Raw genomic sequence first — 63,146 nt, forward strand, 5'->3', positions numbered from 1 at the left:
AATGCTGAATACAGGAAGAATAATTTTATCCGTTTCCAATGAGAAAGTTGAATGTTATTATTTATGTAGCCTAAAGGACACAACCTACACTCAATAGGGACTTCTCAGCTGTCTAAGAAAAAATCCTACCATTAGTAAAAGTATGGATAGTCTCAGGGGAGGGGGTCTGGGCAGAAGTAGGTGTAACAGTCCAGCAAGCATGTACAGTGGTAACAGATTGCAGACTGAACATCAGAATGGGGAGAAATGGAAAAAAGGGAAAGAGCAAGGATCAGATGGGCAGCTGCAATTCAGGGATTTAAACCAATATTTGCTGTACTTCATCCCTTCTGCTGCTGCCATCCCCTTCTAGTATTTCATGTCTTTTCAGATTATAACTATGAGGGCAATGTACAAGTCAGTGTGGGAGCTTTTTTGGTGGAAGGACAGGTTGTAAGTTCTATAAATTTAAAATACATAGGTACGTACAGCCAGAGTGATGTAGTGGTTTGAACATTGGACTACGACTCTGGAAACCAGGGTTTGATTCCCTTTTAAGCTATGGAAACCCACTGGATGACCTTGGGTGAGTCACACATCCCCAGTCTCAGAAAAACTCATAAGTTTGCCTTAGGGTCGCCATAAATTGGAAGCAACTTGAAGGCATACAATAACATACATACATGCATACATACATACATACAGTTTAGGCATGCAAAGAAAAGGGGCAGCAAAGTTATCAAAGAAATGTAAATGCAACAAATAAGAACAATAATGTCCAAAATCTTCAAAACAGTGATACTTTTATTAAGACAACCAAAAATGCACAAAATAAATGTTGCAAGCTTTCAAAGCTTGACTGACTTCTCCATCAAGCAAAAGTGTTTTTTAAAAATCATAAGAAGCCAGTGGAACTTCAAAAGCTTGAAACATGCATTTTGTGCATTTTGGTCAGCTAATAAAGGTATCGTTGTTTTGTGGATTTTGGATGTTATGGTACTTTGTTGTATAGGCAACACAGCTACCACCTGGATATGATTTCTACTAAAGGATAATTTCATTTGCTGGCACAGAATTCTTATTTGGCAGCAACAGCTTCATTTTGCTCCCCTTGTAGGTACACACCCTGGGCTGAAGTAAGAGTTAAGTGGCAAGCCACTCAGTTCCTGTATGAAGAACACTGTGAGTATGTGTTGATCTTGCTTTTTGCCCCTGCAGCAAAAATCCAGTCCTGTTGTAATCCTGAACAACGGCCATTTACACTGCAGTATTTTATTGCAAGTCTGATGTCTTCTCTGTCTAACATTGCACCATATAAGTGGTTAGTCCCCAAATGCACACAATATGACTCCTTAATAGAGAAAATTGGTATTTTTATGGTAAAGTATGAGTACTTTAAATAAAATAAATTTTGTGCACCAACAGTGACTCCATGTTACATATACATGGAAACCAGTAATAGACATGCAGTGATAGCCATGACATCTTGATGGCATTATATCTGTCACACCCACACACAAAACACACAAGCACATTGCCAGGAGAAACCCTGCAGCATTTTCTCTCTTCCTTGAGATAACTTTTTCTCCCATAGCTTACTAGATCGGAGAGGAGCAACTAATGCCTGCAGCAACAAGCTCCCACAGTCCTCTTGGGGTCTGAATCGAAAGGCATATTATGCTGGAGAACTGTCAGATAGGGAAAAGAGGGTTGCAGTATTAGTTACACTAGCCATCCAGTTTTATAGCCTAGTAAATAGAAGATGGATAGAAGCTAAGGGCCAGAGATGGAGAAATTGTGGCCCTTTAGGTGCTCTTGCACTGCAGCTATCAACATGCCTAACCATGGTCTTAGAGCTCATGGGAGTTATAGTCCAACAGCAGTTGTTGCAGTTGTAGTCTAACAAGTCTGGAGGGCTTTAACTTACACATCTCCAGTGAAGACCCTCCAGGAAGCAGAGAAATATGAAAATGTCAGGGATTAAAATATGGAGCCATGTCCATGCAAGCATATTGTCTGCTGATGAGCTTTATTTCCTTCCACTTAGTTTCCATTTCTATTTATTGCTGTGGAAACTGGGCAGTGAAGAAAGCTGACAGGAAATTCAAATAAACTTCATTTCAATTGTGGTACTGAAGGAAAGTTCTACAGGTATCACGAACTGCAAAGAAAGACAAATACATGAATCCAAGAGCAAATCAAACCTGAACTCTCCCAAAAAGCCAAAATGACTAAACTGAAGTTATCGTACTCTGGATGTATCATGAGATGGCATGAATCATTAGGAAAGATAATAATTCTTGGTAATGTGGAAGATAATCCGAAGAAGGAAAGAACACATTACAGATGCATAGATTCAATCAAGGAAGCCACAGTCCAGGGTTTGCAAGACCTTAGTGAGGCTGGTAGTTATAGAATATCTTGGAGGTTTTCTCAATCACAGGATTGTCATAAGTCAAAGCTAGCATGATGACAAATAACAACAAAACCCTCATCCCACTATATCTGAAACTCAATCCAGTTTCTGTTTTTGTCACTATATATGCCTGCCTACTAGGTAGCTGGACACAGCTGGGAACAGAGTCATACTTTTTGTATCTTTTTTATAAAATCTTGAGCCTAGGCTGGCAAGATGATGCTACAAAATCTATGAGTGGGAATCAGACTATGCAGACTATCCAAAATAGAGAACAACACACACACATGTACACACAACTCCATGAAGTTTTGGAAGCTGGAAAGCATTAACTTTTAAAAATTACTTGAGAGCAACCCAGTCAATACGAAGTGAACACTGTCCATCAGCTGCCAAAACTTCCTCTAAAGGAATCTACCAAAGAAGCATTCTACACAAATTTCCATGCTGACTGAGTGCCTGTCTGTTAATATTGTCCTCACTAGTGGCAAAACAAGTAAAAAGATATCAAGCAATTCTAAAGTTGCCCATGTCCATTATTTCTTTTAAGTTCCTGAATTGGTGTGTGGGATTTTCAGATAAAGGCAAATTCCAGATTCCCCTATTTGTGGTTGTTATTATTTGCCATCAAGTCAACTTTGTCTTATGACAACCCTATGAAGGAGAGCCCTTCAACAGCCCTGATCCTCAGCTGCCATTCTCAGGTCTTGTAGGTTGAGGGCATTGGTTTCCTTGATTTATTCAATCCAGCTATAGTGTGGTCTCCCTCTTTTCTTACTGCTTTGTACTTTACCAAGCATTTTCATCTTTTTCAATTGCAGATTCTCCTATAATAATACTCTAAACTATATATACCAAATGTTTTCAAAATCCTGATTGATTAGTGTGTTAATTATACTGAGTGTATTTAATTTGGTAATGAACTATGGAAACATCTAAGAAAAATATGCAAATTTGCACTTCATTAACATTAAATGAGATTGCCAAAATTAAAAGGGGTAAAAACAGATATTTTAATGATATTTATTTGTCTTAGTAAATGCAGTCAAAACATAGAGAAAATGTAAGTTACCATAAACATTAAACTTACATTTTAATCCAGTAGATTCTCAGTAATTTCATTTACCCAGTAAATAATTATAAAGCCTTTTTAAAAAAGAAAAAAAACTTTTAATGAATTGTAGTGCAAAAAGGAGCTCACCTAACATATTTCTGCAAGCCACACATTGCCAAAGAGCAGCATGTGGCTCGCAAGCCATGGTTTGGCCATCCCTGGTATATGATATCCTTTTTAAAAAATTCTATACCTTCAGCCAAAACACATGAACTATCAGCCATCCCCACCACCAATGTAAACATCTATGTTGATACATCCCCTCCAGCTTACTTTAGGATAATCTCTAGTGACAAGAGCTAATCAAGTTGGAGTGAGATACTATCTATAAATCAATACTCCTTCATATCAGAAAGAAGGAGGAAAGGTAATGCTTGGATTATCTTCCATGGTACAAACTGATCAATGGATTGATTAACTCTTGACAGAAATCTCAATAAGAAATGTAAACAAAAACATAGCTTGCTGTTTCAGTTTTTTCTGAACCACAATAATGTAGTCTATTGGAATGAGGCATCCCCCTACACACATATCTTCCATTCAAGAAAGCTGAAGGTGTCCCATTGTGAAATACAAGAGGGAACACCCTCCTATGCTTTCAAATACTTTATTTCTGAAAGTATTTGCCTCAAGAATGAACATTAACATCACAAATTTCTTGAAGATTGTTTCCAATCATTCTGGGAATTAGAATTATGCCTTCCACTATAGTAGTTATTAAAAGACAACGGCCAGAAACCTACCAGCATAATGACTATTAAAGACACTGCAGAAGGACTATACTCCTCCTCTATGTGCAACACCTTTGCTCTTGGAAGCCATTGGAAGCAATTCTGCCTCCCATTCCAGCCACTGACTGGCTGTAACACGCTACTGAGAGCTGGGTTGCCAGATCAGGACTGTTCTGACCCCTGAGACTCAAAACCTGAGACATAAGGATGATCTGTTGTGATGTTGCCGGAGTGGATCCTGGTGACATTACAAGGATGACGTTACAAGGATGCAGCCCCTGATACCTTAAGCATCCTTCATAGTTGCACAGAGTATTCCATTCAAATCAAAGTCAAAGAGAGGCCAGGCCCTAAAATTCAAGTCCAGAACCCTACCTAGGAGCCAGCTCAGCTACCCTTGTACATCCAGGGATGATGAAGCAGTTTCTATCCTTGTCTGAGAAGAAGCAATGGCTCCCAGATACACTTTTAAAAATTACTTGAGAGTAATCCAATCAATACAAAGTAAACTTCGTCCATCAGCTGCCCAGACCTGCCTGTATAGCTGTAGTGATGGAGATTTACATTCCGCCAATAGCCATATTGGACTATGGATAGTACTCATTTTTAAATTTGACTCATGTGAAATAAGCACACGAGCCTGTGAAGATGGCATTGAAGTGGGATTACAATGACTCATTCTGCCCCACCCTGCACATCAGTGTTGATCTATTGTTATCCCATCACTGTCATGTTCTTATAGCGCTACATTGCATTCATGAGAAAGACCTGTGAATGACCGCTGATCTGGTTCCAGTTGCAGAAGCACACATGTGCAGATCCTTGTAGTGATGCTGCATTAATAATGTGTTCTTATGTGAAGTGTAATCAGGCATGTCTTATCCCAATCTCCCCTGCAATATAACATCATGACACTTCCAGTCTTTGTTGTCAGCATTTTTAAAATTATGCACGCACATTGCATGGGAACAAAGGGGGAATTCGTAACCTTTATGGATAACCAATGAGCAACATTTTTATTCAAAACCAAAGACAATCCCAGATTTACAGGGTAATATGAAAAAAGTTGTTTCAATGAGATTGTTGCAATCACAAGATTGGAGTTGCATGAATGTAACACGAAAGCACACCAGTACAGTAATGTCCATAGTTGTTTCTGCTGTATTTCTGTGGCTGACTAGGTTGTCTTCTGAACGCAAAGAAATTATCTGATCCAGTTCTGTACATACCCTTACTTTGTTCATCTGGGTGAAGAGAAGACTGAAGGGTGACATCACTGAATTCTTTAAATATGTCAAGAGAGGAAGGGACAGGCTTGTTCCCTACTACCCTAGAGGGTAGAACCAAATCTAATGGTCTGAAGTTACAGGAGGGAAGATTTTAACTGAACATTAGAAGGAACTTCTTGACAGTAAGAGTAGTTTGGCAGTATTTAAATATGAACAATATTTCACCTGTTCTACTGCAAATGGTTTAACAAAGACAGAAGTATGGAGTTCAATTTTGTATAACTTGAATTCATTTCCTACCATCTTCTAACTCAAGAGTACTCTTTAGAGGACCAATGAGGCAGTCAGGTAATTTTAGACTGATAGGACTTACAGGGGGCCTCACTCTTTCAATCAGGATGGCAAAGTATGGTTCATAGGCCTCAGGTGGCCTTTCACAGCCTTTTCCGAGGGCTATAGCCCCTCAGAACTGATGTAGGCACACTTGCCTACTTTCAGTCCAGAGTATTTCAGGAGTTGGAAAGGAAGCAAGGAAGGCTTGGAGAATATCACTGAAGTTATTACAGTGGTTATTGGGCTGCAAGAACTCATTGGAAGGGGAAAAGAACAGAAGGGAAATAGTGAGATGGATGAATTTCAATAATCAATAAGTAGCTTAGAAATCTATAGTGAAACTCTTGGGATATAGCAACTTCGCATGCTGGTATTTTATTGCCTACTAACAACCCCTACTCATTGCCCCTCCTCATTTCCTGTTTACCCATGAGGACACCTAACCTTTTGTTCCCAAGAAGAAGAAAGCAAGGATGAGTCGCCATTACTACTACCTACTTACCTACTAATCTGCTTGCCTGTGTCCGGAGCAGATGAAAGGATGCTGGGGCAGCATCCTTTCCTGAGATGCATGTAGACTACATTTCTACCTCATTTTTCTTGCAACATGAAGCTAGACCTGTGTATCTCTTCATACACATGATTTTGTAAGTAAACTTGTTTCTTTTTCACTTTTAACCAAGTGACTGTGTTTTTATTGGGGACACGTGGCTGGGAGAGAAAAGTGGAGCTAGTTGAGTTTTTCCTGCTTGCCTCATATTCCACTGTGTGAACTCTGCTAGTACAATTAAACAATCTTGCTTACTTTCCTGAGTTTCTAACGATCCTCAAGAAAGAACTACATTTCCCAACAGAAACATAGAAAGCAAAACCATTTTAGAAGCTACTAACAAAAAGCATTTGCTCTGTCTACATACAGGAAAAGGAATTTAGATTAGGGCCCCATCAAGGATGTAGGGATGCAGGAATGTTTACAGAACTAAATGACCCTGTGCTCTACCAAGGCTTCATTTGGTGCCTGGTTTCTCTAATGAGCCATAGTAAATCAGAGATAAGAGAGCAACATCCCTGGCAGGGGAAGGGGGGCAAATTAACACATAGGTGATAAGAGAAAAGAATGTAACAAAATGTGCTTTAATGTATTCATGTATCTCTGCTCTGATTGTAAGAAAGTTCTGTATGTTTAAAAATTTGAAACAACCAATAGAATGTATGGAAGAAGTTTCTTTGTTTGAACCCCTATAAAACCTGCTATTTTACTCAAAGGAGGGTCCCAAAATCTTTGGAAACTATTTCCTTTTGGGATTTGCCGGCAATAAACTGTGTTTTTCATCTGACTTCGGTCCCCTCTCATTCTTCTGCTCTGCCGAGCCAAAGGGTTGCTGTGGGCTTTAGTGAGAGAGGCTCACAGATGGCTGTTTTTCCACAACAATAGAAACACACTAGATGTTAGCAAGGCCAGCTCTACCATTAGACAGTGTGAGGCAGCTGCTCCAGATAGCTGCAGATGGCAGATTTTGGATGCCACAGAAAGGCAGCAAATTGTTCACTATTTATTGTTATTTAATTTTTTTACAGTTGAAGATGGAGAGTTGAGTGCTTTTCTGTCTGGGATCGCCTTAGTTCAAATGTGTCAGTTACCTTAAAAGTTACCATTTTAAAAGAGTGGGATGTGCCATTTGAAACTCCAACTCAGATGGCAAAATCATACCCACCAACATTTCATAGGCACATGTGACCAGGCAACATCATTATTAATAAGGAAGATCACACAAGTTAGGATCATCTGCAGCAGCTGGCTTTTGTCTGAGCCTACCCCCTTTTTCCTCTCTCACCTGCTGAGTTGAGTGAAAACTACTTTTTGCATTTTGAAATCAGTTTGCGGCAACTGAAGCAGATAGGAGACAAAGAGAGAGGGACATTTTAAAGGTAACAGTAAAAAGTGAAATGAGAGAGGATTAATTGGGAGTGTCTCTGCCAAACTGGGACAATTGGAAGCTAATCAGATGTCTCAAGTTGCCCCTTCACCACTGTTATACTTTCAAAAGCAATGTTTAAGCATTTCCTTCTTAACTTTTAACTAGCAAACATGCACTTTAGTAGCAACACAGAGAATTCAAGCTAATTAAGTGAGGCAAGTGCCAGGTGTTGAAAAGTTATATAGACATATAATGGCAAAGGTGCAGACAGCCAATGCAAATTAAAAACCCCAACAAGCTACTCTGTGAGATTAATCTCCTGCTCCCTAAGAGAATTTTAACCTTTTTCAAAGGGATCAAGGTAAAAATGGCAGGGTAACAGCAAATTACAGTGATGCCAACTGCCTCACAGACCATTGATCTTTGATAGGTGAGATCATTATTCTTTGCCAGTTTCTGATACTGAAACAGGGGGAAAGTTTCAGAAGGAATCTTAAATAATGAAATGCACCCACCCAAAAGAATAGAAAAACTCAAAAAGTAGTGTAATCCAAGTCTTTTAAAAGAAGATGGGAAGACAGAAGGGGAAATCCTGAAATGGAACAGATTGGCAGCCATGTGCCTTAGATCTCCCAGAAAAAACTGAGTGAAGAAATGTGTCCTAGTGGGAGCCAACGGGCAATGCAGAAACAACCTCTCCTAATGCATGAATATTCTTAGGACGTGTCTCCCCTCGCTTGTCAAGTGACTGTTATTATCATAGTAAATGAAGACATCAAGCTTTAAAGCAGAAATACATGATTTTATCTCATCCTCAGAAAGACCACATTTCAGCACAAGCAGTCCAATGCTGACATCCTGTGGGGAATGGAGTTTTTACAGTCTTGTAGTTATTTTGGTGCTACCTTTGGAATCTTGGTTTGTAGTACCCTCTTGTGGCAATATAGGATCATTGTACATCAGCTAACAAATATTTGCAAGTGAAGTGAAGCTGCTATGCATTGTTACCATACCAACCCTTAAGAAAGGCCATTAACTGGTAAGAAACAAAAAAAAAAAATAGATTATAGAAGACTGAACATGCATGCGTGTTTCGAAGGAAAACTTACAGATTTAGTACTAATTACTAAATCCTCTTAGTTTTACAAAGAAAAGAAAAAAGAGCCATGCAGGCCCCCATGAAAAATAAATTCATCCATGGGGAGGAAACAATATTCAAAATGGAATACTTTTCTGTATTTTGGCTATTCCTCATAACAATATAGTCCAACCAAGTGTGTGAATTAAAGGCAAACTGTACACCTTTAAAAAATAAGTTGAGATGCATCTGGACATAATCACATATAAATAAGAAAACTATAACCATCAAAAACCCAGAACTCCTCTGTTTTGGTACCATGGAGTGTAATATGTGTGTAAATCACCTCCTTAATATAACACTTTCTCTTTATTCCTGTTTTTTGCTTTTTACATATGCTTTAACTTCCCTCACATTTACACAGGAACTAAAGAACTGTTTTGTTTCTCTTAGTTTTGTAGCATGCAGCCTAGAAGTGCATAACAAAGTCAATGCCATTCTAGGCTGTATCAATAGGAGTATCGTATCTAAACTGAGGGAAGTAATAGTATCACTCTATAATGCTTTGATCAGACTCACTTGAAATACTGTATCCAATCCTGGGCACAACTTCAAAAACAATGTTGAGAAGCTGAAAGGTGTCCAGAGGAGGCAACCAAAATGTTGAAGGATCTGGAAATCATGCCCTATGAGAGTAACTTAGGGAGCTGGGCATATTTAGCCTGGAGAAGAAGGGGTGTCATGTTGAGAATGAAGCAAGCTTGTTTTCTGCTGCTGCAGAAAATAGAACCAATGGCTTAAAACTACAGGAACATAGATTCCACCTCAACATTAGGAATACAGTCCTGGTGGTAAATGCTGTTTGACAGTGGAACATACTCCCTCAGAGTATGGCCTCCTTCTTTGGAGACTTTTAAAAGAGGTTGGATGACCATTTGTCAAAGGTGCTTTGTTTGTGGCTTCCTGCGTGGCAGGGGGTTGGACTGGATGGTCCTTGGGAGATGGTTTCTTCCAGTTCTAGGATTCTATTGATTCTATTGTTCTGTTTGGACTTATAAATTTATATAAATTGTGCATAAACTTTGAAACTTGTGATGATACCTGCTCCCGTCCCTGCTGAGTCTGTTTTGCAATTTCAGCTTAGTTTTGTAGCATCAAGATAAAGGTGTACAGTGTCATCACTAGGGGGTGCAGGTTGCAGAAGATGGATGACACCCAGTTGGGCCCTCCTACTGCTGCAAGGTGAGGAGGGGCAAGTGCACATAGTTCCACTGCAACAGCAGCAGCCTCCTCTGCACTTTTCCCGCTTTACCCCTGATGCCAAATCCCTATGCTAAATGGATAGACTCACTCAGGGAAACCATGGGCCTGAGCCTGCAGGACCTAAGCAGGGAGGTAGAGGATAGGGGGGCTTGGAGATGTCTCATCCACAGGGTTGCCATGAGTTGAGATCGACTTCAAAGCAGTTAACAACAGCACACTCACTCACTCACTCACTCTCATCCACTTGCCATTTGTTGGAGGCCTAAACCATTAATTGGAATTGCAAAGCCTTCCTGAAGTTGATGAATGGCAATTTTCAGTTCCTCACTATTGGCTATGCTGGTTGGAGCTGCTGGGAGTTGCAGTTCAACAAAATTTGGAAAAGCACACAATCACCTCCTCTGGACTTTAACCTATTGTTAGTCTCAACTGGAGTTGCTCCATTGACTCAACAGGAACTTAGTAAATCACCATTTATCAAAGTTCCATTGACTCAATCGGACTGCTCTAGTTGAGACCAACAATTGGATTTAGGCCTACATTGGTGGCATAATAAATGTTATATGCTTATGCTGCCCTCTCTACATCTTATCAAGAAAGTGTGGGTTCGAAGTCAGGCCTGGAAATTCGGTTTTAGAACAGTTTTCGCAGATTAGGTTATGATCATTAGCTGCTGATCAGTCAGTAACTACTCACACATTTGGAGAAACAGCTATGAAGTCTGGGCTTATTCTAGTAACTGCAGTGCCAATGTACGGTATACGCTTGCGTTTATTAATTTACTATCCAACATTGTTCAAGAGAACCATTAACTACTGTTAGATTTTTCAGTTTCATTAGATATGACGGATGAGTACTGTGTTCAAATGTTTCTCATACTGCACATCCGCCTCAGTTGCCCTTGAAAGAGATGCCTTTCCTGATCAGCTTCCAGACTAGGTTGTATGAATGAAAAAAACATATTGGGTGCCACCAGGTTCCTTCCCCCCCCCCCCAAAAAAAAAAAGCTGGTATGTTTAGTTAGATTGTCCCAAACATTGCCTCCAAGTGTGCTGAAAACCCGACCAGCTGTTTTGTGCAATGCAGAAACAGAAAATGTTATTTATATTGGTTAACCTATTAAATGTTTGCTCCGCTACTGCAGGTTTTGGATATTTTTTTAATGGCAAAATATGGTTAACCATTTACTTTCTGGATGGACAGGCTGAGATCTCTTAGCCCTTGTTGGGCAAAGAAACATGCCTTGCTACACAATGCCCTTCCCAAAGCAGTAAAAAGTGTCCTAGGTCATGAGTATATTTTTTGAATCAATCAATCATTGCAGACTTGTTCTTTTAAAAAATTGTTAATTTACAAATTCATAAATAGAGCATTAGTGGATAGAGCAGTAAAAGCAGAAAGTCTACACATGTGAGTTCCTCAGAGAGAAACATGTGCACTTCATGGTGCTTTCCAAGACGATTTGCTTTGTCTTGGAATGCCTCCTATTTCCCTCATACTACCACCACCCCAATTCCTATATGTCCAAGATGACCAGGCATTCTCCTTTTCCAGGATATGTCCTACATTTCAACCTTCTGACCAGGAGGAATTTCAAACTTTCTTCCATTTTGAGCATGACTAAGAAGCTTGAATTTAGTGTTATTAGCTTTTATTTTGTAATGTCCTACATTTTGCAGTGTCTTGTCCTCCTTTGCAGTTATTTATTTATTTTTATCCTGCCTTTCTCCCAAAAAGAGACCCTAGGTGGCTCACACTATAAAAACATATGATGACAACATTTTTAAAAACAATTAAAATAGCCTAATTAAAACAGTAACAAGTTTTTTAAAAAATTAAACATACAAAATTTAAAACATACAAAGGTTAAAAAATAATCTAAACCAACATCTGGTCACATTTTATATGACCCACCTCAGCAGTGGGGGGGGGGGGAGGTTTTACACCACTGCCTTGGGATCTCTGACTTCCAAATGGTCTGAGTTAACCAAAAAGTATGCCACAGTCAATTGAAAGGGACTGGATACTAGTCCAAAATATGTAGAGTGCCAAAGGTTTCCTAATAATGTATTATTATTATTATTAACCTTTATTTTTAAAGAGCTGTAAATTTACACAGCGCTGTACATACAATCTTTTTAATTAGACGGTTCCCTGCCCTCAGGCTTACAATCTAAAAAGACACGACACAAAAGGAGAAGGGAGTGGTGGTGGGGAAGGGGATGAGGTCCAGCAGTTCTTCTCTACCTCTGAGGCCTGGACCAAGGGAGATGGACTGGAGGGAGGGCTTGGCTTCTTGGAGCTAGCTTGCCTCTCTCTCCCTCCCTCATGTAGTACACATTTCCTATCCTCTGATCATGTATTTCAAAAACTAACATTGCAACAGCATCCATGGCTAACAAAAGCACACCTTTTCAATTCTCTAGCAAAAATGAGAATGTGTGAGATGCAATATTTAAACAGAACAAGCTTTGGAAGCCAAAATATTATTACACACACATTTTATGGCAATTGCTCAAAGTTGGATTTGGGTTTGGGGTTTTTTTTTTCAGTACTCAATTATAGCACTCTGACACCAGCTTAATTGCTACAGCTCCATCATATATATTATTGCCCTCAAGCTGAAAACAAAAGTAACTCATATTCCAGGATTCTCCAATATGCAGCCATTGCAATTAAAGTGGAATCAAAGTGCTAGAATTTTGTAGTGTGATGAAGATCCAACATTTGTCCAATTACACCCAAAGAGTGTGAGCACATAATAGGAGGCTCATTGTAGTCCGAAAGACACTGCAGAAATAATCCAGTATGAGATTACTTTAACTGCCCTGACTCAGTGTTAGAGAATCCTGGGAAATGTAATGTATTGCAGCACCAGAGCTCTCTGACAGAGAAGGCTAAATGCCACACAAAACTAGTTCCCGGAATTCCCTAGCATTGAGCCAGTGCACTTAAAGCAGTCTCAAATGGGAACATTTCTGCAGTGTGTTTTGGATCCATGTTGTTACATAATGTTGTTACTCATAGTGTTACTGGAGTAGTGAATCTGCTCCTTTTCATCCGAATTTTAAATGAGCTATTTGTGCCAGACCTGTTTAGGTTGATGGGGTTGAGGTCCCTGTAAAGCTCTTTTAGAGGTCAAGCTGAAACCAAATGGGGAGTCAACTGGCATCCAAGCCACCCACCTGTACTTCCGTGACCCAAAGGTTTCATGATAGCTTTACAAAACTGAAACATGCAAATTGTAATTAACCTTCTCCCAAGTTCCTTGAGGCTCCTTAAGTCGTGTGCGTCTTCAAGAAAAAAATAAAAACTCCCATGCTTCCACCTCTAGATGAGACTTTTAATTGGATCCGAGGACCTTGTTTTTCTTATACTGCTTCTGTATTCAAATTGTGAAGTGGTTTGTGTACCTTGACAGAACTGTGGCATAGAAATGCAGTTAAATAACATTGTCACAGCATTTACTTCCAGTCTAAGAAATGAAAGGTGGAATAAGAGGTCCTTGTAAGAGAGGCAAACTAGCATCCATATCCGTGAAGTCAGATTTTAAATGTGTTTTGGTCTGTTTGTTTTTTCCATTTGGGATCATCTGAGAAGGTGCTCCTTGTGGCACCACTTATTCCTGAGCTTTGCTCCACAGTTATTAACAGCACAACATTTAGCATGGTAGCAGCCATTATGGGGAGATATTAGTTCTGATATCAGGTATATTCCAAAAACTTTGATAATGCTGCAGATTTACTTATTTTTAAAAACTTTCCTAGAATAGTTAATCATGATTATTTATTTTGCATTCCTGTACAGCATTTAAAATTTTTCAGATATAAGCAGTTTACTAATTTTCATAAATACATGGAATTGTCGTGGAGCTGACCACTTGTAGAAACAGAAGAAACATGCAGGATGCCTTTACCAAGAAATTTAACTAAATCCACTCATGGGGCTGGCCAAGTTCAGAAAGAGTATTTAGCTGCCATCTTTGAGAAGCCCAACAGTCACACAAGATGTATTTAACATTTTATTTTGCAATATTAACAGGTGTGTGTAGGGGTGGCTCTAGCTTCAGTAAATTTAAAAGTCAAAATAACTTCATTATGGCTGGCTGCCTGCCTGAAATGAGTCCTGCAGTGGCTCTGTAAGGATGGCAATATACTACTTTTAGGATCAGATAAGTTGCCACAGGACACAAGATCGTGGTGGTAGTTGTATTTATATCATGCCAGCAGGCTCCCTGTAAGTGACCAGAGTGAACAGACTGCTGAGCTAAACCGGCCTTTGCCCTGCCCCAACGTGGATCTTCTTATTACTTTTTGTAATTGTTTTTCACAACTCTATTATAATATCAATTAAAAAGACAAGGTATGCACATTAGAAGGTCTATACTCTATATGGCTAAAGGTGTAAGAGCCAGTAGCCTAGCAACCTGAATTGGTTTATGTTCCTTTTTCCTCCTATCTAAATATCCAGCTGAGAACAGTTTGTTGTTGTGTGCCTTCAAGTTGTTTCCAACTTATGACAACCCTAAGGTGAACCTATCATGGAGTTTTCTTGGCAAGATTTGTTCAGAGGAGGTTTGTCATTGCCTTCCCCTGAGGCTGAGAACATGCAACTTGTCCAAGGTCATCCAGTGGGTTTCATGGTCGAGACGGGAATCAAACCTTGATCTCCAGAGTCCATTACTCAAACCACTATGTCATGATCCTGTTAATAAGTCAGGAAGACTATGTGTCACATCAGCACAAAAATCTTATCACTAATTCCAGCATGGAGGATCATTACTTTTAAATTCCACTGATTACATGATATACTTTGTAATCTAATCTCTAGACATACTCATATGGTGAATATAAGTGAGACCTGCAACAAATCATTGGTAGCGTGTGTTATGGGTTGCAACATACAACGCTCGACTGAATCCATAGACATTAATTCTGTTTCTTCTTCTGTTCCTCCCTCTCCCCACAGAAAGTCACTTCCAGTCAGACATTGTTTTTAATTAACGTTTGTCATTCAGAATAGGATGTGTGGTGATGATTAAATGGCAAACACAGAAGAAATTATTCTTCCTGAATCAGACCTGTTGAAACAACTGTGATGCCCTTTTACTTCAGCATCTCTTGCTAGGGCTTGCCCTGATTCCAAGTTCACCCAAGTATGTCTGAAGCCTGACAGGAAAGACCAGAAGCCATGGGATTCATTGCTTTAACCAAAAGGGCCAACTGTATCATGTTTAAGTCAAATGAACATCTTTTGTGCATAAAAGAAAAAAATGAAAGTATACAAGGACACCATACATTTTTGAAATCAAGCTTTTATTTCCATTTTAAGATGCTCTCGACCTTATACTGGGGTGAAAACCTACATTTCCATACAGCTCTAACATGACCTTGTGAAGTATGAAGTCAGAAGCCTGCATTATATTTCTTTCGTCAAGGCTAAGTCATGAATTGTTCCAGTGCAATTAATAATCATACTTTTTGTATTTCAATAGTCTTCAGTGATGTGTTCATTTGCATTAATTTTCCCCTTTCAGAATAGATGGCAATTCACCATTTTCATTTAATTCCTGGAAAAAGATGAAACAGAGGAGTCAGAAAGCAATGTCACAATAACAACTCTATTTAGCCAGTAATTCAACAGTTTGGCTGGACAAAAGCAGGCCCTGAAGACTGCACTGTTGTTTTGTATTTAGGTATTTTATTTCATATCTACCAGAATGAGAAAAAACTAAATTAAAAATTATATTCATAATTAGTGTGTCATCCACAGACTTGTCAAACAACCAGAAGCCTTCTTAGTTGAAGAATGAGGGGGGAAAGGGGAAACCACTGAGTCTACAGAGCCTACAGCTCAGAGGGAATCCACCTTGCACACATAATCATTTGTATTACACTATTCATAGAATTGTAGAGTTGGAAGAGACCAAGTATCCCAATCATAGCCCCAGTGGGCAACATTGTCACACAAAAGCAAAACTGATCTGCCATCACTTCCAGTGTTCATCTTGACTGGTCTGGGGTCCTTTTCAAAGGGTAAGGAGAGCAAAATATTGTTTTGAATGGGTCTGAACCATATTTGTAGCAAGATAACTAAATAAAATCACCCATTCAATCTATTCTACACTTTGCTAACTGTTTTAAAGCAAAAAGAGGGTTGATGGCATAATGGGTCAACTGTTTCATTCATCATTTGGCTCTGTACATGATTTTGAACCATTCATAAGTAAAATGTTATTAAGATCAACACAGCAAGAGACTGGAAAGGGTAAAGATAGAAAAATGACATTTAACTGGACAAGTCTATATTTATAAGCAACCTCTCATTAAGAGTAATAAAAAACAGATGCTACCTGGCACAAAAAAATAGTAACTAAAATGTGAACTTTTAACGTTATTTGATCAATTTCACCTTACTCAGAGTTCTCTAAAATGCATAGCCTTACACACCAAACATAAATTTAACAAGAAAAAGATTAATGTACACACACAAAAAATTGCTAATTTGCCCACTCTTTAAAACTATACAGGTCATAAAAATAACCCCAGAGTACAGTACTCCACTAGAGACATTTTTTTTAAAAAAATGGTTACGTGAGCTAAGTAACATCAACTTATTTTTAAAACCTAATGAGATTTATTGATTCTGTCTTCCCGGGAGTTACAATGCCTATGGTATTGGCTATAAAACATTCAAGAATGGGCTCTGGAGTATTTGGAATTAGATGCCTGGGCTTGTACTTTTGCACAAACACACAAAAAAATATCAAAAGATGCAGGAACAAATGCAGATCTGTTTTCGTTGCTTTGGGGGCCTTTAAAAAAAGGGAAGGGGAAGCATACAATAAAATATGTTTGCACTGACCCATATCTTTCTTCAGGAATGAAAGAGTTTGTAGGCAAAATGTCATTGCCTTATTTGAGGGGAAACAATGTCAAAAAGCAGGAGCTAAGAAACAAATGGAAGCTGTAAATGGACCCATGGGGGTGAGGAGGTGGTTCTTACAGGACTACTGTCAAGAAAACATATTTCAGTGCTACATTAGCAGACACTGTAGTTGAACACCAATGATGTATGATTGCGTCCACCAATATATTAAGCTAATAATTGAATCACAGAAGAAAAAGTCTGGCCAAGTCATTCAGTTTTATTTTTTATTTTTTTAAAAAAAAAAGGGGGGGGGGGGGGGGAAAAAAAATGCGTGTTTAATATATATATATATATATATATATATATATATATATATATATATATATCAAGGATAAGCTAGCCTTCATCACAGTGGTGGAATGCAAGACAAAGAGAAATAAGGAGAAATCCATGTGATACAGTAGATGACAAGAGGAGAATTAGAGAAGGAAGATACAGAAGGATTTGTTTAGAAAACTAACTTATGGCCTTTCCAATATATATGCAAAGCTAAATTTCTATGCTTTGATTTTAGCATTGAAATACAGAAGGCTCTTGATATCCACTAAAGTTTGGTTCCAGGATATCAAAATCCATGGATGCTGAAATCTCGTTATATACAATGGAGTCCCTTATATAAAATGCTAAAATCAAGATTTGCTTTTTGGATTTATATATATATACACACACACACACACACACACACACACACACACACACACACACATAAAAATATATATATTTATGTATGCTTGAATCTGTGCATAAAAAATCTGTATATAAGAAGGGCTGACTGTACTTGTTTGCGTGAAAGGAGACAATTTCTCAGATACATTAGACCAATGGTTCCCAACCTGTGGGCCTTCATTTGTTTTGGGCTTCAATTCCCAGAAGACTCAGCCAACTTGACCAATAGACAGGAATTATGGGAGGTGAGGTTCAAAACAAATGGAGGACCACAGGTTGGGAACCACTGCTTAGACCAAAGATATTCAGACCTTTGAAAGGTAATCACCAACATTTTAAAGAACAGACAACAAGACAACCAGAATTATGAATTCAATGCAGCAAACATCTAGTTGGACAAGCCACTTTCTTTCACGTGAAGATTGAACATATTTCTCACCTAATAGCTCTTTCCTTACCTTAACAATATCCAGGCCTCCAATAAGTTCACCTTTCACATACAATTGTGGGTAGGTTGGCCAATTCGAATACTTTTTTAACCCTTGCCGGACCTAAGGAAAAATATTGCAAGTTAGTGTTGCACACTAGAGATGTATAAACTGATTCATAAGAGAAAGGCAAATGAACAACATACCTCTTCATCCTCCAATATATCAAAAGTATCATAATCAACACTAATGAAAAAACAGAGAAAATAAAAACAAAACATTACTCAAGATTTTAGGATGCAGCGATGCTTATTTCTATTATTTTCATCAATTATTTTTATCAATGTAGAAAAAACTATAGATATTAAATCTTAAAACAGAAGAGAAGCTGTGTAAGAGAAGCAGCTATAATATCAAGTAGTGTTGAACCCATTGCTGAAATACTGTCAAGGGAGAAAACAAATGAAAGAGATTTCTTACTGTCGAAGACAGAGGAATCTGTTAACTGTTATCTACATAGACAAATAAGCACAGGAACAAGCTTCCCTGTGATTTGGGAGGCAAATGCCCTACACTACTCCTAGACATGAGCGAAGTTAACAGCACAGAGAGCACCTATGGAATCAATAATCTATTGGCAAGAAGGAGAAAGTACAGCCAAAATGTTCCCATCTGAAAAGACATACCATATCCATTGTGAAGGTGCTACTTTTTTTAACTATAGCTTCCAAAGTCCTGAAGAGCCATACTGGCTGAGAGTTCTGGGAACCATCTCCCCTTTCACCACACAAAAAAGAGTAACTTTTCCAAACTAGACCCCATCCTATGTTTGCATGGGAGCAAAATTGACTATCATGATGCAAACATGCAGGAATGTGGAAACAATTCCATCATATCCGATAGCTAACTAGGGCCAGGAGAACAAAAACCCACAGCATAGACCAACCTTGATAAAAAGTCAAATGAGGAAAGGAACAGATGGAAAACAGATAGAAATTGTGGGAAAGGGAGAATCAAGTGTTACAGGGATTGAAAAGCCAAGAAGAAACTGGGTGATTTAATTAAGATTTGCAGCAAGCAAATACGTTATTGTCTCAGAAGAACAGATGGGCTTATGACAGAAAAATACATACCCAGTATTGTTTAGAATTTCTATAATCTGCTTGCTGAACCCACACTTTGCCATCTATAAAATGAAAAAGAAAAACAATTCAGTAAAGTTTTTATCCCTCCTAGTGTATTTGAGAAATAGGCATGTGGTGGACCTAAGGAACCTGTGAACACAACTTGATTTTCTGTCTCTACCCCATCAGAAACCTAGACACACCAAAACGTAGTTCCTCATGAGATCCTGAATTAATGCATTTGATTTTGTATTCAACATCTGCTTGAGCAAGAATTTTACCACAGTAATCTACACTGATTTGTATATATGTACCAATACATGTTTGTCCCACTGTCAACATTATGAAAGTGGTTTCCAGTCTGCAACATGCATAGCTTACTTCACAAATGAACTTTCTGCATAGGGGCCCATGACCACATAAAGAAATTAGTCATGCAGCCCATCTTCAGAGGTTCTCCCCTCCAGGAGCTCATGCTAGCTAGCTATTTAGTTATTTCTTTCTCTTTCTTTCTTTCTTTCTTTATTTTGTAGCTCAGAAAACAGCCTTCCTATAAAACGAAGTGTATATTTTAGCTAAGACGAGAGAGAAGCAGCTTCACAGTGCTTGCCCTCTCAACAAAGGCAGCCCATCTCTGGAATGCTCTGCCCAGAGGTCTGTCTAATGCCAACACAGATATCTTTTCTACCTAGGCGAAGACATTTTATTTCTGCACCATGCTGTCACATTCATAGATTGGATCCAGATTTGGCAGCACAAAACTGGGAACTTCCCTTCCTCTCCTTCCAATGGCTGCCACTGTGCCTTCTCTACTGTTATATAATGAATACCTTTTTACTCGAGTTGGAAAAACAGATCTGCTAGCATAACTCCCACTTATGCTGGCAAAAAAAGAAAAAAAGAAACTGAAGAAGATTACAGCCTTAATCTACAGTTTTGAACTTGCCCTTCATGCCTTCCATTGAAGTCCTAAGTGTGAATATATGTATTTAAGATCAACTCTTCCCAGTGTCCCAAAATCCATGGCTGTGAAGACCTGGAAAATTTCTGCAACTACTTTCTGATACCCTGCCCTTTAGCATCCTCACCTTCCAATAGCTGCATACTACAGTGCACCCATTGCTTATGTGGGAGATCCATTCCAGACTCCTCCACGTAAAACAAAAAATGCTTATGCTTGAGCCCCTTTTAAATGAATGGGGCTCGTGCACACGGCGGTGCGGGGGCACGTGTGGCCACGGGCACGTGCCCCATTCGTCCCTATGGGATGCATATGCTGAAAGCCGCATATGACATGGGCGCACTGTACTAGACCTCTTCCATTTTCCAAGGCAGTCCTTTTAACTGTCTGAAAATAATATAGAGAGTTAAGTCAAGGGACCCAGCTGAACGAGATGAAGCATTATCCCATCTGTCCCATCAAGTCAGGCACCAGCTTCTTCCATGAGTTCTGTTTCATCCATAGATGGTAGATCCTGAATCCAACCCCTCCTGTTTTATTTATATTCCTTTTATAAACAGCCATAGAAGCTTTTTTTTTTTTTTTGGAAGGGTAATACATAAAACTTTTAAATAAACAAATAATAAAGCAAGAAATCTAACATCTGTCAGATTCTAAGTCTAAGTGACAGAAAAATTAAACACATTCAAAGAGTCTCACCTGTTTATTTCCTTTCATAAATAACATTACAGAAGCTTTGTTTATCAGGTCTTTGAGTCTACAGCACGAAAAGAAAGTAGCAATGAAGCAGTTTATAAAACAGGTTTTTAGCAATACAAAGTACTATAAAAAACCAATCCCAAAACTCCTAAATCGCAATGCAAAAATCCTATAGGCACCACATTCTTTTTGATATAGGAAGCTAAACAAAGTCAAACCTGGTTAGTATTGGATGGGGACCACCAGTGAATACCAGGTGCTGTCAGCTATATAATAGAGGAAGGAATTGGCAAAACCACCTCTGAGTATTCCTTGCCCAAGAAAACCTTGAAGGTACATACACACAAATAAAAATCCCATGTGTGTGTTGTGTGCCTTCAAGTCATTTCCAACTTATGACGACCCTAAGGCAAATCCATCATGGGGTTTTCTTGGCAAGTTTTATTCAGAGGAAGTTTTCGTTGCCTTCTCCTGAGGCTGAGAGTATGTGACTTACCTCTATATTTATTCATTGCACAATAGTGAATCCAATTAAAATCTTTAAACTTTAAATCTTTAAAATCCATTTATTTTTCTAACATTAAATATGATTTAAAACAAAAGGCATTCTGTAAAATTCAGTTTTTCCTAGTTACTGACCAAGACATAAATAAACATTTGGTATGTTTTAGCAGTAAGGAAGCTATTTTATTGTACCATCAGTGCAATATACCATGGAAACAGTATTTTCTTGATACAAGCCTTTGATTATTATGAATATGCAATTATCCTTTCTTTCAGAAGAGGGACAAGCAGTTACACAGAGACTAATATGATTAGGCCCACTAACTTCAAGATTACTTAGATTGCTGGACAAGATTATTGTTAACAATACATTGTCAAAACCCTGGTCTCCAGAGTCCAACACACAAATCAAGACACCACACTAGCTCTCTTTTGCAGGCATACCTATGTGGAAGTATGGGTTGTGAAGAAGAAGAACAAAGTTATCCATCCTAGCGGCAGCACAGAAGGGCTTTACTAGCAGAACTGAGTGGCCAATCACTGGTTGTTTGTGGTGGTGCTAAAATATGCCTTTGTATACTGTTCCAGACTAACATGGCTATGCCTCTGAATTCTACCATTTTGAAAAACTGGTTTTTGCAAGCTCAATGGAGAAATGAGGTGCTGCATCATTCTACTTTCAGCTTGCTGAAATGCAGTTAATTACTTCTCTCCATCTCAAGTGAAGCACAGAAAAACTCTCTATTCCATTTAAGCTAGAGATTAAACGTATGTTATAGGTTAAAAAATAAAGTCAATTGAAGCCGAACTTGCTGCTGCAAACATACACATTCAACTCATGAGACTTTTTTTTAAAAAAACTCCTTTTGCCCTTTCATCCGCTAACTTTTATAGCCTCATGTCTGATGAAATGTTCTGGAGTGCTCAATATCATATGCCACCTTGGTTACATTTTAGTGGTCCTAAGGAAAGGTAGCATCCACCTCTGCATTTTGTAGTCCAAAAAGTAACTTTTCCAAGCTAAGGTCTTAGCAGGGGTACCCAAATTCATTTTCACATTTTTGTCCCACATATGTAGAAATGAATGGTTGCATTGGGCTACATTTTAATGTTTATGAGACTTAAACCAAATTCTAAAAAGTAATTATTCAATAATTACATAAGTATTATATAAATGTATTCCATAAATAATTGAATACTGTATTTTCTGGCGTATAAGACTACTTTTTAACCCAGGAAAATTTTCTCAAAAGTCGGGGGTCATCTTATACACCGGGTGTCGTCTTATAGGGCTTAAACGTCTGAGCCGGACTGGAGAATCTGTGGTTGCTGCATATGGTGGGGGGAGCTCAAAAATGGCCGCAGCTGCATCCCAGCCATATGCAGCGACCATATGAAAGCAGCAAGGGTGGTGCTGTACAAGTACGGTGGAAGAAAATCCACTCACCAGGATTCATGGAAAGAAGTGACTTAACGCGGTCTTGATGACAAGGTGAGGGGGCGCCTCACTGGGAAGGTGTAAGTGAAAGGCGGAGCAAGCTGCAGGTGTCGGGATGCCCAGGATACGGAAAAAAGAGCTGTGTTTGCGCTACCGCTTTAATAACCATGGAGACAGGGAGGGCTAGGCAGGCAGGGAGAGCTGACCAATCCAAGCAGGATTTGTATACAACATGTTTTCCTGCTACGTACCTACATGTCAAAAGCATTTGAATTAAACTGATGCTTTTTTAATCTTTATTTGGTGTGCACTGGAAGAGGGGTAGTCTTATACGGCGAGTATATCCCAAACTCTAAGTTTTAACAGGAAAAGTTGGGGGTCGTCTTATACGCCCAGTCGTCTTATACGCCGGAAAATACGATATGTTCTATATTCGTGCGGAAGCGGCAAGGGAAAAAAGAAGAGTGGTGAAGGAGAATGTAGGGTACAAAGTTGGTGCTGTACAATAACATATTTTGCTGTACATGAACATATTTGTTCCCTGTGGTTGAGGAAGGCAGAGGAGGATCAAGCTGAAAGAAAAGAATTGATTGTGGGAAGGGGTACCACTCATCACCACTGCCATCTCCTCCTCTGCCTCTCCTTCACCTGCTGTTGCTGACGCCACTGCCACCACTAGTTCTCCCCACGCCTAGTGCCAAGCTATGAGACAGGTGGGCTTTCCTGATGCATACCAGGCACTTCTTGCATGAAATAATGGCACACTGCCACTTTTCTTCTTTTCCTCTGCAATTCCATGCACTCCTCAGCACAAAGAGTTGGAACACACTGCTTGCTCCTTTAAAGCCACTTCCAAACTTTCCTGAGCACTTCTGGGTGTGATAGAATACTCCTCCCAACCATCCTCCCCAGCATCGGAGGAGGAGGAGGAGATGGCTGCATGACTCATTTTACTGTAAATACACAGACTGAATGAAAGCTGGTGCTAAGATGGGGGGAAAACAGTGTATGGTCACAAAGGAGTTGTACAAAGCGGCATCTTTTTATTCAGTCTGAGTACAGGACAGTTCTGTATTAACTGCAACTGTCGAAACACTCTTTCAACACTGTGATAAATGGGAGTCCTACCATTTATTAGAGCTTTATCCCCCAATAACAAAGGATTAAATGTGGGAGGCGATACAGTTACATTTCAATGAGGTTCAGAATCACAGGTGGCAAGACAGCAATTGTCCAATGGGATGGACAGTTAGGCAGAAGCGCAAACCTTCAAGATGATTCTGAGCAGAGGTTATAAAAAGCTGGGGAAGGACTACCAGTGGAAATTTTTATACAAAGGCACATCTGCAGCAGCGGCTGCATGGGAGGAGGCTGGTGGAGCTAGACCATATAGTCTAGGCTCACAACCAATCCCATGAACATCGAGACTACAAATCCCATCTGTTCTCTAAGTAGCATTAGGGAATATATTAGCTAGCTGCATTATGATTTTTTGACTCTTTTCTTGATTTGGCTGGAATGACCGACTCTGTTTGCAACTTGTAATCTCTAAATATGCTTGTTGGAAGGCGTCCTTCACATAAGGGATATCCTTTTATTATGAACATTCTTTATTTAAAATAAAACTCTTTTCTTGGAAGTATTCCCTCTTTCACACCCCATTTCCATGTGCCTTTGTTCAGTTTCATCTCCCCAACAGGGTTGCAGAGGAGAAAAGTCTCTTCAGCATCAGAGACAGAAAATAACCCTAATAACTTCCTACTGAGTTACTAGGGGAAAGGGGAGCCAGTTCAGTAAGTGGTTGTAACTTAGTTTATTTAAAGTGATCTCAAGGGGTCCCATCCAGCTGAGGTAGAAGCAGGAAGGGGACTAAGAGCCTGTGCAGACTGGCCATTAAAGCCAGCCTGAGGGCAGAGTAAGGGCGTGGTGTGGCGTCCACACGATGCATGCATCTGAGAAAATAGACTTAAGTCTACAAAAGCTCATGCTGCCAACTTATTTCTTTAGTTAGTCTCAAAGGTGCTACAAGATCTCTCTACATACTGATTCTATAGACTAACACAGCTATGTCTTTGAATTCTATTGACTAATAAATGCCTGGTTAGTTGTAAGCCACCTTTGACGTCCATTAAACTGAAAGTTAGGTAATACATTTTAAAAATAAACAAGCACTCCGATGCCCATTTGAAAGCGACTGCATACACAGAATCACCTGGTTGGGGCTTTTTATCCAACATGGGATGGGGGGAATATGTTGCCCTTTCCATTCTAATACAAAGTGTGGAATGGATATGTCAGGTTAATTTTCGGGGCTGAAGGAGATGGGAAAGGGGAAAAAATCCAGATGCTAGTGTGCCTCTAAAGGTCAATTATATAGTTTGATTTTACCTCCCTGTGCAGAATTTTGTACATTATGCACAAAAACCTCCAGAGACTAAGACATTTGAGGATGAAACAAAAGATACAATTCAGCAACTGACTAGATACAATTTTCCCCTTAATAATAGTCCCCCAAAACAAGATGCACTATACCTGTCCTCTAATTTGTGTGTCTTGGGGCAGACTGTATCCAATTCTCCAGATGCTTCAAGCTCCTGAAAACATAATCATTTTGTATTCATAAAGAAAAAAATTGAAAATAAATTTGAAAATTGTTGTTTGTTTGTTTGTTTGTTTGAAAAAAAAACTTGTTCTAACCTTGACAATATCTAGGCCACCTACAAGTTCTCCAGCAACATATAACTGGGGGTAGGTAGGCCAGTTGGAGTACGTTTTCAGTCCTTGACGCACTTCTTCATCAGAAAATATATCAAAGCTGCTATACACAATGTTATGCTTCTTAAGTATTTCCACAATTTGTCTGCTGAAGCCTAAGAGAGGGATGGGGTAGGGTGGGAAAGGGGGGGGGGAACATACTTTAATCAGTCTGCACCTTTAATTAAACAGGCAATGGCCTAATGTCTGCATTGCAATTCAAGTTAATATACTACAAGTAACTCTTTCTCAGACTAATCTATCTCAAAGAGATACTATCAAAAGAAATAATAATAATAATAATAATAATAATACATTTTATTTATAGACCGCTATTCCGCAATGATCATAGCGGTGTACAGAACAAAAAGGCAATACAATACAATCTCTCTCCCTCAAGATGGAGGAGGAAGGGAGGAAGAGACACACATACACTGCCTGGAGCTCGCTCGAAAAAAAGCAGAATATGCATAGTAACAGTAACACTATGAGGAGGATTACAGAAGTTGATATCCATTCAAAGCACATACTCTTTGATGATTATTCAAAGCTCCATGAAGCTGGGAATGAGTTAAGCATTCCTTACTTCCTGGTAGGGTCAAGCATTCCTTATTCCAGTTTTATGCCAAGTTGAGTGCCTTGTTCCTGGCTTGCATTAAGCCAGTGTTCCTCTTTATATCCAAACCCAAGAATTCTGGCTTGATGTAAATTTCCAAACCTGTCTAGGTAGCCAGCATCTGAAACTAAGTGCCATACCATATGAGAAAGAAGCAGGTGAAGACTAATGATTAACACTCAGCCTCTGTGCTCAGTCATAATAATAATAATAATAATAATAATAATAATAATAATAATAATAATAATAATAATAATAATAATAATATGTTTATTTATTGACCGCTTTTCCCAAGATCAAAGCGGTGTACAACATGTAAGATAAATACATAACAAGCAATGACATATTTAAAATTTTGGGAAATATTAAAATAGCTTACAGTCTAAAATCAAATATTTACAACATACAATTCGGCAATTATTAAGATTCTGGTATATACTGTATACAACATAAACGATTGTGGGGGGAAACTTATTACAAGGAGTTAGGAGGGTACGCTTGAAGGAAGAGGCAGGTTTTTAGTGCGTTTTTAAAGGCTTCTACCGTTCCACTAAGGCGGATCTCATCTGGTAAAGCATTCCAGAGAGAAGCGCTACAGCTGTAAAAGCCCTTTGCTGGGTAGTCGCCAATCTCACCTTAGGATGATCGAGTAATAATTTTAATAAAAAAAAAGTCATAGTTTCATATAACCTGGCCATCCAAACCTGAACAGTTGTGGATACTCATCTCTACCTGCAACCAACATTTGTATGCTAAGGAATCCAACTTGGCAAGATTTCACAACACACCCTTGTCCAAGTACAATTTCACTTGATGATAAAAAAAAAAAAGGTTTTAATACCATATTTTACAATTTGGGAGAGGAGATAAATTTCAACACAAACCTAATTAAAATTTCAGATTCTCCTACATTACACAATGTCTACTTCAGGAAAACACAAATTTAAAGTCCTACACCTGTATCCAAAAGGAGTTGAAATCAGCTTTCTCAGTTTTCAATAGAAAGTAATCCCAAGTAAGTGGGGCAGTTCAATTTGTCAAAAAACTTTCATCATAAAGGGCCACTGTGTATGTTTAACCTACCCCCTAAATTAGAAAAATGCAAGCATATTGATACAACATGATTTTAATAATATTCTGTTATTCTCCACAACAGGGAGTGGGGAAATGCACAATTCTGGGCACAATTCAAAGTGCTGGTTATGACCTATAAAGCCCTATGTGACTCAGGTCCAGGCTATTTGGCAGCCCATATTTCCCTGCATGAGTCGGCCTGGACTCTGAGATCATCAGGAGAGGTTCTTGTCTCAGTTCCACCACCATGGTTGGTGGGGACATGAGACAGGACCTTCTCAGTGGCTGCTCCTAGATGCTAGAACTCTCTTCCCAGGGAGATCAGAATGGTCCCTTCCTTGTCCTTCCATCAGCAAGCTAAGGCATATTTATTTAGACAGGCTTTTAAAAACAAAAAGACTTTAAAGAACAGGCTGGGGATTATGTACTGTTTTAATTGAATTGTCTTTAAGCTCTTTTATCTTTCCAACTGCATTTCATTCATTTAATAGTAACACGTTTAATTCTATTTTAATGTTCACTTTTTATGTTTTAATTGTATTTTTCTAAAAACTGTAAGCCACTTTGATTTCCAATTTTTTTTGGGGGGGGGGAGCAGCATATAAATAAATATGATGATGATGATGATGATGATGATGATGATGATGATGATGATGATGATACAACAGGGGCTGTGGAAATGCTTCCTGCAGAATGCATACACCATCAACTACTTTACGCAGCACTCAAGCTGCAAGGACAACCCAAGAGTACCTCTGGTGCCCTGGTGGCGCAGTGGTTTAATGCCAGTACTGCAGCCACAAGGTTGTGAGTTCGATCTCAGGGCTCCAAGGTTGATTCAGCCTTCCATACTTTCGTAGGTCGGTAAAATGAGTACCCAGCTTGTTGGGAGCAATTGGCTTACAAATTGTAAACAGCTTAGAGAGTGCTGAGTTCACCAATAAGTGGTATAGAAATGTAAGTACTATTGCTGTGCTAAATGCTATTGCTACCCCCCAAAAGCCAAAACAAATAGTTTAAAATTTGGTCTATAATTACAATCCATCAAAAATAGCCTAGTTTTGACACCCTGGCAACCCCTGAAAGCACAGCACAAATACCCTAAACCAGCCAATTTGAGGTAGAAAATAAAACCAGAATATAGCTACTGTAGCCATTAAAAAAAAACACCTATGTAGCCCGACAGTAAGCTAGGGGTTCAAAAACTGACCCACTAACCTCCCTGCAGTTGCCTGCCACTTCTCCGCAGTCTTAAAATTCTAGCCTTCAATAGAAAATGAATGATATAAGTCTTCCTTAGGATGGGAAGCAGAATGCACACACACGCACACATGTCTAATAACATCTGAGAAATCCTAACCAATTTTCAAAAGGTTCAACAAAAGTGATTTAAAGTGACAGATTTTAAAAGTTTAAGAAGTGTACACACAAAAGAAGCTTTACATGATTTCTGTCTGGCAAATTCATCCATTACTTTTGATTTGTACTGTAGCTTGAGGTCTCCATGATCTGCATTTTGAGCCACAAGCAAAGAGCATTTATTTATATGGCATCTAAGATGCTTTTCTTCCCACAACTGAAGCATTAGGTTCTTGTACAGCCTTAAGTAAAACAAGAATCTTGAATTTTTCTCCCCCTCTCATTCATCTGGGAGTTCATTAGTAAACAGCTACAGGCTGATTGCTGATGGTTATTCTGCTGCCAATATATTAACTCATTTCTACAGTAAAAGGCTGCGAGAGAAAGAAAGAGGGAGAACAAGAGCGCACACACTTTATTTTAGCTGTAGGCAACCACATGCAGACGAGAAAGATTGATTGGTGGTGTTTCATTTTTAAGGGTTAAAGTAGCAAACTGGAAATGTTATGCTTAGGGATAAAGTGCCAACACTGCTTTATTCCCATAACAAAAGATTTAGGCTGACTTTCTGAACAAATACCATCTAAGCAATACAAAAAACTAATGAAAGCACCCCTGAAGTGCACATATGAGAACATACAGCCCACTATAAGAGTAATGTGGACGCTAGCTGCACAGTGATAGAAAGCTGAGTACAATTATAATACTAATGATGTAAGCAAGCAACAAGCCTGTGAACACGGAGCCAAGGGGATAGACCTCATTTAACATTATTATGAATTGGCTTTCCATAGGAAGTGGTGAAATGCGGAACATAACAAGGGCTTCTGATTCCATACCAAGATCCAATTACACTTTGTTACAATTGACAATCTGCTATTATTAGTATGAAAATTAGCCTGGATACCATCCATTAGGAACTTCTTCTGCACAACCAGCTCTGAGCAGAAATTCCCAGCTGACCTCTCTGGGCACAAAGCTGATTTGAAACACAGATATGCTGAGTTGGCTGAGCCTTCCTAGAAGGCCTAAGAGAATAAGGTCTCTTCTTGCCCTAAGGCTGGGGCAGGCAACTGGAACCACTCCAGACAATGTTGGACAGCAAGTCCTATCAGCCTGATCCATCAGAGGGATGCTGTGAATTTCAGTCCAATAACATCTGAAGGGCCACAGTTCCCCACCCTTGCCCCAAGAACTTAGTTAATCCTCAAAGGTTTCAAGCTGCATTAAGCACCAGATGAGGGAAAATATAGCAGGAAAGAAAGAAAGAAAGAAAGAAAGAAAGAAAGAAAGAAAGAACATTACAGTTGCCTGAGAAATATAAGGATCTAACAACTCTGAAGATGCCAGCCACAGATGCTGCCAAAACTTCAGGAAGAAAATCTTTTAGAACATGGCCACATAGCCCAAAACCCCCCAAAAAAACCATTTAACAACTGTTAGTTTGCTACACATTGAATACTTGGGATCAGAAGTATTTTGGATTTCAGATTTTGGAATATTTGAATAAACATAGTAAGATATTTTGGAGATGGAACCTAAGTCTAAACATTAAACTAATTCATGTTTTGTATATACCTTATACATGTAGCCTGAAGGTAATTTTATACGTAATATTTAAAATAATTTTGTGCATGAAGCAATGTTTGTGTACGCTGAACCATCAGAAAGCTAAGATATCACTATCTTAGCCACTATCTTAGACATTTTTGGATTAAGGAGTATTTAGGCTTTTGGAATTCCAGATGAGGGATACTCAACCCACATTTGTATAAGTATGAGTGGAATATGGGACATCACATGCAGAGCACAAACCCATATGTGTACCTGATGTGCCCATGGGCACACACAATCCCTCTGATAGTTTTTTTTTTTTTATCAGTGGTTCATTTTCAATAAGCCAAGGATCACTTGTGCCAAGGAAAAAGATGGCAGGGCAGCAAGATATTCTTCAGCCTTACTATTTTCTGTTTTCATTATGATCTTCCTACCCATGACATGCAAGCCACACTAGCTGTGTAACTTGCCACTCCTACTATAATAACCAACTGTCCTAAAAAGACCACCCAAGTAGAAAACTACATTGCCTCACAGGAGACATGATCCATCTTCATCCACCCACCTCTGCTCTGGAGAGCCACACATGCAAGACTAGCACAGCATTTCACTGTATTAGCAATACAATGGGAAGGCCACATAGTTCCTTCTTATACTACAAAATGAGCAGTTCTTAGGATTACAGGATTTACTATTTCCCTAGGAACACAATTTAACTCGAGGGAAACTAGTGCAAAACGGTGGCTCAAGAGGCCAGACAAATACTAGAACAAACTACCCCTGAGCATATCCTCAGCCCAAATAAAATTACATTCTTGGGTTTCCCCAAAGCTACATTTGGGATGTGAACTCCCAGCAATAGCTTTCTTTGCTTCAGCTGTTTAATGTAGGATGGGGAGCCTTTTAATTATTCCTTTGCTAGACAACTGGAGGTGGGGGGTGGCAAACCATTGCACGTCTATAGCAAATCACACAGTCCACATCCACCTAAATACCAGCAGAGTGACAATCACTGACTGAGCAGTTGTGTTGGATCACACCACTGTGCAAACAGTTACCCAAAGCAGTTAAGCAAGATACTGAGCAACTGCTTTTCAGAAACACTTAGGTTACTTATTTGACAAACAAAAATGATACTGGATGTCACTCCTGCACTAACTCTGAAAATGTGAAAACCCTAGCAGGATGCTAACACAATGGCATAGTTGGATATAGGCCCCAGAGATTCCTCCAGCAGATCCCATTCTATCATTTCTCCTCTCTTCTCCTTGCAGGAAGTGTACACACATGACATGTGCAAGCAGTACTGGCTTACTCAGCTGAGCTTGCACAATGTCCTTGTTCCATACGCACCCCTTCAGAGCAAAGCATTCACTCATTATAAAGCATTCAAGTTTTGCTTAAGACAAATCATGATGCACTCAATAAATTACAAACACTTCCAAAAAGGAAAAGGAAAATGAGAATAATATGTAAAGGCAATGCACTAGTTCAAGAATTCAAACATTCAAAGCTTTCAAGCAGTATTGGTTATCCCATCAAAACATTAATGCATCGTTTAACAAAATGATAGACATATTAGGTTCACTGATGGAAAATGGGGGTTTTGGATGTTGTTACCAATGGATGGTAACCTTAAGCCAATATAAAATGCTATACCAGAGTTCAGTAAGCAAACTGCTAATGAATTGACATTTCTGCCAGAAGCCTAAATGTATCCTTAGGCTATGTTTCTTATAGTATTCACTCTAAACAATTTCATTAATCTGAAACAGATTATTCTAGCTCAGTAGCAAACTATGGAACAATATACCTGGAAGGTACAAAGCACTAGAAGGAAAATCCCCTGAGATAGGTGGGGTTTCCATTCCCCACCAACCAGAAATCACATCTGAAGATTTCTGGGCAGAGCCACCTCACATTAGTTATGCTGGCTGGGAGGTCTGCAATTTAAAAATCCAACAATATCTGGGGTCCCAAGTTTCATAGGCCCTAGATTTACACTTTAGGGCCTATGACAAGGGTTCCATTTGTGTCAAATGATGGACCAGCAATGATGCTCAGAATAACACCACACAGCACCAGACCACTCCGATACCAGGTATGAATATGTTAAACTTATCATGATTTGCAAATTCTCCTTGGAGATTAAGTCCTGCTGCATTTAACAGAAATCCAAAATAATCCTTACCACAACGAGGTTCCTGGGGCGTTCCTTTCATAAACAGCATGCAAGGTGCAGCATTGGTCAACTTCTTGAGTCGAACATTGAGGTCCTCTTTAGAATTGTCATTAGAGTTAGGTGGGACAGTCACGCTAGATGCATGATGCTGGACTTTTTTGGTCAGTTCTGGTGCATGAGCACCATCTAATCGGTCAATTTTTTGAGAATTCTACCAACAGAAAAAGTAGTCTTGGTAAACATACTGAACTCCACAAGAACTGATGCCAAAAGCTTAAAATTCTCTCCACCACATACAAATATGCTATTGTTATATTCTAATCCAAAGCAGGACAAGAGCCATAGGTAAAATCCACAGAATGCAGCTGATGTTCAAAATAATTTTAACTGGACTAGCAAAACAGAAGACAGTATGTATACAACAGCAGCATGGAGTACCCTCAACTCCTTCAGGTGATCAACTGAATTCTGGCAAAATCTGCTCTAAAATGTGTACCTGCAGAATTTGTTTCAGACAGATCACCTTATAAACTAATTTTTAATGATTTCCATAGATCAGAACTGATCAGATTCCATTTCAGGAGTGGTCTGATATTACACAAGCATTTCTCTGCACGTTCCCATATATGTGAGCCTTGAAGGTTTAAACAAAATCCTAGCGGTGTGACTAAGTGATACAATAATTTTAGTTCACCAAGTGTTACCACACACATACAACTATTTTATTAGTAATGAGAACAATGAAGCTTACCCTTGTAAACTTTCATGCAAATGAACAAATTAAAATACCTTACCTTAAAAAACAAGAATGTTGGAACAGATGTAATTTCATATTTTTCAGATACTTCTGGAATTGCTTCAGCTTCCAGCTTAAGAAAAGCACAAAGCAGTTATGAAATATGGTTTTGTTTTCACAGTCATAGTTTAGAATATGTTCACTGATCCTGTCTACACTGTTCTTTTCTTTATGTTAAATGTTTAAAAAGGATTTCAGTACAAAAGTTTGTGACACATTTGCATTTAAATGAAACTCACAGGGCAGGCTTGTCATCCACTGAGCCTGCAGTGTCAAAACAGGTTCAGAGGTTTTTATTTTGTTGCACATTTCAAAAGATGCCTGGAGGCTGTGAATAAAATTCTTGGTGCACTAGTGACCTAGTAAATTTTCAATCATATGCAGCTACTACTATATTGAAATCCATAAATCACTGACCCCAGTTATGTCATGATTACAGTGCTTATTTTCTGCCCACAGCAATTCTTGCTGTTTGCTCTATTGACTAATTTCAAGAGGCAGTACATCATGACTGACATTTGCAGCCTTCTGCAAATTATGAAGCAAAAAAGGAGTATTTCTTCAATAAACTATTGATGCCTGCTAAATTTTAGTTTTTAACTCCTGCAAGACTGCTGGATATTAGTATAACTGATCTGCGAGCATAAACAATCAGATATGAAAATGGAGAAGATGCCAATAGCAAATACATTTCATCTAAAAAAAGGAGAAAGATAGGAGACCTGAAATATTCACTCATTCTTGAGCATGAGTAATGGCAAGATTTAACACTTGAGAGTGGGGAGGTAAAGAAAGGTACTTTGGCTAAGAGTGATTAACACATTAATTTTGGTATTAAATTGCTCAACTTCTGGTGCTACTAGGAGTATGTGTATGTGTCCCATGCTACAATGAAAACCTGAAGTTTTGGTAAATAACATGAATATTGATTCCCAGGCTCCTAAATAGGTATATTTTAATACTGCTTTCATTAACATGATTATCTATATTTACTGGTGTAACTAAGCTTAAGAACTCACAACATTTTAGTGGTTTGAACGTTGGAATATGACTCTGGAGATCAGGGTCCAAATCCCCAATCAAGCATAAAAACACACTGGGTGACCTTGACCAAGTCACACTCTCACCCTCAGAAAATGGCAATGGCACTCCTCACCCCCAAAAAAACTTGCCAAGAAAACCCCATGATAGGCTTGCCTTAGGATCATCCTAAGTCAAAAATGATTTGGAGGCATGCAACAATAGCATTGTTGTAGTTGCAATACCGGCACCACTACACAAGTGGAGCAGGCAGTGCAGTTGTTGCACAATAATTTCAATACACAATTGTATGGCACTCTGAAAGACAGACTGTCTTGGCACAATGAAGGGAGCTAGTAATGATCCAGAACAGAGGGTGGTGGAAAGGCATGGGTGCTCTGTATTGGATGGGAAAATGTCTCTACCTTTCATAGCCTCAACTACACATTAAGGCATCTTAAATGATGCCCTGTTATGTGACTGAACCCTCTTATGCCCAATTGCATATTGTCTCAATTCACTGCCATGCTTGTATATCATGTCAGATACAATCTGTCACCACAGAATTACTCATCAGAGGTCTGGGATGTAATATATAGCCCTAATTGTGTTTAGATTGCGGGCCAAAATTATGGGCTCAAAAATATATTGCACTCTTTTGCTTGACCCCTACTGGCATTGCCAGTTTCTATACTGTATTTCTGAATCCACTAAACCCAGCTTTTGCAACATTTAACATCTTCATCATCAAGGTTAACCTAAGACTCAAAACAAGGAAAGCGAACTAACGGTGTTCCTCTCCAGATACTGTTGTACAGCAACTTCCAGCATTCCTTATCATTAACAAATGTGGCTAAGGCTCTTAGGAATTGCAATCCAACAACATATGGAGAGCCACAGAGTTCCCAGCCCTGGACTAATTTCACAAAAGCTCATTATGTACACCACATAATGTCATATAACTGAACCACTTCAGTGTCTGAATGTTCTCCATACCAACATGGCAGACTTTTAGCTGTGTACTTATTTTACATTCTGGCAGGTTTTCCACAGTATCTCATTTTCCCCATTTGATGATGGTTTGTGGCACGATTAAATGGTTTTGGTATCTACCTATTATTAATCCTGTTTAATGTATTTTTAAATGATAATTTTTCTCACTACAAAAACAGCTTGTAGAGAAAGCCAGCTATTCTGAGATGGCACAGAATACTATATGGCTTTAACCAGAAATATCTATAAGGCAAATGAGGCCAATCAGCAATCTTTTCTCCTTCCAAGTTATTCATTTTAGTATAACTGATGCTACAGGATTATGTTTCTTCTACCCACATCATCATTCATTCAAAAAACCCATCAATTTTCTGTTAATCGTTGCTATTAGTATGCAAACAGATGGATTTTATAATTAATTTGACTTCAGGCAATACAGTTATAGACTCACAGGATAATACAACTTTACTATTGTAGCTAACAGTTATTGATAGTAACCTAATGTCATATTACTCAATTACAAGTAACAGTAGTATAATAACAAAATTAACTCTGCTGTATACTATCCATCAAGACCAAAACAGTTTGACTAAAACATTGCACTCAGTTACAGATACTTAGTCCTATTCTTAGATGATAAACTACCAAGGAATACCAAAGATTTCAAGGCAGGTCTAGGAAAGAATCCTGCCAGAAACCTGCAAAAACCACTGCTAGTTAGAACTGTCAATTCTAGCTAGATCAACCAGTGTATGATTCAGTATAAGACAACTTGCTATAGCTTCTATCCAAACCAAAAAAGGCCAAAAATATTCCAAAAAATATATTGCTATTTTGCCGCCAAGGTATTTTTCTGTTATAATTAATGTAACTGTGGGGAAATGTCCCAAGTTGTCTATTTCCTCAGAAACCATCACACAAAGAAGTAGAAGTAACATACTGCGGTTGCCAGTACCTTGAGCCTAATTGGGACACTGGCATTTTCATTGGCACTGTCAGGAAATACAACATGAACCCCTTACTTTCAATACAATAAAATTCTCACTAGGATCAAAAAATACTCCACAACTCACTCAATAAAAGTTTGTTCATTTCTCAATCCTGGTGTTTGAAAGTTGAAAATGGCATTTAAAATAAACAGCATTTTAATTCTAACACATCTGTCTTCTCTTCCCCATTATAATTCTGCTAGAAAGATGTGTAAATATTATTACACAAAAACTAACCCCGCAAATCCTATATCCAGCCAGCTACCATATTTAATTATGTAAACCCAAAGATGCATCTATTCTCAGCAGCCAAATACAGTGCCTTAAAAAAGTAATAAGGAAAAGATCTATTTGCCTAACCAGCAGTGTCATTACATCAAATCATGTAAGTAGAAAGAGCTTTTAAAAGAGCAGTAATACTATCTTAATCTCAAATCCCTTGGATAAAAAGATCAGGATTTAACCAAATTACAAAATGCACAGCATGTTGAAAAGACAGTGGAAAATACTTTGGAATTGCTAGGTCAACTTAATAAAAAAGAAAAGAAAGCAAAAAGCTATTAAGATTGTAATAGATTTTGGTAATCAAAGATTTGGATGATTATTTCAAGTCAACATTTGAACTCCACACAACTACCTTGGAGTTCCTTTTTCCACTGCACCTCTGTTCAGGAGTAATTACTTTTTCTCTCATAACCATCCACCACCATTTTCTAGAACAATCTAAATACATAGCATAAAAGCAGGGAGAGGTTTGAAATCTCCACTACGTACCCTGGCAATTTCTGCTCTTCCCATCATCAAAACAAGCCCTACAATCCATTTTCCAAGCCCAGATTCACTTTATCCTCACCTAGCATAAACCTGGATTATGGATTCCAAGTGCAGGCAGGTGGCTTGCAGGTGCATTCTCACCTTTCTCCCACTCATTCTCCATCCAAAGAGGCATTTGCTAAAGGCAAATATTAGAAGTACACTGTGACAAGTACATGAGGTGTTGGAGAACATCTCATACATCCCCACTTGTCAAGAGAAATTTGTCTCCTAATTTAATGGAAGACACTAATGGAATCACCATTCTCTGGCCTGCTGAACATTGTCTCTCACCTCCAGTGTTTTTGTTTTGTTTTGTTTTCTTTTAAGTGAGTAGCAACTATTCATCTTCACTGGATGATATCAATGTATCATGTCACCAAGGAGAGAGGATACAGCTGTAAATGCAAAGCTGAAAAAGAACCAAATTGCTCAGGTTCAATGATTTGAGCAAATTAGAGTAAGTACAGTCCGTCCTCGCCTTACGCGGGGGATCCGTTCCGGATCCTGCCATTGGAAACAATGGGGCTCATGCGCGGCGGCGCAGTGGCGCAGGAACGCGCAGGGCGCAACAGGCGCGCGCACCCATTCAATTGAATGGGACACGCTGCCCCTTCCGCTCCGTGCGCGCCTCGTGGCTTGAGCGCGTATGCTCTATGCCGCGTATGGTGGGCCCGCGTATGGCACAGGCGTGCTGTAGTCATATTTCTACCTTTCTTCTACATGCTTACATTCAGCAAGCAGTTTGAACTAAAGCACATTACTTCAGTTCCACTTACCTTTACAAAAGTAACTCGTGGATGCTCCTTTGCAAGTTCTGCCATGACAGTATTCATTTGAACACACTGAGGAGCCCATGGGGCCCAGAAATGAACCACCACTAAAAACCTGTAACAAAACAGAAGAAGGAGAGGAATAAAGAGGTCTGGTACTTCTGCAGAACAATTTCAGACAGCAAATCCTTGTAAAATAAAAGCAACTGAAGTGCCACTGTAAGATTTCAATAAACAGGACATTTTTCTGCCCCAGAATTCGGAGTCACTCCAAAAGAGACACTAGAAGACTTAATGGACCAATGTTTTGATTTTAATGTATAGCAAATCCTGACACTCCCAATGCACATTCACTTCCACATTTCACAACAGGCAAAGGATCAGTATAGACACACAGACCGGTGCAACTCACTGGAAACTACCCACAAGACTTTGTGAGACCATAGCAGAAACTAAAATTTAAATCTGTCAGTTAACTCCATCTCCCACAATACTGTTTTGTATGTATGCTCAAGAAAAGATACTGGTGTCATCAAGTGCCCTGGGGGGGAAATGACTAGAGTTATAGAACTATGAAAGTTGCAATAACAATTTTAGATACTAATACATATTGCCACTCCTATTTTTCCTGGGGTTCACAGGGGTTTCTCCCAGAATTACCAACCTGAAAGTGTGCACACTTTATTAACTGTATTTGAACCATGTTTGACAAGGAACCCAGGCCAGTCAAAACAGTTTGGATTAACTTTTTATTCTATTAAAATGAACTGCAAAATTTCTATCTCTTCATCTAAACTTCTTACTTTATGCTCTCCTCCCCCGCCCATATGGTAATGATGCCTTTGCCATGCAAGATGTGCTTAGGGCCAAACACCTTGTTCAGCAAGGTCAGCATTTAACAGGAAGGTTTTCTTGCTCAACAAAGAAACCAATCCAAGAAAACATCACATGCATTATATGAGTTCTGCTTGCAAATTCAGTTCAATCTGGAAGTGATAATATAATGGAATCTATAGGGAATGGGGAGATGCTGACTAAATATCTGATTAAACTATTCGGTTTTCAGTAAGTAGGCATTAAGTTGCAAATACAGGAACAGTAGAGTCAAGACAGATGTATCCCAATGGACTCCCAACAGGGCCCAGCATTACCTTAAAACACAAGAATTTACAGGTCCTAGCCAGAGACAATAAACCCTGACAACTAAAATATCTTCTTACTTGAAGTGTTCTTACCACAATCCTCTTCTAATTCTTATTTAAAAGATTTCTAGCAAACTTTATCAGAAAGAAAACTGTTTATTTCAAAGAACCACCATTGTATCAGACCGGTCCCACAACTAGGAAGAAAATTAAGAAACTCTTCAATCATATATTTTCTATGAACTGGATCCAGACTTATTTTCACTAAAAATGGAATTGTCCAATTGATTTAAATCAGCATTTCACAAACTTTGGTGCTCCAGATGTTTTGGACTCCAGCCACTTTGACCAACAAACAGGAACTCTGGGAGCTGAAGTTCAAAACATCTGGGGAACTAAATTTTGGGAAACACTGGTTTAAATGCATCTATTTTAAAATGAGAGCCAGTGTGGCATAGTGTTTTGAGCATTAACTTTAGAAACCAGGATTCAAATCACGTCTCAGCTATGTAAACCTTCTGGGTGACCCTGGCAAGTTACAGTCTCTCAGCCTCAGGAGATGGCAATGGCAAACTCCCTCTGAAGAATCTTGCCAAGAAAACTATGTGATAGGGTCACCAGAAGTCGGAAATGACTTGAAGACACAACAACAAACTTTAACTGTAACCACGTTGAATGCAATCAGTTTTTCTCAAAATTATCTCCTATATTACTGGAATCAGCAGATACAAACTTTTATGGTATTTTTACCTATGGGATTTCCCTATAAGATTTTTAAAAAGCCATACTCTGCAGCTGCCTCCCACAGGTATGACAACCCATTTTAAAAAATGGATCTTGCATAGTATGAAAGGCATCAGTGGCATTACTGCATAATGTATACACACTCATCCCCCCATATTTGCAGCTTTGATGTTTGCGGCTTTGATTATTCACGGCTTTGATGAATATGTTCTCTCTAGGAATATCTAAGTCCTCCAGTGCAACTCTATGGTCAACTTTAACTAAAAGTTGCATGGATAGACCTAGTGATTCATAGAGAGAACACTCTCCTAGGCCTTTGTAGCTCTTCCAATGCAGTTCTATGGTCAGTGTCTGTCGGACGCTGGCCACAGAGTTGCCCTGGAGGACCTGGAGATTCCTAGAGAGGCGTTCTCTCAGGTAAAAAGGATAGTGGGTTTTTATTTGCAGTTTTCCCACATCGATGAAGGTCCTTCACCCCTAACCCCAGAGAATGTGGGGTCAAGCCAAAGGGGCTTTTCCCTCTAGGAAACCATGGCAGCTCTTTGGCTGCATCCCCACTGCAGAAATCATCTGGTCTGGCACTGCTTTAACAGCCATGGCTCAATGCTATGGAATTCTGGGAAAGGTATTTTGTTGTGGCACCAGAGCCGTTAAAGTGGTGTCAAACTGGATTATTTCTGCAGTGTGGACGAAGCCTTTAAGAAAGAGGGGTATTTAAAAATTTGATAAAGAAAATGAACCATCCATAAAGCGCTCTCTCTCTCTTCTGGCTGAGTACTGCACCTTAGAAAAGATGTATAATCATATAAGTCACAAACATACATATATATGTATACACACACACACACACACACACACACAGTGGTCCCCTCACATTCGCAATCCGGTTTTTGAGGCCGCTTTCAGTGCCCTGGCTCAATGCTGGGGGATCCTGGGAACTGTAGTTCTGTTGTGGTAGAATGGTTAAAATTCACAACTTGACTTGCTCAGGAGCTGAAGATGGCAGGGCCAGGGTTGTTATTGTGGGCCAGGGTCAAATGTTGTGTCTAGGAATGTGAACAATCTGGAAATGGCTCCTAGCTTAAGATGCTAACCCAAATAAAAGGAAGCGCTGCATAAACAGTTTTAAGGGCAGTGAAACAAAACGTACAGATGAAAGAAAGGTTGACCCAGGAGGGGCAGAGACACCCAAGGAATAGCCTTTCCAATCGACTCCGGGGTCTCCCTGATGATTTCTGGTTAAAATTCTGGGTTTTAAATTACTCATTAATCAATAACCAATGACACTGTGAGACATTGAGCCTTTTTCTCTGTCAGAGGGAGAGCTCTGGTGTGCCACAACAAACTACAACTCCCAGGATTCCCTAGCACTGAGCCAGGGCTGTTAAAGCGCTCTCAAAGTGGGCTATTTCTGCGGTGTGTTTTGGACCATAGAGAACAAGGCTGCAGCTGCCCTCCGCCCGCCCTGGCTGCCACCGACCTGCCGGGCTGCTGGAGCACATCCTGGAAGTGTGCCTCGGAGGTGGCTTCCAGCAGGGCCCCTCCTGCTGCCTCTGCCGCCGACGCCATGCCTGGTGTTGATCTCCGCGCCGCGTCCAGGGAACCGGAGGGAAGAGGAAGCGCCAGCAACGCACGCCAGGCGCCCAGCCTATCGACGCCGGCAGCAGAGGCCACCGGTGCGCATGCGCGGTCGCTCTAGTCTCCAGTGCCGTGTCTTCGTTCCTCCTTTCTTTCCCACCACCTCCAAAAGCGGAGGCGGAAAGCTCGCGCATGCGTGCTGCAGGGAAATGAAGCCGCTAGGAAGAGATTCATGCCCTCACCACTCTCCAAGGCGGAGACTGAGACTCAAGGCCTATTGCCCGGAGGAGGACCTGCGCGCGCAGCTAGGGATGGCTCTGTGGGTGAGGGCAGTGCAATGGGTACAAATGTGGGGCTGTATAGTGTAATACAATACACACACACATATATATTATATTATATTATATTATATCACATATATCTTATTATATATATATAATATTAAGATATAATATGTGATATAATATAATATATATATCACATATCTGAACATTATATATATAATATTATATATTAATATATATAATATTATATCTTAATATTATAATATATAATATCACGTGTTTTATATATTAATAATATCATATATGCTATTTTATTTATTTATTTATTTATAGTATTTATACCCTGCTCTTCAGCCAAAACACTATCAGAGCGGTTTACATTATTTTAAATTAGACATTAATATATCATATTATATATATATATATATATATATATATAATATCTTATGTATTAATAATATTATTACATGCATTATGTCATATATTATATAATAGATTATATTGATTATATATTATTATATAATATCTATATAAGCAGGGTACAAATAAATATAATAATAATACATTACATAATATATATTATACACACACACACATATATACAGTATATATAATACACACATTATGTGTGTGTTATATAATATATATAAAAGCAGGGTACAAATAAGCATAATCAAATCTTCCTCTCCCCCTGTCTTCTCATCTTTTTCCCCCACTGACTTCGCCAACTACTTCATCACAAAAGTCACTACTATTCGATCTGAAATAGTTCCTCCCGACTTGCCCCTTACCACTAACCTCCTGGTACCTTCTACTAATAAAGTCTCTGGGTTTCCCCCTGTTTCTCTGGATGAACTCTCTAAGCTGCTAAATTCTTCCAAACCTACTACCTGTTCTCTTGATCCTATTCCCTCCCGTCTCCTAATCTCTATAGCCCCTTCTCTTCTGCCCTCGCTCCTCTATATCTTTAATCTCTCTCTCTCTTTGGGTTCCTTCCCTTCTGACTTCAAACATGCTCTCGTTTCCCCAATTCTGAAGAAACCCTCTCTCGACCCCTCTTCTTTGTCTAGCTATCGTCCAATTTCTCTTCTTCCTTTTCTTTCTAAGGTCCTAGAACGGGTCGTTTATTCTCGCTGTATTAAGTTTCTTGAAGCCAACTCCATCCTAGACCCCTTCCAATCTGGCTTCCGCCCACGGCACTCTACAGAGACAGCCCTCACCAAGATCTCAAATGATCTCTTGCGGGCCAAGGCAAACGGCCTCTACTCTATTCTCATTCTTCTCGATTTGTCTGCAGCCTTTGACACTGTTGATCACTGTCTCCTGGTCGATTTACTTTCTGACCTTGGGTTCGCCGACTCTGCTCTCGACTGGTTTAAATCTTACTTGTCAGATAGATCTTTTGCAGTGGTCACGGGTGGTCAGACTTCATCCTCTGTTCCGCTATCTGTTGGAGTTCCCCAGGGCTCTGTCTTGGGTCCACTTCTGTTCTCTCTATACACACTGTCTCTAGGTAAACTCATCAGTTCTTTTGGTTTCTCCTATCATTTGTATGCCGACGACACTCAGCTGTATCTCTCCACCCCTGACCTTTCGACGGGGCTTGAACAGCAAGTTTCTTCTTGTCTGACTGCCATCTCTCAGTGGATGCGGCTTCGGCGCTTGAAGCTCAACATGTCTAAGACTGAGCTTCTCGTCTTTCCACCTAAACCCACCCTTCATTATTCCTTTTCTGTTTCTGTCGACGACACTTCTATTCAACCGGTTCATCAAGCCCGCAGTCTTGGCTTCATTTTTGACTCTTCCCTGTCATTTATTCCCCAGATCCAGGCCACCGCAAAGACCTGTAGATTCTTTCTCCACAACATTGCCAAGATCCGTCCATTCCTCTCAATCTCTACTGCCAAGACTCTAGTCCATGCCCTAGTGGTTTCGCGACTAGATTATTGTAACCTCCTTCTAACAGGGCTTCCTCTTTCACACCTCCATCCTTTAATATCTGTCCAGTATTCAGCTGCCCGTATTGTCACATCCGCTCGCCGCTTTGACCATGTTTCTCCTCTTTTATCCTCCCTTCATTGGCTCCCCTTCCCCTTTCGCATCCGGTACAAGCTTTTGTTACTGACTTTCAAAGCCCTCCATGGGTTGGCCCCTCCTTACTTATCTGACCTTCTTTCTCCTTACATTCCTACTCGCACCCTCCGCTCTGGTAGTCAGGGTCTCCTGTCACAATGTAGGACTACCACTGCCCCCTCCCGAATTCGTCCCTTCTCGCTTGCTGCCCCTTACTCCTGGAACCTTCTTCCCCCACATGCACACCTCATCACTTCTCTGCCCAGTTTTAAAACTGAATTAAAGACTATATTGTTTAGAGAAGCATTCCCAGAGGTGAGCCCCTCTCCAACCCAGGAAGCCTCCTTCTAATCATCCATCAAGAAGCCAAGCCCTTCCTCCAGTCCATCTGCCTTGGTCCAGGCCTCGGAGGTGGAAAAGATCTGCTGGACCTGATCCTATTCCCCACCACCACTCCCTTCTCCTTTTGTGTCGTGTCTTTTAGATTGTAAGCCTGAGGGCAGGGAACCGTCTGACTAAAAAATTGATGTACAGCGCTGTGTAAACTTACAGCGCTTTATAAATAAAGGTTAATAATAATAATATAATAATACTTACAATACATTACATAATATATATTATATAATGTATTATATATAAAATAAATATATATATATTATTTGTACAAATGAAGATAATAATAATATATTATATAATAATATATTATATGTTATATAATTATTATATAAATTATTAAATATAATATGTATATATTTATATAATATATTATTATTATATTTATATTTATTTGTACCCTGCTTTTCCCCCAAAATTGGGACCCAAAGTGGCTTACAGTCTAAACACACAGTACAATTAACAACTTACAAAAGTGACAGTTATATATAATTACATATATCATGAGAAGAAAGGACTCACTAGAGAAGCCTATACAGTAATACTTGGCAAACTGGAGGGCAATGAGAAAAGAGGGAGATAAACTCAATCTGCGGTTTATAGCTGGCAATTTATAGAGATGTATAATTGTCTTCATTTCAATCTGAGAAGCCATGACCATGAGTCTGCAGGAGCAGAGCAGAGTGGTTGAGGACAGGGTGACTTTGGAGGTCTCTCATTCATGGAGTCATCATGGCCCGAAGTTGACTCGAAGGAAGTTAACAACAACATACACACACATTCACACCTGCACATAGAACATACATTTTTGTTGCATGCCTTTAAATTGTTTTCCACTTTTGGCAAACCAGCATGGTGTTATGCTTTGAATGTTGGACTAAGACACTGGGAGATAAGGGTTCAAATCCCCACTCAGCCATGGATGACCTTGGGCAAGTCACACACTCTCAGCCTCAGAGGAAGACAAGGGCGATCCTCCCCAAACAAATTCTACCATGAAAGTTGCATGATAGGGTTGCAGCAAGTCAGAAATGACAAGTCACACTACAACAGCTCTTACAAAGTAAACTAAATGTTCTAGATGGCATGTTTTAGACACTTAAGTCTTGCATGTCCAGATTTTGTACTACTGTTTATAATGAGCTCGCTGTGATTCATATTTCCACTTTCACGTGTGGCATGGAGTTACATTGTGTTCTGCAGGTATACCACTATTTCCCCATTTATAGAGATTTCAGCTTTTTTGAATCGCCGGGTGATTCAGCTTTTTTGAATGAGACTAATATATACACCCAGTTTCAGCTTTCCAGATGCTTTACTGCCTGAGAAGTGAACCGTAATGAATTGTACAGATGCCTCACTTTTTAATTATCATTCAAGAAATAATTTCTGTACATATACCACTTTTCATTGTCATTTTAACATAGTTTTCATCATAGTTAGAAGTGGACCTTCCAGATGTTTTGGTTTATAATTCCCATCCATCCAACCCTGCATGGCCAATGGTAAAGCACTGAAGGAGTTATAGGCAAAAACATCTGGAAGGCCAAAGGCCACCTGGATTCAGACTTGTTCCTGTTTAAAGTAGATTCATCACTTGAGATGTGCCTTTAAGTTGTTCCGATTTATGGTGACCCGAAGGTGCATCTATCACAGGATTTTCATAACAATATTTGTTCAGAAAGAGTTTTTCATTGTCTTCCTGTGAGGCTGAGAGAGTGTGGCTTGTGCAAAGTCACTCAGTGGGTTTCCATGACTGAATGGGAATCTGAACACTAGCCTGGAGTCCTACATTCAAAACATCTCTCTCTCTCTCTGGCTTTGCTTTGCGAACGAAGATCCAGGAAGGACTGGCTGCCATATTCTGTACTAATTGAAGTTTCCAGACCAAGCACAAAGGTATGTAGAGTGCATTACAGAAATCAAAACAGTCTCAAACTGGATTATTTCTGCAGTGTGTTTTGGACCTTAGTTGAGCATTTGAATCACTATGGCAGGATACAGACCACCCCTTTGAGGTGTCCTGCACCCACCCCTTTCCCTGCCAGATCGGGGCCTGGGCAACCGCAGCGGCAGCCCCAGAGGCCCCAATCTGCCACTTCTCCAGGCCTCTGGGAAGCGGCAAAATGCCACTTCCCCTCAGCTTGGAAAGGGGTGTCCTGGAGCTTCATGCCACAAGGACACCCAGACAGCTGCAGAGAAAGAGAGAAATGGGCCACTCGACCCCTTTCTTTTCCATATCACTGGTGTAGATATGTAAAGGTTGCGCCAGCAATACACACGGCGAAAAGGAGCTGAAAGGGTGTCACAAGCACCCTGCAGCGGTGCGAGCATGTCATGCCCGCACCGTGTTGTTTGGCTGCAGCACGGCCATGACGTCATAATGGCAGTGCCCGTGTATACAGGGCGCCGCCATTATCACGCCGTAGGTACATGCTAGGGTTGCGGGGCATCTGTAAAGGATGCCCCGAGGCAACCCTAGCATGGATCCAGGCCGGCGGCCGGTCTGGAAAGCGCCATAATCACACTATCACAGGTCATATAGTTGGTTCCCTTTGCTGGATTGTGCTCACTGTGTTATAAATAACAAATCAACCAGGTTGTGTGTGTAGGAAGTTTATCACACCGGAGGCATCCCATGCAGAAATGGGATTTAAAACCCCCCAGAAAACCTAAGAAGACACACAAAAGTGCAATTGATTTTCAGACACATCGGGGTTAACACAACATTAAACTGGCTAGAAAGTCAACAAAACACAATTCTTTTTACTTTCAAGATTTTCCGGAAGTGAAAAGAATTGTGTTTTGTTGACTTTCTAGCTGGGTTAATGTTGTATTAATACACCTTAACAGTGACGTCGTCTGAAAATCAACTGCGCTTTTGTGTGTCTTTTCTACTTTCTGTCCAGGTTAATGTTGGGTTAACCTGGACGTCGTCTGATAATAAATCCGCTTTTGCAGGGTGGGGGTGTCACTTTAAATCCCGTTTTTGCATGGGATCCCTCCCATGTGATAAAATCCTAGAACTGTGGTGTGTATTGAAAAGGCTGTTTCACTTTATTGTTTTCAGGGTATCACATCTCTGACCAAACAACTTAAGCCATTACATATCCTTATTTGGGTTTTAAGACGTTAATGAGGCCATTCAAGAACTGAACACAAACCTGATGCCACCAAATGTTAAGGATCATCTGGATAGGTGGATGAATCTCTGTAGCAGTTACAGAAAGAATACTGCCTCCTAAAATAAATATTCTTCCTAGTCTCTTATATCAACTACAACTGTTTGGGAGAATTTAAAACCTCACACTTTAATAAGCTCCACAAGACCTTTTCAAGGTTCATTTGGTAGGCAAAAAACAAGAATTGTCATTAAAAATGTATAGGCCCACCGAGACATGGGAGAACTAAATCTCCCTAATGTTAGGCTATATTTCTGGGCATCCCATATGGAATATCTGGCAGCAGGGTCCCAGAGAAACCAAGAGCTTCAGTGGCTCCAGATTGAACAACAGGCAGCTGGCCAAATTAATCTGGCAAACCTCCCAGACAGTATAATCCTCCAACCACTAAGCCAGTACAAGCCCTGCTGAAACCAATGGGGCAATGGCAAGCACAGCTCTTTGAGTCTAAAAATCAGAGCTTCCAGATGTTTGGGTATGCTCACCTCAAGTTAAAAGGAACTTGATTACCTGATTATAGAACCCATACCCAAATCTAGGGTAAAACACGTTAAGAGATGCAAAATGTCATATGAACCACATGACCCATCACTTGCAGGCTTACTGTGTCGTGACTTCCTAATGAGTAGTCCAATCAGCATTCCTAGGATTAGTCATTTGTAACTTAGGCTTATGATCCTTGACTGCATCATCAAAATTTATCTCACCTGTAAAAGCTGAGAAAGGGTAGGGGTGCAAATTATTTATGGAGATCCCACATTATAAAGGGGGTGTGGAATTGCAGGAGGGGAATTACTGAATCGGAGAAGAGACATTCCTGACAAACACTGTTTTTATTTCATTGTATTCATGGGGAAAATTTCCCCATTAAAAATTAACACAGAATTCTGTACTCCCTCTGGAACCACTGCTTTTTTTCCTGAAAGAGGAAAATAGGATTTACTTCTATAAGCTTTCTGACCTTAAAATCCACATTCTTCCTCACACGGAGACAGTCAAAGTCATCACAGTGGACAGAGGACACATCTTTTCCAATCACAGAAAGGAAATTATTGAAGTCGGGGGGAAATGCATGATAGAGCTAAATTAATTCAAGGCAAAGAGGAGGTTAAATTTTATACATAAATTTTATCTCTCCATTTTGTATAATAAAATACATAAAAATGTAACCACATGTCTACAAAGAATATGTTGAAACCTCTGCACTTCCCACTGCCATAATATATCCTATTCCAGAACTGGGAAATTGTAGTACTATTGGGAGTATCTGCACTATTTATTATGTATTAATTTGGATTGCGGAGTTCATGCACATACATACTTTTATGAATAAAGGTTTGTGTAACATTTTGCCAGAAATGTGCATTTTTCAGTTTCTGATAATATGATAGTATACAAATCACCTCTAAATGCTTCTTATTAATTATAGGTTTTTGAAGGTACATTGGAATTTGTATTGAAGGTATTTATTGAAGGTACAGTGTGCTTGTTTTTGAGTATATGCTTTTGAAGTTACATTGAACACTAGAATTTAATTAGAGGCTTCAAAATGCAATGCTTTATTCGTATAAAGATTCTGTAGTACTGTATCACTTATTTATACAGTACAGTACCTAATATGTAAGTATATTTTATTTAATGTACTTTCCCCCTTTCTGTGCCATTTTTAATAATAGAAGCATGCAAAACTCATCTGTTTTGCACTATGATGAACATCCCAAATTGGCAAGTTCTCCAAATGTATACCAAGTTTGTAATATTTGGAAGTAAATTCAAATGAGGCAAATTACGTTTGTTTAAGGCTGCGTCTGCACTGCAGAAATAAAGCACTTTGGCCCCATACAGACAGCATACCTCCAGAGTGACCCAAAGCAGCTTTATTTTTGGCCTGTCTTTATGGGGCCAAGACAGTTTTAATAGGTTGGTGTCATGGCTCCATCCTATGGAATCCTGGGATTTTGTGAGACATTTAGCCTTCTCTGTCAGAGAGATCTGGTGCCACATCATACTACAAATCCCAGTATTCCATAGGATGGAGCCATGACAGTTAAAGCAGTGTCAAACTGCATTCATTCTGCAATGTGGTAGCAGACTAAGGAGTTTATCACACAGGAGGAATTTCTCTTAATTTCGAATGAAAAGAAAGGAGTCAGAACACATTCACGTGAATTTGCTAATTTAGTGAATTTACGTGAATTCAGATTGCGTTCGAACTGAATTCCTATTGCCCGAAAATAGCTTGCCTTTGCCTGAAATTGCATGTGATCATCTCTCACGCAGTAACGTGAAACCCCATGATTTCGTTCGGACTGACTTCCCATTGCCCGAAATTGCGTGTGGTAGTCTATCTCCCTTGGTTATTTATTCCTCAAAATCTTTTTTTCCAGTTGAGAAGGAGATACAAAGATGGTAGCAGACATGATGAACATTTTTAAGGACAATAGGAGATTGAATTTATTTATCAGGAGGGTTTAAAGTTCATGTATTTATAATTTCCCTCGTAGTCCATATGGCTGAAGAATTTCATTTTGTGGTCATTTGATCTATAAGATTCCCTTATTTACCCCTTCCTTCTGTCCATCTTGTGGTGGCTCACCCTTCTTATCTTTCCACAGTGGCAGCAAGAGCATACCTATAGCAGGGCATACAGTGGGCCCTTGTTATACGCTGGGGTTTGGGTCCAAGATCCCCCGTGGATAACAAAGTCCGTAGATGCTCAAGTCCCATTAAATATACTGTAATGACATAGCAAAATGGTATCCCTTATAAAAATGGAAAATCAAGGTTTGATATTTGAAATTTATACTTTTTTGAACACTTTCAAACTGTGTATGCTTGATTCCGTGTATAAAAAAATCTGCGTATAAGAAGGGCTGACTGTACTGTCTAAAAGGAATTACACTGGTAACCAAAGGAATCCAAACAAAGTGCATCCCTTCTGCAAGTATCCACTTTATTAGCCTTCTACATTTTGTTTTAACACACTAGTGCCAAACTAAGATATTGTCTGATTGTCTACTACCACATACATTGTCTGTACTAATTGTCTACTGCTGTACTACATGCATCATGCAGGGTTTTTTTTTGTCACATATTGGATCCCTTTGACTGCCTAATCTTGCTCAAACGCATCTTAACAATTCTGTATTTTTCATTCATACCAACAAAATAATGCTGTAATTAAGTTCTTTAAATATTATTTAGAAATTAATCTTTTACAAGACAAAGTTGTAAAGGTGGCTGCTTGTCTGTAGATGGCATCAACAGCCTCTGAAGACAAGCAACTATTGCCTTTTTAAAAAAAATGTTGATGTTGATATACAGAATGACAAAGTGAGTTAGCATTAATTTAAAAATATGACCAAACTTTTCACTTTCTGTTTATTTAAAAGGGTATTTGCACTTTTTTTGCAGAATAAGTTCATATCTAGATGATCAACACGGCTGGTTACAAAGTATCACTACTAGCACAGAAAGTGTAATACCCCACAGTTAAATTGGATGCATAACATTACTTCAAACAGCATAGTCTTAGTCTTGTAACAGAAAGTGTGAGCTTGTTAGGTGGTTCTTCCTTCAACAAAAATATAATTTTTGTTTATAAAGGTTTGATTGTCTCATTCATTATCTGATGCCACATGTTGGAGAATGGGCTGTATTCTGCACTAAAAGATACAAGGGGTAGCTTGCTATAGATGCATGATATAACATTATCAGCTTTTGTTGAAAATACTAGCATTGCAGCTAGTACTGAGGAATGGGAAATAGGTTCTGTTTATAATTATAAAATAGCTCAATTGATCAACCTAAATCTTGGTATTAAAAGAAATTTTGGTTTGAGGATGGGCAGTCCATACAACTTAGGACCAGAAATTGCTTATTTGTCAATACTTGGTCAGACTATTAGCAGTTTGACAAGTATCATCTGTTTTCCACATAGACTTTGCTAGGACTTAAACTTTACTACACAGCTTTTTTTTAATGAGAAATGGTTGTCTTGATAGTTTGGTAACAGAAAATGTACTACAATTTAAACTATTTGGTGAAATATGCAAATCCACATACTTGATCAGAGTCACAAAACTTATGCATTATCTAATGGGAGCAACATGGACACTATAAATGAAGGTTTGGGACCCAGTCTTACAGCTACTTTGCAAACCTCGTGAACAAACACTGTATTTTTTGCACTTTTCACTTTAGGATGCACATCTATGAACATATTTTCAACAGACATAATATACTGTACTGTATATGCATAGGTTAAAATTCTGAATATTTTCTTACAAGTTTCATACCTATCAGCAAGCTTCACCTTTTGGAGGGAGATTGGTGGTTTGGTTCATTTTGCATGAAACTTGATGTCATGCAGTTTTTTCTTTCATTCAAATCATAAGCAAAACCATCAACATCAACCCAGGCAATGCCCAACAAATGTCCAGTATTTATAGGAAATAACACTTGAAGAAATAGGACCACTCATATCTGGACAAAGTCTTCATAATCTTTGTCCTCCCCATTGTCTTTTGGGCAAGTGCCAGATCAGGTAAGTGCATGATAAAGATGCTTCACAGTGTCCTCATGACAACCTATTCTGTAAAACCCATTTAATACAGAATATGATTACATTATGAAGGGAACACACAATTAAATTAAAAAGGGGTGCTACAGATCCTAAACATTATTAAAGCAACGTCTTGTCTTGCTTAATCATATGTACAGTATTAGCTAATAATAAGAATCTTACTGCACATTATTTCCTTGCAGCAAGTTCCACTGAGCACACAGACACATGCTTGCAAATGAATATGTACAGGATTCAAGAGTTTAGAGGTTGAAAGTTACAAGAAACAATTACTGTAACATGTTTGTTTTAGGTATCAATGGTAATATTTACAGTGGTAAATGTAGTAAATCATAGAATCGTAGAGCTGGAAGAAACTACAAGGGCCATCTATTCTAACCTCCTGCCATGCAGGAATACACAATCGAGTAATGTTTTCTAGTTTTTGAATATAATATGTAAAGTTTTTTCCACTTTTTAAAATTACTTTTAAAGGGCTTGCCATCCCTTCCTGCAAGACAGGAATGGGCCAAGTGTGGCCTGAAAGCCACATGCAGCTTCAGAATCCCATGTTTGCACCATGTGAAGGCCCCAACTACAACCACGCGTGCCATAGGTTCGCCACCACTGGTCACCCCACTCGCACCATCTGTTCCTCTGAGCTCCAGTGTTTTAAAGAGACACAGGCAAATGTCACAGCCCATTTCAGCCAAAAGGCAGATATTTGGGAGCACCCCCCCCACCTTAGGATGTCACCTGATGTGGTCTGCACTCCCCACACCTCTCTAGTGACGTCTCACTTCAGACTCTCCAACAAGATCCCTGAACAATTAGCTCTTAAAAAGAAACTTTCCAAATTCTAAGAATATACTGTAGTACCTTGGGAAAGCCAGTGCCTGTCCGTTTCAACTAGTCATCTGATATCTGAGGAATAATAGTAATTACTTTTCAGGATTGTTGTAAGATAGGGAAAGTATGTACCAAGGGCCTGTATTAACTCCCCACAGGAGCTTCAAGGGTTGCATCACAACCTCCATGATCTTTTTTTAAATGTTTCTCCTAAATTTTGCTTCCATACCCCTAGGGGAACAATTTTACCTCTTATCCCCGCAACTATAAGGCTAGAACAGGACTATTTTAAAACCAAGAAGTCAGCTGGAAGTAGGGATCTGGTTTATTTCCTGATTTTAAAAAGCCATCTCTTCTAGGTCTAAAACAGCTACAGAGGGGCATGGCAACATTACTCCTACAATGCATCCCTTTTAGGGGCATAGAGCTTTTTTGCACACACACACACACACACACACAAATTAAAATGGAGGTTTTCAATCTTGGAGGCTGCATGTCATCCATGCCTTCCAACATTTTGCAGATGAAAACTGGGATGCATGGACAAGCCACATCAATGATTTTGGTGGCAAATTTGTAAATGAGAAAATGCATAAGCTAATACAGCTTCAGAAGTTTGCTTTTGCCCAAGCCTACTGAGAAATGCAAGGCTCCCCTTTCCTTTCCGTTCCATTCCTTTCCTTACTCCACCCACTGAGTTAATTGAGTGTAAACTGCTACTGCACTTTGAACTCAGTTTGCCACAACTAAAATAAGTCAAGGGGAAAATGGGAAAGTTGAAGAAAGAAACTTGAACATCTAAAAGCATGAGATGAAGAGGACTGTCCCAGTTGGGGCAGCTGGAGGGGATGGTGGTCTGCAGAATCTAATATACTCACTTTGGTTATAAGGTTGCTACAGGAGAGAAGAATTTAAAACAAATGAAAAGGAAGCAGAGAAGAATCAAGCCAGCACCTTTAAGGCTAACAAATACTCTAATGCGCTATGCAAATTGTAAAGATTACCTATGGCAGTGATGGCAGGCAACTGTGTAGACATGAGAAATCCGTCTAAGGATTCTTTGTGCCCAAATTACCATAGCAGAATCACGTCTTATCTTTAATTTGAATAATTTTATAACTCAAAGTAGTTTTAGCAGCATTCATGACTGACAGCTGATCTATTAAAAAGCAGCAAGTTGCCCCAGTTATAGGGGAAACTAATCAGATCTCCATGGACTATCTTGATAAAATCCCTCAGCTCCCTATCTGAGTATATGCTACTATACATATAACCTCCATCTAAGCATGAATCACTGTCTAAAAGCAGCTCATGAGTACCTGTGAAGGAATTAGAAGGACAGGTATATCAACAGCTGTCAGCTAAAACAGATGAATGTGTGTTTGAAGATATTCTGCCTTTGTAGCAGATGATGTGGCCAAACAGTGGGAGATACATGGCCGTTAAGTTTCCAAAAGCAGTTTTGTTACAGATCAGTGCACTACAAAGCTTGATCCAGAAGAGCAATTGTTATGAAAGAAGCTGGTGAAATATCACATCTATAAACTGAATTAAATTCTATTGCTTCACTATAAATTATAACAGGTAAGTCCTTCTGCCCATGTGTTCCCATGCCTCTTCTGTATAAAGCTAGTCCCTCTTTGGCTTGTTCTTTGAGCAAGCGGATATGTAGTATTAGTTCAGGTTCTCCCTCTGCTTATGGTGTGAGAATTACATCTGCTTACCCTTAGCTTTGCCGTAATCTCCCACTGTGTGTCTTCTGCCACTGTCTCAGTGTGGGAAAAGTGCCAGCCCAATCCTGCTTGCTCACAGAGAGGTGGGCAGCTTTGATAAGGAGGGAGAAGCACAAACAGAAGTTGCAGTAACATGGACCCTCTCAGTGCAGAGTGGTGCAATTTGCCACTCTGATGTTCTGCCATTTAATATAGCCACTGAGGGATTTCCAACCCTGTATGTGAGGGCTGCACCTTTTATAGCAGTAGCAATAGCAATTGCTTTTGGATTCCCCCGCATAATGGGAAATCCGCTTATGTTCATGCCCCATTGGAAACAATGGGGTGTGTGTGCATGGCATTGCTTCTATCGGCGCACAGCTTCCGTGTAAACTGGAAACCACGTATAGTGTGCCCGCGTATGGTGCGGGCGCACTGTACATTTCTATACTGCTTATCAGTGCACTTAAGCACTCCCCTTACAAAGTATAAGCTAATTGCCCCCAGCAATCTGGGTATTCATTTTAGTGAACTTGGAAGGATGCAAGCCTGAGTCGAGCTTGAGCCCCTGAGCTAGTATTGAACTGTGAGTGAGTGGCTGCACTACAGGCATTTAACCACTGCACCACCAGGGCACCTTATTTCACCATACTGCTACCAATTGTGGGGTTTTCTATGGCCAACCTGTCATGGGGCTTTCTTGCCAAGATTTGTTCAGAGCAGATTTGTCCTTGCCTTCCTCTGTGGCTGAGAGAATGTGACTTGCTCAGGGTCACTCAGTGGGTTTTCATGGCTCAGTGGGGATTTAATCCCTGGTATCCAGACTCATAGTCCAGCACTCAAACCACAACACCACACTAGCTTACATACACACATAATAAATCAAGCAATATTTTTACAATGGGCCCTCCACATTCACTGGGGATAGGGGTGCAGGACCCCATGATAGTGAAAAAAAAATGCAAATTAAAAAAATACTTTTCTACCTGAGAGAACACATCTCTAGGAATCTCTTGGTCCTCCAGTGCAGCTCTATGGCCAACATTTAGCAGAGGCTGACCATATAATTGCCCTGGAGGACGTACAAATGCCTAGAGTGTTTTCTTTAGGAATCTCTAGGTCATCTGGTGTGACTCTACAGTTAACCTCTGGCAGAGTCACACTGGCAGACCTAGAGATTCCTAAAGAGGACATAATCAAATCCACAAATAATCAAATCTGCAGAAGTCAAAGCTGCAAATGTGGAGAGCCAACATACAAACCCATGACATCACAGCCGCCTTCATTAGCTAATGGTAAGTCTGGTCCTAGATATACAGTATTACTCCAGAGGACACTTGGGCCATACATGTCATATCCCTGCCTTCAATTATATTGTTGTGTGCCTATCACAAAGTTTTCTGGGGCTAGGAGTATGTGACTTGCCCAAGGTCACTCAGTGATTCCCATGGCTAGGCAGAGAATTATATACTTATAGTTTTGGTTTAGTCTTGCATGAACATGAAAATCTACCTTAGCTCACTGGTCCATGCAGCGCAATGTGTCAGTCTATCTTGATTGGGAGCAGCCTTTCAGGTCTTAGAGGTTTTCCCTCCTTCAGGCTTCTCTAAACTGAACTTTTTCTAATAAGAGATGTCCAGAAGTGAACCGGGCATTATGTGTTCTGCCACTCAACTTTGACTTTTCAAGACAAGAGCTGGAAACCGCCTAGCACCACATTATAGATGTCAACTGATCTGATATGGCCCTTGGCTTTATCTCAAAAGCTCAAGTTTTTGCAAGAGCAACCTGTCTCTTCTCAAGCAGCCTGCCAGCTATTGACAGAGAATGAAAAAGAGAAAGGGGTGCCTACTTTTGCCTTTCTCTTCAGCCACCATTCCTTTCCCACTCCATTTCTAGCTTGCCAGTAAATTATACCCTACCATGCAGCTCTCAACAACAATGATTGCTCACTCAGCATAAGACAATGAGAGAATTGCAGTGTGTTTTAAGTCTCAAATTTCTTTCTATTCCTGTAACACTACAAACTTTTCTTCAACCCTGTAGTAACTTTTGATATCATGAATCCTCCCTTGTCATTGCTTCTTAGAAAACTGTACAGCAATGGAACTCAAGTAATCTGAGCAGGAGTATACTGGGACCTTGATATCCATGGGGGATTCATTCTGGAACCCCTCCCCCCTGTTGATACCAAAATCTGTGGATGCTGAAGCCCACGTTGTCCTCAATAGTGGTGACTGCACATAGTCATGCTGCCATGGGAGACAACAGGCTGCATGCACACACCACCACTAGGGACAACTGGGACTGTCCCTAATGGTGGTGCTAATATGTGCATGTGCCATCATTGGGGACAACATGGGCTTGCCATCCACAGATGCTCAAATCTGTGGATAGCAAGTCCGCAGATACCAAGGTCTCACTGTATATTCAAACCCTTGTTAGGCAATATGCCAGCAAGCCAAACACTCCCATTACAAATAAAATTGGTAGTGTATCTGTATTTACAGAACAATCCTTAATATGTCTACTCAGAAGCAACTCCCACTCAATTCAGTGTGGCTTACTCCTTGGTAAGTGGATATAGAATTATAGTTTTAAGCTGTATCCACACTGTAGAAATAATCCAGGTAGACATTACTTTAACTGCCATGGGTTAATGCTATGGAATTCTGGGATTTGTAGTTTGGTGAGATATTTAGCCTTCTCTGTTAGAGAGCCCTTGTGTCACAACAGACGACAGGATTCCATAGAGTTGGGTCATGGCAGTTAAAGTTGTGTCAAACTGGATTATTTCTACAGTGCAGATGCAGTCTTAAGGTAGTGGATATAATTCCATCTGAATGAAACAAGTTTCCCTTACAATAGAGTAAGTGGAGAAACAAGTATCCACAATTTTCTTTAAAAGGCAACTTAGAAACAAGTACCCACAGTTTGAGTTAGGTTGATGGAGAAATGCCAAAAACCACAAAGGATGTTATCTAAACACGTTTATTGATGCGAGTTGAAACCTACAGATAGTGTCACTGAGTTGCATATTAGCTTGAAACATGGACAGGGCAAAGATTGTGGTACAAAGAGATGTGTGGCTACACAGAACTGCAGAAAATTTATTTACGCACATATAGTTGCAAGTTTAAACTTCTCTTTTTGTTCAGTGCTGTATAGCAATCAGCAAGGGGTTAGCTGCTATGCTCTGGAAGAAAATCTTAATATTTTCAGATATTAAGGGACAAAAAAACAAACAAACCCTGAATGATCACACAAGACACCCTAGACTTACATGGCCAAATAAATTAACTATTTTGGACCATGGACAGCAAAGCTCATTTCCTTCAGGGAATCTGTGGAAGCAGCTCTCCAGACTCCTTGGCAAAATGGATGTGGGATGTGCTGAATTAGTTTACAAGATAGAATTTTCCCAGCAGCTAGGCAATGAATTTTTCAGTATGGCAGGAGACCATTTCTGCTCCTTTCAATACAAGCAACCTTCTCAATAGCACCTACAGAGACTTCATATGGGTATCATTAAAAATAGACTAGGATGTCTCTGCCCCATCATCCTTTTGTAGTGTTCCAACAAGTGCTCAAATAACAGGAAGGTGAGACCTGAGATGATCTGGCCACCCAAAAGATGCCTTACTGCTTTTGACATTCTATTTCTCACTGCCTAGTGTCATTGAATGAGAAGGGAAAACAGGATTTAGCACGAACTGCTGATAAAAAAAATTAAAGTTTGGAAAATTTATTTTAGGACTATAACTCCCTGAATCCTACAGCTAGTAAGATACAACTAGATTTTTTTTAATTGTTTTTCCTGCAGCAGACTAACACAGCTATCTTCCTGGAATGTTTTCCTTTGATCATAATAAAGGAAAGACAATGGTCAGTAACCAGCAGTTTGTTTCTAAAAGAAACTTGTTTCATTCACCAAAATCCCCAAGGTTACCTGGAGTGGTTTCTTGGCAGCCATATCAAACTTGGTATTGTCTACAAAATGATCTTGTAGCACCTTCCAGACTGAGAGAAAGAAATTGGTGGCATAAACTTTCATAGATTTAAGTCTGCTTCATCAGATGCATGGAGTTAAGTGCCTATGAACAGACTGTTATATCCATGAATTAGCTGGTTGCATGTGTGAATAGCAATAGAAATGCAAATTTGTATTTTGGTGACAAATTCAGTTTTAACTATGGTTGTTTGGGGACAAAAGCAGGAGGAAATATGTTGTCTAAAGCCAAGATGAGTAGATAAAAGTATGAATGGCGGAGGGAGTTGTTGGAGTGTAGTATGATGTTATCTGGGAACCAGAAAGGGGATGTGATTAACTGGCCAAGACAACCTGCATGAGGCTGGGGGTATTAACTACTGTTATAATATATGCAGTGTGCCAGGAAACCATTGCCTCTGTTCAACCAACTGTCAATGGACTGGAGTTTTTGGGTATATTCCAATTCTGCTGTTTCTCTTTTCAAACTTGTTTTTTTTTGTTGTTGTTGTTGTTGTTCAAGGACCACTGCCCTGAGGTCAGAGATGAAATGCCCAGGAAGACTGAAGTGTTCTGCAACTGGTTTTTGTATATTCCCATTCTAATAATAATAATAATAATAATAATAATATACTTTATTTGTATACCGCTCTTCTGGAACGATCAAAGTGGTTCACAGGGTCTTTAAAAAAACGTACATCATAAAAACACATATCATACATATCTATACAGTTAAACATCAATAAAAACCAAAACAGCATATAAAAACAAACACATACATGGAATCTATCGATCATAGTTAGCCATTTCTATCAGAGGAAACATTCTCTATAAAGAGTCCGGAGGCTATGCTAACTGGAAGAGGTAGGTCTTTAAGGCCTTTTTAAAGGCATCCAATGTGGAATTCATCCGAAGCTCTTCTGGGAGTTTATTCCAGTATATTAGAGCAGCTGATGTATACGCTGTCTGGCGAGTTGCTGCCAATCTCACCTTAGGATGTACTAGTAAATTTTCCCCTGATGTTCTGAGAGTGCGGGGCAGATTATATGGGGAGAGGCGTTCCCTCAAGTAACTCGGGCCCAAGCCATTTAGGGCTTTATAGGTGATAACCAACACTTTGTATTGTCTCATTTATGTCAGTTTATCCTCTGGCACAGAGACTGGCCTGTTTGCCCAGTGTAGATTGCAGAAGGACATTGTTGACAGAAGATGGCACATGTCATATTAGATGATGAGCAAATGAAAGTACCTCTAATATTGTGGGTGATGTGATTAGGTCCTGTGATGACATTTCCCAAGTAGATGTTTGAGCAGAGTTGGCATCAGAGTTTGTGGCAAAGTCTTATAATAATCTCCCCATTCATATTGTATGTCCTCCTATAATTAAGTAACTGCTTGAGATTTGTTTGTACACAAGTAAAGGCCTGCCACCAAGAGCCCTTGAAAGGGCAGCGTTATTGTCAAAAATGGGTTGTAGTTCATTTATGATACTTCTGAGTGGTCTCAGTTGGGAGATGTATGTGACCACTAGTGAAGTTCTGCCATTTCCTGCCTCTAGTCTGTTCTGTAATAGATTAGTCCTGGGTACAAATCTTTCCTTGTTTTTTTTTTTTTACTTCATATAGTGGGTACTTTAGCTTGAGGAATGCTTGTTATAATTCTATGAGTTTGGAATTCTTCCACCCTACCATCAATTTCAGCCTGGAACTGTAATCAGAGGAAGTTCACTTTCTAGACACCACCGTACAACTACACTATGGACAGGTAAGCACCAAACTGTATTGCATACCCAGTGATGGCTATGCATACTTGCATGTCTCCAGTTTCCACCCTGGACACACTACCAAATCCATAGATTATAGCCAAGCCCTCCAATACAATCACATCTGCTCAGGCCCATAAGACAGAGACACCAAACTCATGGAATTACAACAGCCATAGTTAAATTGAACTTGTTACCTCATCGCCATACACACAAGTTTTGCATTTCTATTGCTATTTACACATGCAACCAGCTAATTCCCATCCTGAAAGATAGTCAATGAATACCTTGGTCAATAGTACTGAAAACAGCAGCTAAGTGTTATAAGAAAACAAGCAGAATTATACTTTGCATGATTACTGTTGAAGCAGCCAGTATGATCCATGCACCAATTTATACTCACTTTTTTATACCAAGGAGATGCATATCTGTGCAATGATGTGATACTGAATCGATTTTGACAGTACATTTAGCGTGAACAAATCTCTCCAACCTGGTCTGGCATTCACACTGGCACCACTTTCAGATCAATATGATAGCACCTCATAACCAGGAGTGGATCCCCAGGGATCTGGATCAATTCGGCACTGCATTTGCACTACTGAAGATGTGAATTGCTCCAGCCCCCCACCCACCCAAAAATGACACGGTTGGTTACCCGGTGCTGAATAAACTGGGTAAAGTTGCTTCTTCACTGGCCCCCCCTGCACATCGTATGTGTTCAGGGCACAGTGTGAATGACACTGAAATAACCCGGTTTCCACATTAAACAAAACAAAACAAAAAAACAAGGTTCATTTATATACCGCTTCATACCGCCTAAGCAGTGTCTAAGCGGTTTACAACTGTAAGCTAATTTGCCCCCAACAATCTGGGTACTCATTTTAGCGACCTCGGAAAGATGCAAGCCTGAGTCGAGCTTGAGCCCTTTTGCTGGTCTTGAACTTGCAACCTTATGGTTTATGAGTGAGTGGCTGCAGTACAGGCATTTAACCATTGCGCCATCAGGGCTCAGTTATTTTGTAGTGTGAATGACCACCAGAATGAGGCAGTCACAAAATTAGTCCTGAAAATGGATCCAGATTATCCACATCACCCTGAAGCTCCTCATTCTTTTCCCAAGATACAACGCATTTCCTTTTAATCCAAACCTATTCATTTTGGCTGTACAAATGCAGGGATCACACATTTTTGTATCTTTGAGATCACTGGAGTGAAGATTGGATATAAATGTTAATTGTCACTTTCAAGAAAGTCAAATAGGGAAAATTTGTCTGAACTTCACTGAATGCTCTTTGTGCAAAACTATTTATTAGTTGTCATTAAATAATAAAAAGAAATGCCAGTGAAGGTTGCTGAATTAGTCGCGATTTGTTGCCCGTACTGTAACCATGAAACAGTGCTTCTTGTCCTTTGCCCTCAAAATTTTTATCTCATATATGAAAGTTGGCTGGGATCAGACTGTTTTACATTTGAAATCCAGTGATAAGATACTGTATACCTGTTGCCACATGTACATGATGTAATGCAACAGGCGTATTTATGAGAGTGTTTATGTGCATATATTTATTTTATGTGTATGCCATTGGTATATGTCTGGTGGGGTTGGTTATACATATGGGCCCAGTGCTCAAAATATGCAGTATTGTTAGATTTAAAGAGAGTGGAAGGGAAGAACTGAAAGGAAGGCACTTGGCTGCATATTGGAATGCCAAGGTCACTTGTCACATTTACATCCCTTATGGGGAAACAATGGGAGCAATGGGACCGGCCAGTGGAAATAATGGGAGCGGCAAACGCTCATTGACATGACAGGGCTCCTCTGAAGTAAATGCAAACTACAAACAAAGGAGGGGAAGGTTCACGGAGGTAGATTACATTAACCACATTGATAGGGAGAAACGATCAGGGAATAGCCATGTCAGATCTTGGGAGACTGAGTCCCGGGCCTGTCATTCTAGCCCCAGGGGCTCTCACTTCAGAGCCCTAGCTCTGTCATGCCACTCCATGGGGTTGTCATTCCCCTCCCAGGGGCATCCATCCAGTCCTAGGTCTGTCATTCCACTCCCAAGGGCTGTCATCCCAGTCTCTCAACGCTTTGACAGGGCCATTCCTCATAATTTCTCCCTATCAATGCAAAACTAATGTGGGCCACTCCATTCCCTCTCAAGATCCATCCCTGGTGTTATTTGTTGTTGTCTGCATTAGTTACTGCACCCACTCTCCTATCAACCGGCATTCATGTCCCCCATAGTTTGTAATGACATTTATTTTAGAGCATCCTCTTTAGGAAACATGCCCAGAAATGGGATGAGAGCCAGTCTAGAGTACAGTAGTGGTTTGAGTGTTGGACTCTGATTCTGGAAACCAGGGTTCGATTCCCAGTTCAGCCATAGTAATCCACTGGGTGACCTTGGGCCAGTCACACTTTCTCAGAAATGGGCATTAGCACCAAGGCTAGGAATTCCAGTCTTTAATTTGCGTATGTGCTTCTAAACTGCCTGTTGACTAGTGGCAACCCCATAGACCTGATAAAGCTTCTGTGATGTTAAAAAGAAGTAAACCAGTAAGACTCTTGGACTCTTCTAGATTAGAATACAGCATATGTTCGACCTCTTGCTTTGTTATTATTTGTTCATATTTAACAGTTTTGTGTACTACCCTTCAAACAAAGCTTCCCTGGCTGCTTATAAAAAAAAACAATAAATTAAAAACAGGAGGGATTGGGTTCAGTATCTGCCTTCTTTGGATGGAAGGGAACTCATGGAAGCTGATGTCTGTACTAACAAATGTTGGGTTAAAGTTGAATGAACGTAGCATATGTTGTACTGCTTAATTTGTCAAAATTGTTGAAAGAAATTGCTAGAAATATATATATATATATATAATTGTAAGATCAAATTTGCAGTGTGTTTTATTGTTATATGTGTGATTTTCTTTAAAAATATTTTCTGTTTTATATTCTATGGTTTATTCAACGTGTTGTATTTTCCTTATCAAGGATGTGAAAACTACTTTAATAACAATTATCTGGGGGGTAAAAAAAAGAAAGAAATCCTCCTGGACAGAAGGCTGAAATGTAGGACGTGTCCTGGAAAAGGAGGACGCCTGGCCTCCCTGTTCAGAGAGGGAAGGGA

At 39.6% G+C, this 63,146-nt stretch overlaps 1 protein-coding gene across 2 annotated transcripts; it reads right to left on the minus strand.

Moving 5' to 3' along the window:
• Positions 1-15,358: 15,358 nt before the first annotated feature.
• GLRX3 (glutaredoxin 3) lies at positions 15,359-41,360 on the minus strand. Of its 2 annotated transcripts, none has more exons than XM_042459182.1 (11): positions 41,105-41,360; positions 37,745-37,853; positions 33,149-33,223; positions 32,364-32,565; positions 25,510-25,682; positions 25,345-25,406; positions 20,871-20,928; positions 19,220-19,272; positions 18,293-18,332; positions 18,117-18,209; positions 15,359-15,631 (listed from the first exon to the last, which is right to left on the minus strand). In XM_042459182.1, the coding sequence occupies exons 1-11, from the start codon at positions 41,191-41,193 to the stop codon at positions 15,581-15,583; spliced, it is 1,005 nt and encodes a 334-aa protein (XP_042315116.1). In that variant the 5' UTR covers positions 41,194-41,360; the 3' UTR covers positions 15,359-15,580. The 2 variants fall into 2 exon arrangements, with proteins under 2 accessions (XP_042315116.1, XP_042315117.1); XM_042459183.1 differs by lacking the exon at positions 41,105-41,360 and adding an exon at positions 37,260-37,377.
• Between the last annotated feature and the right edge of the window lie 21,786 nt (positions 41,361-63,146).

Source organism: Sceloporus undulatus, chromosome 3 (assembly GCF_019175285.1).
Source record: "Sceloporus undulatus isolate JIND9_A2432 ecotype Alabama chromosome 3, SceUnd_v1.1, whole genome shotgun sequence".
NCBI lineage: Eukaryota > Metazoa > Chordata > Lepidosauria > Squamata > Phrynosomatidae > Sceloporus > Sceloporus undulatus.

What these genes read in the sequence shown, in the direction of transcription:
- GLRX3 (XM_042459182.1), bottom strand. Translation starts at nt 41,193, where the DNA reads ATGGCGTCGGCGGCAGAGGCAGCAGGAGGGGCCCTGCTGGAAGCCACC. An exon ending in GTGCTCCAGCAGCCCGGCAG is followed by an intron (nt 37,854 to 41,104) that starts GTCGGTGGCAGC and finishes GTTTTGTTACAG; the next exon opens with GTTTTTAGTGGTGGTTCATT. An exon ending in GAGGCCTGGATATTGTTAAG is followed by an intron (nt 15,632 to 18,116) that starts GTAAGGAAAGAG and finishes ATCTTTTTCCAG; the next exon opens with GAATTAAATGAAAATGGTGA.